The sequence below is a fragment of the Oreochromis aureus genome, linkage group 16 (assembly GCF_013358895.1).
Source record: "Oreochromis aureus strain Israel breed Guangdong linkage group 16, ZZ_aureus, whole genome shotgun sequence".
Taxonomy (NCBI): domain Eukaryota; kingdom Metazoa; phylum Chordata; class Actinopteri; order Cichliformes; family Cichlidae; genus Oreochromis; species Oreochromis aureus.
Window position 1 is genome coordinate 34281817 of NC_052957.1, and position 72089 is coordinate 34353905.

The 72089-nt window shown below is 41.5% G+C and overlaps 2 protein-coding genes across 8 annotated transcripts in view; one reads left to right on the forward strand and one right to left on the reverse strand.

Annotated features, from left to right (window-relative positions):
• Positions 1-5064: 5064 nt before the first annotated feature.
• On the reverse strand, positions 5065-58041 carry ttll4 (tubulin tyrosine ligase-like family, member 4). 7 transcript variants are annotated; one of them, XM_031754874.2, is made up of 22 exons: positions 57695-57876; positions 55615-56659; positions 37833-38022; positions 37560-37751; positions 35338-35485; positions 35189-35259; positions 34990-35044; positions 23470-23588; positions 18143-18253; positions 17574-17650; positions 17293-17487; positions 16381-16463; positions 16156-16284; positions 15944-16066; positions 15427-15525; positions 8371-8505; positions 8149-8286; positions 7963-8059; positions 7475-7685; positions 6309-6376; positions 6155-6219; positions 5065-6034 (listed from the first exon to the last, which is right to left on the reverse strand). In XM_031754874.2, exons 2-22 carry the CDS (start codon positions 56128-56130, stop codon positions 5881-5883), a joined length of 2976 nt encoding a protein of 991 aa, XP_031610734.2. In that variant the 5' UTR covers positions 56131-56659; positions 57695-57876; the 3' UTR covers positions 5065-5880. The 7 variants fall into 7 exon arrangements, with proteins under 7 accessions (XP_031610734.2, XP_039455800.1, XP_039455798.1 ...); XM_039599866.1 differs by lacking the exon at positions 57695-57876 and adding an exon at positions 57910-58041 and having other exon boundaries at positions 37560-38022; XM_039599864.1 differs by having other exon boundaries at positions 37560-38022.
• A 3170-nt stretch (positions 58042-61211) lies between these two features.
• The window catches only part of si:ch211-67e16.11, a 25667-nt gene continuing 14789 nt past the window's right edge, over positions 61212-72089 (forward strand). Inside the window, exons 1-3 of the mRNA XM_039599817.1 lie at positions 61212-61455; positions 61766-62038; positions 64732-64980. Coding sequence (XP_039455751.1) covers positions 61212-61455; positions 61766-62038; positions 64732-64980 — 766 coding nt within the window. The remainder of the gene's footprint in view (positions 61456-61765; positions 62039-64731; positions 64981-72089) is intronic.

A 72089-nucleotide genomic window follows, 5' to 3' on the forward strand; every position in this document is an offset into this window, starting at 1 on the left:
TTTTGACACAGTTTAAAGAACATCGTCTTCGGCTCGAACCCAGGTGCTTCCCTCAGCTCGCCTTCGCTGTCGCTATCTCTGGGACATCTGGTGTACTTCCTGGAACAAACTAACACGTACGCACCCAAACTTTGCAATTACAGCAAAACACATCTCAACTTCTAACCTACTAAAATGATTCTACTACTGTGTGTGTGTGTGTGTGTGTGTGCTGTGTTGCCCTCGCTCTGCACCTTATTTGACCTCTCTAACTATATGTGTCTGTATGTGTGTGTATGTCTGTGCATGTGTGATCCTCACGCTGCACTTTAATTGACCTCAGCTTAGGCACCCAGGCTAAGGCCATCCTGTGTGTACTGATCTTGACTTATATGTAAAATATATAAAACAAATGTTTCAATCTAATACAACTACTTAAAGCTTAATCAAAGATATAAATGCATAATAAAATAACCTGCTCTTAGCTTGCACTTAGACTCTGCTTTCGGTTTCACTTGCTGCCCTGCACACTCTGCAAACCTGCAGTTTCTCGTGAAGCCTTTTAGGCCCAGATTATATTCAGAGGTGAGCCTTTCAAATAATGCAATGTAATCTGCCTATAAACATTTTAAGGTTATAGATTCAACTCAACAGTTTAAAGTGGTTCTTCTTGGACCTGTAATAAAAGCTTAATTGGGTGCCAATATGTTCAAACATCTAAATGCAATATCAATATTAATAATTAATGGAATAGTAATAATGATCATAAAAAATAGCAGCAAATAATAGCAGCATAATATCTTACTACTCCTGACAGTACTCATGGCCATTGATCAGTGTTCTTTGATCAGTGGGTTTTGGTCAGTGATTGTTGATCAATGGTCATGGGAATTTGCATAATTATGATTAAGGAACTGACCTCACAGCCCATTGTTCCTTCAGTGGGCTGGTTTCAGTCATTATGCAAATGTACTGTTTATAAGGTTTGGGGAAACCTGCAGTCAGCTGACACTGAAGAAGTCACTTGGATGAGTGACGAAACGTTTCTCCCACAAAACGCTACGTCCAGATGAACAGATTCAACTTTTGGAGATTTACTTTCCTGGATGATTGAGAATGCATCAAGACATATTGTGGAAGTGCTAACATGTAAATTAGCAATGTATGCAATGTTGCCATTTGTTACAGTATAGTAAGACAACAAAATATCTTTTTCTACACGATATATATGAATGCTGTTGTGATCAAGTCCTGATGGGTATAACAACAAAAATGTACTGCAAGAGCAGCACTATTGTATCCAGCAGTGCAACATGTGTGAACACTTATGAAGAGCGTTGTCGTTGCAAATCCTTGGTCGGACCTGTGAGACAGTCTGTGGTCTGTGATCTGACCGACCATGTCAGGACAGATTAGCTCCACCAGCGTCTTCTGTTACGCCCCAGTCTAGGGGTACAGGAACGTAACATAAGAGTTAAAAAAGGAGCTTGTGGGATGGTTGCAGCAGCTTCTGCTCCCACATCCACCACCAAACCTCCAGTCGCATCAACCAGCCGAGGTTTCGACTTTGCAATTACCCCTTTATCCAACAGCTATGCTGTCAGACACTGCTTAATTTCTGCCTTTTTAGCATTCAAAGGTATACTAACATTAAACAAATTTGTCACCAACAACAAATCTGACTTTGTGCATCGATCCAACTTATCCATGGTGGGTCGTTGCACAAAATCATCCACGTCAAAAGTCATTGTGGCTAGTTTACCCCCAACACTACAAGAAAACTGCCAACCAAAAACTGTAGACAACCTACAAAACACAATGAGCAAAAAGAACGGCAAAAGAAAAGAGCGGACGAGCCCCCACTTTATGTTACGCCCCAGTCTAGGGGTACAGGAATGTAACATAAGAGTTAAAAAAGGAAGTGACCCCGCCCTGGGTCCCAAAACCATACACAGAAAAACCAATTTCTTAGTGAACGGTGGTTTATTTTTCTACACTGAAAATGAAGCTCCGGGGTGAACAAAGGCCAAAATAACAACAAAACAGACTAAGTCAAGAGAGGAGGTGTTGTCTAAAACCCTATGTGAAACAAAAACCAAACGAAAGACAAACGCTACACCTAACTCCCTAACTGAGATAAACAGGAGAAAACAGTACAAGGAAAAATAATAAGGAAGCTCACCCGTTCTGTTTCAGTGCTATTTACAATGTGCTATTTACAAGTGAAAACTGATGTACACACTACATACAAAGCTCGGTAAGTCACGAGAATCTCAAACACAAATGTCACAGGTTTTGGAAGCCAGGGTCAGGTCTGCTGCTGCTGTCAGTGGCTACCCCGGGACAACTGCTGGTGAGGGATTTTGAAAAGAGCCACATGATCAGGGACCAATCAGCCGCCGTCAGCTTCTCCAATCAGGGACCTGCAGAGACTTAAAGACAGAGCACAACAAAAGTACACAGCCGGCCAAGGGCCGTAACACCCCCCTTCCCAAGACCAAACATCTCCTCTATAGATGTTTGGCACTTAGGACTGGAGAAAACCACGCGACAGTGCATCCATTATCCTCCATAAACCAGCCGGGATTACCTGGTGGGAAAGGTCACCGTGAGGTCAGGGAAATTCCCCTCTGTGCTAATGATGGAAAATGTTCACATAACCAGGGTTCAAAGGTCACTGCTGTCAACATGATGAACATCGCACTTACTTTTTGGTCTTATGTGCTGTGAAGAAACATGATTTGGGGTATGTTAATCATTAACTAAAATATTATAGATCAGTTATCCATATCAACATGTTGGTTACCAGAGCTTGGAAAATCTGTCCTCATAATTCTCCATTAAACTGTTCTGGTGCTACAGGAACAAGTTCCATGAAGCTGAAATTTTGTTACTTTGTGTTAAAATAATGATAAACCACAAACGTCAGGTGTCCTTATTAACCTTTACAGATGTGAAATCCTAAGATATTAATTTAGGTTACGGTTCAGGTTTATTTGGCAGTAACACAAATTTTCTTACAATTTTTTAACTCTACAGTGGATTGGAGATTTTAAAGTGGTTTTAGGCTGTTCGCTCAGTTCTGAGCTGCAAAATCTGAAATCTGAACCATGCATTTTCACTCTTTGCTTGCCCCTTCGGCCCTGCTTGCCCGATTTTCACTCAAAGTGAATTGAATACAAACGTACGGGGTTTTGTGCAAACCACGTCTCATGAGCAAAGCTGCTGACACTTATGGTGAAGCGGTACAATATTTGACTTTGTCTTCAGTTCAGACACATTTTTGGTCTCAGGCTATATTCTCCCAGTATTTCACAGGCGTCCCTTTTCATTTAGCAAACTTTTAACGTTCAACATACTTTTTCTTCAGGAATGGAGTCTTGCATGGTGAGCGTGCATACAGGCCATGGTGTGCATTACTTATTGTTTTTTTTTCTTTGAAACTATTGCACCTGATGATTCCAGGTCCTTTTGTAGTTTTGGTCCTCGGCACTTGGACAACTCTTCTGACAATTTTCACTCCTGTCTGAAATCTTGTGGGGAGCATCTGGTCATGGCCGGTTTATGGTGAAATTATGTTCTTTCTTCTTCCAGATTATGGCTCCCATAGTACTCACAGGAACCTTCTTTGAGCCACTGTATAGTGACTGGACCAAGGTACAGTAAATCTGCTAAATTCATATCTAAAACTACGTTTTTTTTTCACCCCCACTAATGGAGGTGCCCAATCTAGAATTGGTCTCACTCATTTCCACCAATGAAAGACTAGCACCACAAAACTGCTAGTTCCAAACTACCAAAATTATGTCCACCTTAATTTCCATCTCGTGGAACTTTTTTTGTTAAACTAACACCAGAAAATATTTGTTTGTTAGATCTGCTGAGTGAAAAGTGAAAAAAAAGTGAAAAAGGAGATACCATTTAAAAGCAGCCCAACTCTCTTTAATTTAATATTCATCAAATCAGAGTAAGTGACAAAAAAAAAGAAGAAGGGAAAAACCAAAATGCACACCTCGTACCTGTAATGACCTATTTTACACAATGCCTGGTTGGGGCAAAGAAATATCCCAAACGTTTTGACTTTTCTTTCAGATTTGTTGTTATTGTCATGTGGAGTCGCCGTGCTCAGGATTTAGAGCACGTCGTGTACTAATCTGGAAGGTTGATGGTTCGATCCTTCCAGTCTGCACACCAAAGTATCCTTGGACAACATACCGAACCACAAGTTGCTCCTGATGTGTCCAGAGTGTCAGTCTTGTCAGAAAGCCCTTAGGAATAGAAACAAGTATTTGCATGAATGTAGGTGTAAAAGTGCTTTGAGTGCTCAAGCAGAGTAGAAAAGCACTATATAAGAACCAGTCAGTTCATTCTGTGTCTGTCAGACATTCATATTGTGGTTTCAAATAATGCTGTATAGTGCTCCCTGTGAGCCAAAACTCCAGGCTTTAAACTGCTTTAAATGCTACGTTTAGTTGGGATTCATTTTATCTGTATGTATCCATTTGTCATAATTAGCATCACATATTTGTGTTTTGTTTTTACTGCACACAGTGTACTGTGGAGAAGGACTGGAACTGTTACTGTGATACTAACAGACGCAGGAACGGGGCCTCTGTCACAAACCTGTCCTTAAATGCACCCCAGCTCTGCCTTTATGCAGGTCTGAGGAGGATAAGAAGTGGTTGCCATGGTGATGGGTGAGGTGGCGTCTACACACAAGAAGTGGCCAAGAAGAAACCTGAGCCGACATTAGACCCAAGGCCACCCTAAACTCTGTTGACCGTCTTAGTGTCCGGTTTATCACATAGTAAAAAGCATTAACCGTCTGGCTGTGGGGCTCTTTGTTCGTTTGGATCTCCCGAGGCAGCAAAGAGACACGGCAGCGTCTATTTGGTCATCTGCCAAAGAGCAGAGGATGTCTCCCAAGTACAGTTCAAGAATCAAACACGTCTCCTTTAAGGTTCCTGCTATGACTAAGAGAACTGAAAAGAATTATGCAGTAGTAACAAACACATCTGGCAGCTACAACACTGTTACAATAGCATTGCTTGTGATATTTTTCAGTTTTAACAGAAGATGTACCAAAACATTTTTAGTAGTTTATTCTTGAATCAAAATCACCTTAAAACAACATCAGCAGCTTTTTTTCCTGAAAGTGAGGAACTGGCCTACCAACAACAACTCAGCTCTATCCAGTTTACTCCATTTATGTGTTTATTGTGGCTCTATGGCTCAGTCTAACATTGCACTCGCCGTGTTTGGGGGAACAAAGAGTCTAACAGAGAGCAATGCAAGTGTAACTCATAGAAACACAAAGTATATGGAGATGCACTGTGTTCAAAGAAGCTATTACCTATTACCTAGATTCTGGTGCTTTACTTGCACTTGGCAGCCTGCATGAAATACTATGTGTAAAGGACAGTCTGTTTTAAACTGCTCAAATTTTAATACCACCAATTTGCACATCATAGGCCATTTAGTAAATATTTGATCATCAAGCAAGACCCTGTAAGTCACTATCATGAGAACAAGATTCTGTCAAACACCCAGTAACACCTTCACCCAGAGAAACCCCAAAAGTTAGCAGTGACACACAAACAGCTCCCAGTCCCACATACATGTTCAAGGCTCAAAATGTCTTTTTAAAAACCAACAGTCAGATTTAAAGACACAAGAATCACAGTGCTGTGCCATTACTCATCACCTCACCTTTGGGACGCTTAACAAATGATGTATTACTAATTTTTAGTTTAAAACAAGACAAAATAGGGGGTTAAACTCTAAAAATCCACTCCCTCCTACAGAGTTTGTTTGCTGTTTCTGGTGATTGGTGAGGGCTAAATGACAGCACTGGTTAGGGGATGGGACTAAACAGACCCTGAGCTTTCTGTGTGTTCTGGGTTAGGAAATCAGATCCTCAGAGTTAGGCCAACTGCTGGGGCAGCAGGCTGTGGGTGAGGCCGGGCTGAGGCACTGCTGGTGATCCAGGCACTGCTGGTGATCCTCGTCGGTACTGCCGTTATGTTGTGACCAGAGCTGATGGCTGACCACCACCCTGAAGGACAACACAGGAGAGGGCAGCAGAGTTCACTTAGAGATCAGTGTGCAATAAATCCACATCCTTTATTACTCTAACTTCCATGTGATAGGTGTGTTACTGGAATAAACCCTATACCTGGCTCTGGAAGGGCTAACCACGTCCTGTCTGTTGTGTTCAAACCTGGAGCTGTACTTACACCACTACAAAGACAGACTAATTTCAGCATTTTAAAGGAGCCAGTTTCGCTTCTAGTTTTATTTTTTCCTTTAAATGTTCTGCAGTTTCTCACCATGTGAGCAGGGTCACTGGTTCCCAGATGGACTCCTTGCTGGCAGAGTGGTCTCAGTAGGCTGATACCTGCACATAAGACAAAGCAAACCTGAGCTGCAGTTTCACTGTTTTCCCTTCCCTCTGTCTCTGTGGCCACACGCCAAAGTCACAGCAACCCAGCTGAATACATGTAACAGTGAAGTTGCACATGGACCAGCAGAAGATGAACAACGTTAGTGCCCCCTAGCTCACTGGAGTAACCACAGCTTAAAATAAATAAATCAGAAATAACAGATAACAATCATGAGTCGCATGAGCTGCAATACTTTTTCTATATGTTTATTTGATGTTATTATTAGTTTATTTTGCCAGAATGGTTTTTACCACCATACACACTAGGGTTGGGTGATATGTAAAAATTTTCCAACCGACAATCATCAGTCCAATAACCAACGATAGGCGATATATTCACGCATGTGCAGACTATTTGATGGGCGGAGCAATGCAATCATGCACGGACTGATTTGCGTGTTTAAGTCTAGCAGGACAAGCACAGAGATGAGTCCACTGTCAGGAGATCATTTGTAACCTTCACTAAAGCTCTTTCTGCTCTATGTTGGTACAGGGCATTGAAGATGACAACAGTGGGTGAATTATATCCTTAAACTTAGTTACAGCACTTTCAGAAAGACATCTACTGTGGGATATAGATTCATTTAAACCAACATAATCATCCTGCTATTACCAGGTTTCTGTAAGGTTCATCAATTATTAACTCATGACCTGATGTTTAATAGTCCACATTTCACTGATTTACTCTTTGATGCAGATGTGGATAGCGGATTGTTCTATCTTTGGGATGTTTTATGCTGAAATAGTTTACTGATTTATGGTTGTTTCTTTAATGGTCTGGGAGTAGACACAGTCTCTAGAGGGGTGGGGTTTTCTCCCAAATATCTATAATACCTGCATCATTTTTGGACACCACTCAGACAGCCAGCATGTTCTCTTAGGGAGAACATGCAGCTAAACATATCAATCCTGTTGCAAATGGGGGATCAGAGAAAACTACAGAATCTGACAGTGTTTTGACAAAGCTACAGTTATCCTGAACTGCAAAACCTAAACAAATAATATCAGTCAGGTGACCTTTATGTTCTGATTTCAAAACAGCTGTGCACATACATTTCGCCCTGTTGTTCCAGTACTTCTGCTCCCACTGATCCAGTAGGATGTTGAGGTATCTTGGACACTCAAAGAAGTGAAGGTAGCGAGATGATGATGGTGATGGGAAAACACGCTCAAACTCTCCTCGACGGTTCAGCTCATCTTCACTCTCTGCCAGAACCCGGATTTCCTCTGGAGTCAAAACATCCAACACTGTTGGCATTAAGTCCTGATAGAGAGAATGAAATTCACAAGGTCATAACTGCTTCTTTGTTTTATTGCTAATAATGAAACCAGTGCTTGACTCTGTTTCCACCACAAACAACCAAGTAATGAATAATAACCAAAAAACCTTAACATGTAGCTGTATGCACTTATGTTTACTGTTAAACTTCAGTCTAATAAAGTCAGTGTGTAAAACTGTTTAATCATCTCAGTCAGCAAACACTATATATCATTAGTGTTTTACTTCCCTTCTGTGTGTGCGTGTGTGTGTGTGTGTTTACCCGGTTAGCGTCACCCTGTGTCAGATAAAAGGCTCTTTTGACCTTCTCATCAGCAGACAGATCCACTTTGGTCCTCTCTCCACTCCCTGCACACAAACTACAAACAAACAAGTGCACACACGTTCATGACGAGGTCATTTCTGAGGCTGCAGCTAAAAACCCAGACGGGTAGTGTCTTATTTTTACCTGCTGGTGGAGCTGGATGCACTGCTGCAGGGGGTAACCACATCTTCTCTTGAAGGAATACGAAAGCCAGCCAAGTTCAGGAGATCTTTGATCATCTGACCCTTTATGGAAACATCCAGCCCCGTGTTGGAGTGAAGGCTGGATCAGAGTTACAGATGGAGTTAAAGGTAACGTTTTTTAAAAGAAATGTGTTAATTTAATGTGTGCGCAGGGGTTAGTTACCTAGGCGATATGTTCACTTCCAGAATCCAGGGTTTGAGATTCTCGTCCAGCATGATGTCGAAGCCAAACAGCTCGTGGCAGCTGTAAGGTGTCCGAACATGCAACTTCATCAGGCTGTTAACATACGGCTCGGACCTGGCCACGACACAGCAGGGAGGAAGCTGATTTCAGCATCTTAATCATTATCCTAATGCACAGTTTTATCTTCAGAAAATACATACAGGGGTCTTTTCTTATAACAACCTTTTTGGCTTTAAAGGTTTGTGAGGTTTTAGAGCATTTTTTATTATTACTATTATTATAATTAGTCCTTTATTTATCCAGGTAAAAAATCTCACCGAGATTAAAAATCTAATTTCCAAGAGAGACCTGGGATCATGGCAACAAAAGTCAAAATACATGTATCACATAAGTATATAACATTTAAAACAAATACAATACAATATCCTGTACGAACATGTGAAAAATATACAACAACAGATCAAACTAAGAGCAACATAAAAAAAAAAAAAAAAAAATCACACTGAGTAAAAGACAACTCTTTTACTCAGTGTAAATGGACGTTCCTCAGTGGAAAGATTACAATGTCTGCATTGAAATACCCAATCTAAAGAAATATCACAGAGACACAGGCTACAAAAATAAAAACAAAGATTAAAATCAAATACCAATATTGTCTCTAGATAAATGGTACTCAGTTGTAAAGCAATTAAAACTGGGAAAAGAACTTAGACCTTTGAGCTAGAACACTTAAACGATGGGTGGGAAAAGGTATAACAGCTATGTGTACACAGTTAACTGTGTATGTTCCTCAGTGGATCCAACGGCGGCATGCGAGCGTCCATGAAGTTATAAAAAAACAAAAAAACAAAAGATGGATGAGAAACTTTGGTGTGAAAGACCTCGACTGGCTGGCACAGAGTCCTGACCTGATTAGAACACCTTTGGGATGAATTACAGCCATTAAACCCAAGAGATTAACAAAGGAATTAGGGCTGGGCCATATCATACCGTTCACGGTAATACCGGTATAATGTTGGGCAACGATAAGAAAATGAAATATCGCGATAGAATATGGGTAAAACGCGCATGCGCAGTGCCTTTGTTTTCATACGCACATGGCGGAAAAAGCATGTCGGCGACGGAGAATGAGAAGGGCGAAAGCGGATCGTTGAATGAAACGGATGAACCAGAATTGGTTTGTAAAAATTGTGCAACTTCAGTGGTGTGGAACTGGTTTGGCTTTCGTCCGTCAGATACCCAACAAACCACTATTTTTGGTAGCGCATGCAAGTGGGCTGTTGTTATTACCATGTTTTTTGGAAAATAAGGCACAGTCAATCAATCCTTTGATTTTCTGAAAAATCGACAGTGCGCCCTATATTCCGGTGCATCTTATTTATGAATTTTGGTTGTGCTTACTGACCGCAAACCGATTTTATGTGGTACACTGCGCTCAAAAATCTGTCAAAAAATATTTTAGTACGACTTTGCTAAGCTACGAAGCCGCACCGCTTGATGGATTGTCGGAGCATTATGGCTACCATAGTCAAGAGTCTGGCGGAGTAACACGTTCTGTGCTTCAACATAATATTACCGTATTGTGTGTGTAACCTCTTAAGTTTTGTGGATATTATACATGGTTATGCTGAGGATATGTCGGCCAGTTTCCACTGGAAATGCCTTTTGGTTAAACTGTCAGCAAGGAATTTGCATTTGCACATAAAAAACAGCTGTTTGTTTAAGTGAAAGCACATTGATGGGTCTTTTTTGAACTAATAAAGTTGTGGAGTTGTAAAGTATTTTGTTTTGCGTCAATTATATCGTCAGTTATATCGTTGTCGCAAATTTTCAAATATATATCGTGATAAATATTTTTGGCCATATTGCCCTGCCCTAACTGGAATGTCACTCCAGTTCATGTGTGTGAAGTTAGACAAAGACTTTTGACATTATAGTGTCTGTGAGTCTGTGTGTGAGTCTGTCTGTGAGTGTCTATGAGTCTGTCTGTGAGCCTGTCTGTGAGTGTCTGTGAGCCTGTCTGTGAGTGTCTCTGAGTCTGTCTGTGAGTGTCTGTGAGTTTGTCTATGAGTCTGTCTGTAAGTGTCTATGAGTGTCTGTGAGTCTGTCTATGACTCTGTAAGTGTCTATGAGTCTGTCTATGAGTCTGTCTGTAAGTGTCTATGAGTGTCTGTGAGTCTGTCTGTGAGTGTCTATGAGTGTCTGTGAGTCTGCCTGTGAGTGTCTATGAGTGTCTGTGAGTCTGTCTGTGAGTCTGTCTGTAAGTGTCTATGAGTGTCTATGAGTGTCTGTGAGTCTGTCTGTAAGTGTCTATGAGTGTCTGTGAGTGTCTATGAGTGTCTGTGAGTCTGTCTGTAAGTGTCTATGAGTCTGTCTATGAGTCTGTCTGTAAGTGTCTATGAGTGTCTATGAGTCTGTTTGTAAGTGTCTATGAGTGTCTGTGAGTGTCTATGAGTGTCTGTGAGTCTGTCTGTGAGTGTCTATGAGTGTCTGTGAGTGTCTGTGAGTCTGTCTGTGAGTGTCTGAGTGTCTGTGAGTCTGTCTATGAGTGTCTGTGAGTCTGTGAGTGTCTTTGTGTCTGTCTGTGAGTCAGTCTATGAGTCTGTGAGTCTGTCTGTCTTTGTGTCTGTCTATGAGTCTGTGAGTGTCTTTGAGTCTGTCTGTAAGTGTCTATGAGTGTCTGTGAGTGTCTGTGAGTGTCTGTGAGTGTCTATGAGTGTCTGTGAGTCTGTCTGTGAGTGTCTATGAGTGTCTATGAGTGTCTGTGAGTCTGTCTGTGAGTGTCTGTGAGTGTCTGTGAGTCTCTGTGAGTCTGTCTGTGAGTGTCTATGAGTGTCTATGAGTCTGTCTGTGAGCCTGTCTGTGAGTGTCTATGAGTCTGTCTGTGAGCCTGTCTGTGAGGGTCTATGAGTCTGTCTGTGAGCGTCTGTAAGTGTCTATGAGTGTCTGTGAGTCTGTCTATGAGTCTGTAAGTGTCTATGAATGTCTGTGAGTCTGTCTGTAAGTGTCTATGAGTGTCTGTGAGTGTCTGTGACTCTGTCTATGAGTCTGTCTGTAAGTGTCTATGAGTGTCTGTGAGTCTGTCTGTCTTTGTGTCCGTCTATGAGTCTGTGAGTGTCTTTGAGTCTGTCTGTGAGTGTCTGTGAGTCTGTCTATGAGTGTCTGTGAGTCTGTCTTTGAGTCTGTCTGTTAGTGTCTGTGAGTCTGAGTGTCTGTGAGTCTGTCTATGAGTGTCTGTGAGTCTGTCTATGAGTCTGTGAGTGTCTGTGAGTCTGTCTTTGAGTCTGTCTTTGAGTCTGTCTGTGAGTGTCTCTGTGTCTGTCCGTGAGTCTGTCTGTGAGTGTCTCTGAGTCTGTCTGTGAGTCTGTCTCTGAGTGTTTCTGAGTCTGTGTATGAGTGTCTGTGAGTCTGTCTATGAGTGTTTGTGAGTCTGTCTGTGAGTCTGTCTGTGAGTGTCTGTGAGTCTGTCTGTAAGTGTCTATGAGTCTGTCTATGAGTCTGTCTGTAAGTGTCTATGAGTGTCTGTGAGTGTCTACGAGTGTCTATGAGTGTCTGTGAGTCTGTCTGTGAGTCTGTCTGTAAGTGTCTATGAGTGTCTGTGAGTGTCTATGAGTGTCTGTGAGTCTGTCTGTGAGTGTCTATGACTGTCTATGAGTGTCTGTGAGTCTGTCTGTGAGTGTCTGTGAGTGTCTGTGAGTCTCTGTGAGTCTGTCTGTGAGTGTCTATGAGTGTCTGTGAGTCTGTGAGTGTTTATGAGTCTGTCTGTGAGCCTGTCTGTGAGTCTGTCTATGAGTCTGTCTGTAAGTGTCTATGAGTGTCTGTGAGTCTGTCTATGAGTCTGTAAGTGTCTATGAATGTCTGTGAGTCTGTCTGTAAGTGTCTATGAGTGTCTGTGAGTGTCTGTGACTCTGTCTATGAGTCTGTCTGTAAGTGTCTATGAGTGTCTGTGAGTCTGTCTGTCTTTGTGTCCGTCTATGAGTCTGTGAGTGTCTTTGAGTCTGTCTGTGAGTGTCTGTGAGTCTGTCTATGAGTGTCTGTGAGTCTGTCTATGAGTCTGTGAGTGTCTTTCAGTCTGTCTGTGAGTGTCTGTGAGTGTCTGTGAGTCTGTGAGTGTCTGTGAGTCTGTCTATGAGTGTCTGTGAGTCTGTCTTTGAGTCTGTCTGTTAGTGTCTGTGAGTCTGAGTGTCTGTGAGTCTGTCTATGAGTCTGTGAGTGTCTGTGAGTCTGTCTGTGAGTGTCTCTGTGTCTGTCCGTGAGTCTGTCTGTGAGTGTCTCTGAGTCTGTCTGTGAGTCTGTCTCTGAGTGTTTCTGAGTCTGTGTATGAGTGTCTGTGAGTCTGTCTATGAGTGTTTGTGAGTCTGTCTGTGAGTCTGTCTGTGAGTGTCTGTGAGTCTGTCTGTAAGTGTCTATGAGTCTGTCTATGAGTCTGTCTGTAAGTGTCTATGAGTGTCTACGAGTGTCTATGAGTGTCTGTGAGTCTGTCTGTGAGTCTGTCTGTAAGTGTCTATGAGTGTCTGTGAGTGTCTATGAGTGTCTGTGAGTGTCTTTGAGTCTGTCTGTGAGTGTCTATGACTGTCTATGAGTGTCTGTGAGTCTGTCTGTGAGTGTCTGTGAGTGTCTGTGAGTCTCTGTGAGTCTCTGTGAGTCTGTCTGTGAGTGTCTATGAGTGTCTGTGAGTCTGTGAGTGTTTATGAGTCTGTCTGTGAGCCTGTCTGTGAGTCTGTCTATGAGTCTGTCTGTAAGTGTCTATGAGTGTCTGTGAGTCTGTCTATGAGTCTGTAAGTGTCTATGAATGTCTGTGAGTCTGTCTGTAAGTGTCTATGAGTGTCTGTGAGTGTCTGTGACTCTGTCTATGAGTCTGTCTGTAAGTGTCTATGAGTGTCTGTGAGTCTGTCTGTCTTTGTGTCGGTCTATGAGTCTGTGAGTGTCTGTGAGTCTGTCTGTGAGTGTCTGTGAGTCTCTGTGAGTCTGTCTGTGAGTGTCTATGAGTGTCTGTGAGTCTGTGAGTGTTTATGAGTCTGTCTGTGAGCCTGTCTGTGAGTCTGTCTATGAGTCTGTCTGTAAGTGTCTATGAGTGTCTGTGAGTCTGTCTATGAGTCTGTAAGTGTCTATGAATGTCTGTGAGTCTGTCTGTAAGTGTCTATGAGTGTCTGTGAGTGTCTGTGACTCTGTCTATGAGTCTGTCTGTAAGTGTCTATGAGTGTCTGTGAGTCTGTCTGTCTTTGTGTCGGTCTATGAGTCTGTGAGTGTCTTTGAGTCTGTCTGTTAGTGTCTGTGAGTCTGAGTGTGAGTCTGTCTATGAGTGTCTGTGAGTCTGTCTATGAGTCTGTGAGTGTCTTTCAGTCTGTCTGTGAGTGTCTGTGAGTGTCTGTGAGTCTGTCTATGAGTGTCTGTGAGTCTGTCTGTGAGTGTCTTTGTGTCTGTCTGTGAGTCTGTCTGTGAGTGTCTGTGAGTGTCTGTGAGTGTCTGTGAGTGTCTTTGAGTCTGTCTGTAAGTGTCTGTGAGTGTCTGTGAGTCTGTCTGTCTTTGTGTCTATGAGTGTCTGTGAGTCTGTCTGTCTTTGTGTCTATGAGTGTCTGTGAGTCTGTCTGTCTTTGTGTCTGTCTATGAGTCTGTGAGTGTCTTTGAGTCTGTCTGTGAGTGTCTGTGAGTCTGAGTGTCTGTGAGTCTGTCTATGAGTGTCTGTGAGTCTGTCTTTGAGTCTGTCTGTGAGTGTCTTTGTGTCTGTCCGTGAGTCTGTCTATGAGTGTCTGTGAGTCTGTCTTTGAGTGTCTGTGAGTGTCTTTGTGTCTGTCCGTGAGTCTGTCTGTGAGTGTCTCTGAGTCTGTCTGTGAGTGTCTGTGAGTCTGTCTATGAGTGTCTGTGAGTCTGTCTTTGAGTCTGTCTGTGAGTGTCTTTGTGTCTGTCCGTGAGTCTGTCTGTGAGTGTCTCTGAGTCTGTCTGTGAGTCTGTCTGTGAGTGTCTATGAGTGTCTGTGAGTCTGTCTGTGAGTGTCTATGAGTGTCTGTGAGTCTGTCTGTGAGTGTCTATGAGTGTCTATGAGTCTGTCTGTGAGCCTGTCTGTGAGTGTCTATGAGTCTGTCTGTGTGTCTGTCTGTCTTTGTGTCTGTCTGTGAGTGTCTGTGTGTCTGTCTTTGAGTCCGTCTGTGAGCGTCTGTGTCTGTCTGTGTGTCTGTCTATGAGTCCGTCTGTGAGTGTCTGTGAGTCTGTCTGTGAGTGTCTGTGTGTCTCTCTGTGAGTCCGTCTGTGAGTGTCTGTGAGTCTGTCTGTGAGTGTCTGTGAGTCTGTCTGTGAGTCTGTCTGTGTCTGTCAGTCCGTCTGTGTGTCTGTCTATGAGTCTGTCTGTGTGTCTGTCTATGAGTGTCTGTGAGTCTGTCTGTGAGTGTCTGTGTCTGTCTGTGTCTGTCTATGAGTCCGTCTGTGAGTGTATGTGAGTCTGTCTGTAAGTGTCTGTGAGTCTGTCTATGAGTGTCTGTGAGTCTGTCTGTGAGTGTCTGTGTCTTTGAGTCTGTCTGTGAGTGTCTTTGTGTCTCTCTGTGAGTCTGTCTGTGAGTGTCTTTGAGTCTGTCTGTGAGTGTCTGTGAGTCTGTCTTTGAGTCTGTCTATGAGAGTCTGTGAGTCTGTCTTTGAGTTTGTCTATGAGAGTCTGTGAGTCTGTCTGTGAGTGTCTTTGTGTCTCTCTGTGAGTCTGTCTGTGAGTGTGTCTTTGAGTCTGTCTGTGAGTGTCTGTGTGTCTGTTTCTGTCTATGAGTCTGTCTGTGAGTGTCTGTCTGTGTGTCTGTGAGTCTGTCTTTGAGTCTGTCTGTGAGTCTGTCTGTGAGTCTTTCTGTGAGTCTGTCTGTGAGTCTGTCTGTGAGTCTATGAGTCTGTCTATGAGTGTCTGTGAGTCTGTCTATGAGTGTCTGTGAGTCTATGAGTCTGTCTATGAGTCTGTCCATTGCACGAGTAGTTTTTGGATTCAGACAGTTTTAGCTAAAAGATATAATAAAAGTATAAACTGGTCTCTGCAGCCAGTCACTGGGCGGGCAAACTCACGCTATGATAGTTTTGATCACGATGTCTTTAATCTTCTCCCATATCAGGGTGGTATTGACTCCCTTTGACCCAAGGTACTGCCACAAGGCCTTCAAAGCCCTGAAAACACAAAGTAAACACAAGCTGTGAGCAAATATCCTCTCAAGTCATACATACAGAAACAGCAAAGACATTCTACACTACACTGGACTATTGTATTTCCTTATCAGGTTATACTAAAAGCTCCTTGATAAGCTGTTCATTGGTCCAAAACGCTACAGCCAGAGAACGGACGAGGAGTAGAAACTGGCTCATTCCAACGAAAACTCTTCCAAAATAAGCTTAACAACATGGTGTATGCTATGCAGTGAGGAGAGCTCAGACCTCTACATTAAAACAAACAAACAGCCATTCCATAAAAGCATGGCACAGCATAGAAAAGCCACCACAACAGGACAAGACGTATTTGTACATGTGTCTAAAGGTCAAAAGGTCACATTCTCTACGATTCACGCTTCAGCTCAATTCTCTGTGTTACCATTTGTGCCCCTGGCAGGCCTTGTAATCGCTGTTGGTCTGGTATTCAGAGTTCTTCTTGTTGACACTGTAGTTGGTCAGGTGCATGAACTTATTACTCAGAGTCTTCATGGAAGACGAATACCTAGAGGTGTGGACAGATGATAACTGAATCTCATTCATATGCATTCCATGTGAATTTAAGTGGCATGTTCAACGTGGTGGAAAACTCACTTGCAGCTAGCAAATCGAACCAGTCCATCTGAGAACATATAGATTCTGAGTGGGTTGTAAGACGTCACATAGACGTAGAGCCGCAAGTCAAACTTGTTCCCACTGATGAGGTAGGGCTTATCTAGATACCTGCAAACATCCAATTAGAGCATGTTAGTTCGCTAACATTGTGTTATGTAGGCTGCTGAGCTCTAAACTATTAAAGGATTACTCTGGGCTACTCACTTCTGAACAAGTAGAGGTCTTTTACGAGGCATCTGACTCCATTTGTGGATAACCTGAATGCCTATTCCTCTGGCTGATGCAGGCTATTGAAAAAAAAAAAGAAAGGAAACAACTAATAACAATAAACTAAAACATAAATAAAACATGATTTATTCGATTCATTTATAAATTATGTGTCATATGTGCAGGTGGATCCAAACAGTGGTTCTACAGGCAAGCCTCTGTTTGTTAACAGTGCCAACACACAGAGCTATACAATGATACTTTACGTTTTTTCCATAGTTCAACTTGTCTCTAGTTTATAATCTATAACATAACATATTTAATCATCTTAAGAAAATAAAGCGAATGTGCCTCAGACAGATGTATTGTTTGTCTGAGGCACATGTTTGTTGCCCCGTAGGTGACTTTAATATGGATCCTTACTTACATGCACACTTACACAGGACAGACTACTCTAATGGTAAATAATGTTTTGTATTCTTCTTCACATTCTACAGATCTGCTGTTATATGCAGACTTTGGATTTATATTCTATGTATACCGGTTTGGAATTCTCTGGGCAGTCGGATTTATCGAGAGAAAAGCTGCTTCCACCTCCACAACAACAAACCATCCCAGATGTAATGGAAAGTTCATCTGAATTGTTGTTTCCACAAAGACAGTGAAAGCCTGCTGCTGTCTTATTTCTGTTATTAGATTACTCACCGCCGTCTGAGCAGCTAGTTTCCTTTAGTCGATGAAATGAACTGGTGGCTTCTGCATTCATGTGTACTGTGTATGTTTTTTATGCTAATATCCCTGCTAAGTAAATCTGGCAGAAAGTGTGCTGTCCGTCTATTACAATGGGCGCTCACAGACTTGCCTGCAGATCTTTGGTACATAATATTATACTCTATGAACTGAACATACAGGTTTGATGATCCATTTTTGTTTGGCGCCCCCTTCCTCCCAGGCTTTGCGGAGCAGCTTGATGTCTTGAGGAAGAACAAAGGTCTGGGGGAAAAAATTGAACTCTTGTTTGCCGAAGCGGACTTGCATCTTGGATAGGTTCCTCCACAGCCGGTCCTTTCTCCCAATTTGAAATGTTCCTGGAAAATGGTTCAGCTGGGACACACAAATACACAAAAGTACAGTAAAAATCTGGACTTTCTCGGCGTACTATCAAGAGTAGTCCAAGTGCAGGAGCAGACCTTCTGGTGTTCTCCAAGAGCTTTGAAGCCAGGAGACTTCATGTGGTGTCCCCAGCAGCCCAGCCAGTCATGGCTTTCTGTGTGAAAACACATGTTTATCAACCAGGGTCACGAGTTACCTTTTTATCTTAACCTTTAAATATTAGACTGAAATTATTCAACATCTAATGTTTTTGTTGCCCACAACCCTAAATATACATTTTAATAAGGCATTTAACTGGTCTGGTTTAAAGTCACATCTGAAATTGAAGCAGACACACAATCAATACAAAATATTAAATTTAATTTAATTTAAATATACAGCACCAAATCACAAGAACAGTTGCACCAACAAGCTTTATATTGTAAGGTAAAGACCCCACAATAATACAAAGAAAACCTCAACAATCATATGACCCCCTATGAGTAAGCACTTTGGCGACGGTGGGAAGGAAAAACTCATTTTTAACTGTACAGAAATCATTTTAGAAAAAAGTAATCTTCTACTAACACAGCTGATTCCAGAGATTTTCAAAGAACCAATTTCAGCAATATCTGTGTGTAACATGTAACAACATGTAACAACTTACTTTTTGTGACTCTGAAGTGTGATCTGGCGATGGTTTGCTTGACAATATTAGGAGTTACGGTGCTCATCTTCCATTTTAACAGTCGCCTTTGCTCCGCAGGCAGCAGCTCCACTGCAAAGAACATACCGATTCATTCTTTTAGCGAGTAACACATGCTATAAAATACAGTATCCAGAGTTGTACACAGTGAAGAAGTGAAAATATTAACATAATAATCAACATGTGTTGGAGTAGCGTTCAGGTAGCTGCTCTGCTCTGTGTTGGTACAGGGCATTGAAGATGATAACAGTGGGTGGATTAGATTCTTAAACTAAGTTACAGCGCTTTCAGAAAGACATCTACTGTGATGAAGTCTACTCCCCACTGCTGTGTAATCAATTATTGTAAATGTAAATGTTATCAGGAAATGATCAGACAGGAGAGGGTTTTCACTGTTAAGAGGGTACAGAGGCGCAGAGAGTGTGCTCTGTGTGTTCTGAGAGGAACAGGAAGTGATTCTCTACTGCAGAGAGCTAAAACTAAGTGAGAGAGCCACCTAAAGGATTGTTCTCTGACTGGGTTATCCTCATTGTTGAAAGATTTTATTATGTTTATGTTTAGAAGTACATTTTGTTTAAGCTTTTCTAGATGTGTTTGCTCTTTTTTTACTAGAGAAGTTACGTTGTGCAAGCTTTGTGTGCTTTCCAGAGCTCTCTGACTTTCACACCCACATCCTGGGAGCATGGGAGAGGTCACACCTTGTCTTATTGTTTATTGTCATTTATGCTTTGAAATGTTTACTCATATATGCTTAGAAGTATATAATCATTTGTAGATTGAAAGAATGTCTTATCCTAGGAGGTCTGTAACAACTCTGTGTAGCATGAAGAGGGGAGTGCGTTCACTCCTCCTCAGAGTGTTCTGGCATAGATCACACGTCTCCTAGGAGAGGCCGTATCTTCTCTTGCTGATATATGGTATAGCAAACATATGTATATCTGTTTGAGTCTAAGAGCCTTTTGTTTAGATGTACCGTTAGACTCCTGGCACCAGCTTTGGGGAGTCTTCCTGGGGTCCCAGGAAGACCCCCACACACAGATACACATATATACACACACACACACACACGCATACCAAGGTATATGTCGTATGTTAATGAAACTATGCATATTCATGTAACCACAATAAAAGAGCAGTGTTGCGGGAGGGCGGACGAGAGTAACTGAGGTCAAGCGAAGGAACGGCGCCTGTCCAGTTCTCTCCCATGCACGTTAATTTGTAAAACCTGTCTGAGTGTCACTTATTCCAATCTGAGTTGCATTACAGGAAAACTCCTCACACTCATCATCTGAGGGTGGGCTCTACAGATGTATGCTAGAGTTTTCTGGGCACATACAATGGTCAACATACTGTGATAGACCGGAAATCTACAGATCACTGAATATTACTCTAGTAACAATGCACCACGTTTGATTGATGAGTAAACCTGTTCCTCTGTCATGGGTTTTATCTTACTCCGTAGCATTAATGTAGGCTCTGAAGTAGGGCTGCAATGATTAGTTGGTCACGATCGTCTACGACTAATTTAATAGTCGACGCGTCGTTTGAAGCTTTGTAAGATCCTGAAAGATGCAGGAATAAGTAGTAGGATTTAGGATGGTAATAATGGACTGAAGATGGCAGCAATGCATGTACAAGGATGCCAGCTGCTGTTAAACGCCAAAGAAGAAGAAGCAGTCTCCGGTATTGTAGCTGTGTCCAAATTCAGGGGTCGCATCCATTAGAGGCCGCATTTGTAGGCCGATTACGCTACAGCGACGCGACAAAGGCTGTCCAAATTCGAAGACTCCTCCAAATGCGTCCTTCATTACCCCAGATTTGAAGGATGGGTCGGGTGTATCCTTCGTGGCCCAACCTATCCCAGAATTCATAGCGCGACCCAGCCAATTCCAGCTTCCAACAATGGCAGCAGCTACTTAGTTTTAATATTACTTTTATTAATCTTTCTGGGCCACAAAATAAACTTTTAACATATTTTCAGGCGAGAATGTAGCTGTGTAAACTTCAAGTATCTGCTCGGTTTAGAAAGACCTCACATATTTGCAAAAGTGCTCCGACGTTTTCAGAGACGTTACCCACCAGCTCAATAACTGACTGGGAGGTCGAGGCTCACTAGAGCCGGGGCGAGAACAGTGAACTTCCGGCACATCGTTTTCAAAGCCCCCCCAGTCTTTCGCTACTCAGGTTGAACATGATATACAAGTCAGACGGCTGAGTTTATTAAACTCCACTGAATCTGCAAATTCCATTAAAAGTTTAAACTATAATCTTGTCTTTAATTTTAGTTAGCACATACCTTAAACACTTGAAGCTGTAAGTTTTTGATAGTTATAGAACAGCAGATGCATGCTGGTGCAATAACCTGTACGTTTTACGTCCAACGGACGCATGATCTGATTAGTCGACCAAAATAATCGTTTGTGGCAGCCCTACTCTGAAGACAGTGTAGCCTGTTGTTATTATGGACTTGTCTGGAGTGCTCTTTTCCATATACACACAGTTTTTTCCAACCATAACATAAAGACTTGTGGTGTTGGGAGTCTAATCAGCAACCTACACGTATTGGAGAAACTAATGCAGTTCTTTCAAAGTTTCTTTCTTGGCAATACTGGTTGGTTTCTGGTGGTGTTTCATGGCTGTAGGTATGAATGACAGACAGCAGATTTAAAGTGGTGTGTGAATTTGCCTTGTCATTTGGGTGGCTATTCTGTATCCCTCTTACTGTAACAGGAAGTTGTAAAAAAGTTTGATGGACTGTAATGGCTCGAGCATGGTTGGTCCTCCAGCACACAGCCAGCTTTGCAGACCGATCTCTACATGTTGTAGCAGTTTACGGTCACCAGGGGACAGTGTCACTAACAACACGTCTGTGGGCTTCTCCTGCTCGTTATGACATACAAAGAGCTGAAGTGAAACGGACTGAACAGTTCAGCCACGCTTTCCTTCTCATCCTGTTTTCTAAGCTCCTTTTTGTGTTCCAGGCCGGAATTCACCCATCAGCATCTGATCTATGCACAGTGCCATCCAAAGCTATGTGCTGCTGGTTTTTATGACAACTGCATGCAAGTAGGGCAGGGTGATATGGCCAAAAATGTATATCACGATATATATTTGAAAATTTGCGATAACGATATAACTGACGATATAATTTCTCCGAGACAAAATACAACTCCACAACTTCACTAGCGCAAAAAACCCCCCATCCATTTATTTTACTTAAACAAGCAGCTGTTTTTTATGTGCATTAAAGCTATATAAAAATTTAACAGTGCAAATGCAAATTCCTTGCTGAAAGTTTAACCAAAAGGCATTTCCAGTAGAAATGGGCTGACATATCCTGAGCATAACCATGTATAATATCCACTGAAGTTAAAAAGAGGTGCTTTGCAACATGAAACTGCAGTGTGCCAAATAAAAAAGTCAAATATGTATTTTTTCTGACCATAAGGTGCAGTCAGATAAATCAAACTTTATTCAACTCATTCTTCTTGCTTCCTCCACTTCTGTACCATTGATTCATTAATGCTGTATTCTATCACAGCTGCTCTATTCCCATGTTGTTGCAGTATATTAATGACTAACCTCGTATTGTGGATGGATTATCTCAGTTGTTCTCCTGACTGAAGTTCGTTTACAGCATCCTGCCATGCGATTGCATTTGTCCCTAACCATTGGGAACCCTCACGTTAACTTTTATCGAGTGGAAAAGTGTTAGCATTCATCCTCCAGCTTCACTGTGTTTATGTTATGCTAACATAGCTGTGTAGCTAGCGATCACGTAGCACATCATTATATACCAGCTAGCCCAACTTCGGTAACCCTACAAACGTCACTGCTGTTTAGTTTTCTGTCTTCATTTATGTTGGAAGTGATAGCAGAGCTGTACGTTTGAATTTTTTCAGAAATCTCTCAGTCAGAACATGCTATATCATGTTTAGGTAACTAGCGAAACTAGCGAGCTAACTTCCGCTAAATTCCTGCTAACTTCTAACTCCGTTAAATGTAATAAATTCTGTTTTCATGGATGCCCGGATGTTAAACATCATAGTTACACCTGGTAAAGCAGCAATGCTGATCGTTTTATTAAAGATGAAAGAATTTAGACAGTTTGTAACTCTCAGTGATGCTGCAGTGTTCGTTTGACTTCGGGACCTTAAAGGACGGAGTTTAGGACCCAGGTTACTCCCAGATTTACGAGCACCTTAGTCCGACAAATACGGCAATAACGACGGCCCACTTGCATGTTCTACAAAAAAAAAGTGCTTTGTTGTGTATCTGACAGACAAACACCAAACCAGTTAAGTTGCACCATTTTTACAAACCAATTCTGGTTCATCCGTTTCACTCAACAATCTGCTTTCCCCCTTCTCATTCTCGGTTACCGCCGTGCTTTTTCGGCACTGCGCACGCGCGTTTTACCCATATTCTATCGCGATATATCATTTTCTTATCTTTGTCTAGCATTGTACCAGTATTACCGTGAACGGTATAATATGGCCCAGCCCCACATGCAAGTACGACTCCGTACGTGTCCCTCACTCTGTGCTGGAAAATAACTATGCAAATGGACACAAACGTAGTAACATAATGCATCATACAGGTGACAACTGCTCAAACCACTGGTGTTCCCTGTTTGTCAGCTGACACAGAAGGTTAGCATCTGTCGACGGTGTGTGGATGTTAACATGACAGAAAAGCAAGCTGCTTCAGCTCTCACTGCTAACATGACCCACACTTCAAAGGCTGATCTGATGTTGTGTGTATGCCATATTAAACACAGCATAAAGTGCCACAAATTTTAGCAATAATAGCAACAAACAATATAAATAAATATTCATTTGGATTAAGCTTTTTCTGACTACTTTTTGATTAGCTAACGAGTCACAAATTAGACTAACTCAAAGACAACACAGTAAACTGAGTGAATTCAGTCGTAAATTAACCAGAACTGCAAATCTTCCAGATAAGAGCAAACATTTTTTAGACAAGCAAGTATTGTAAATATCTGCAACGCAGCAACTGTGAAGTCTAAAAATACTTCTTAAACATATCTAGATGATTTAGCTATTTTCCATGCTGCTTTAGCCCCGGGCAGTGGCTGTACCTGTAGAACCAAAGGTTTGGTGACCCCAAAAGGCAAAAAGGCATAAATGAGATAATGTGAAGTGTTGTAAAGATATAAATCAAGAAGTTACAGGGCCTTATAAGTTGCAAAGATATATAAATAATTGAAGATCAATTATATACATATATAATATACATACATACATAACAGTTATAACTCTGACCTTTCTCATTGGCGGTGCTGAAATAGAGGGTCGGAGGGATACGGGGAAACAAACTGGGAACTAGTGCTGGTTGCTCTTCTTGACTGTCTCCTGGTCCCAACGACATTGGCTCCTCGATGCTGACAGAAAGACAAAGTAATGAACATCATCCACGATCTGCAGGCATCTGGAACATCATCTACGATATGCTGCTATCTGGTTCACAGCTGTAATCTGATGTTTGTGTGAATGTGATGTCAAGTGTCCTCAGCTCATACAGAGCAAGCAAATACACCATCTCATAGCACAGTATTTAAAGTGGCAAATCAAACGTGGTTCGAAATGACATGTTAAATGATATACAGTCAACCTGATCAGACAAACATGCCAAAACACACTCACATGACAGTCATAGGAAGCAGAGATCTTCTTCCACTGATGACAGGTAAGCTTGACGGGATTTGTGACATACAGGAGCTTTAGCTTTCAGGGAGGGGTGTTATTCTATTTAGAGTGTCAGGCTATTTAGATGAACACAAACCAATCAGCTGGATGGGTTAAAAGGAAAAAATGTGACAATAGCAGTCCTGATCCAGAGTGGTTTCACAGAGAATCAGTTCCTAGTCTTTGGTAGGCAGTTCTACTGTTCACGCCAACAGAGGATAACAATATGATGCACAATGCTGCAGACCTTTCCACCACTCTCCAGCTGTCTGCCCCTTTGAACAATACAGTGAGAGAAACTGAAAGAATTCACAAGCTCTGAGGGACAGACAGACAGTTGACACTATTTTAGGAGACCAATTAGAAAACACCAGGCCCTGAAAGGATGGTTCAGATCTTTAAAAGTTTGATGAAAATGGTAAAAAAGCTAGCTAAAGGTCAGAGTAAAAGTACAGGTTACTGAAGTACTGGAACTGCTGTAGTTGTGGTGGTATACAGTCTCATATGTATCCCAAATAACTGCTGTGGTGGAGCAGCATAACATGGGAAGAAGGTGCTGGATCTACAGCCACTAATGCCGCGAGTCTTAGTAAATCAGTAACAGCCAAAAGTTGAGAAATACTTCGGAACTAACAGGATTTCTGCAACAACCCGTCTGGAATCTGCTCTCATCGCTCTACTTCAGGTATTCCAGTTAGGAGAGGAGGTTGGAGTTTAGACGATTTCTTTAGACCAGGGGTTGGCAACCCTGGGCACGCGTGCCAGCTGTGGCACGCGAAGGGTTAACTGATGGCACGACCATAGCTGGACTGGCCATCGGGCATACCGGGCATTTGCCCGGTGGGCCGATGTGATTTTTTGTTTTTATGGGCCGATGGTTTTTTTTGTTTGTTGTTTTGTAACAGTATAAACAATGAAAGGTGGTGGATTGGCCAGATGCTGGCCGATGTGTAAAATATAAAAATAACTCAGTTGTTTGGTGGTGGCTATGGCGGAGCTTCCACAGAGGCCAGCAGGTGGATGAGGGAAAGGGGAGGCAGGAGGAGGAGAGACTCGAGGCGGCTGCTGGTCCGAGTGTCAGGTGAACTGAACTTCAGGTAAGAAGTTATGACCTGCAGTCTGTCTGGGTCAGATATAAACCAAGTTTAGGTGGAGTTTATTTTCGTTGTGCTGACTTTTTACAGTCAGTTACAATAACTCGTACTGCGTACTAGCTAGCATGATGGAGTTTCTATACAGCTGGGCAGGTGCTATGATGTTACTGATAGTGAACTTTATTTTATTCATAAGGTTAGTTATAGTAGAGTTGCCAACCGTCCCGTAAAAAACGGAACCGTCCCTCATTCAGAGAAAATATTACGCGTTTCGTATTGAGGTGAAAAGAAACGCAGTTTGTCCTGTACTTCAGCTACAATGGAAAAAGACACAAAGGTGGAGTGTCTTTATGCTGTCAGCTGCCTTTTTATTTTTTTTTAGTTTTGCTGATTGGCATTTCTGACACAAGTCCCGTCTCTCTTGTTTGTTTATCGCCCACTTTGCGCCAAAGAGGAAACCAGCGGATGTCGCGCTAAACAACAGCAGCACGTTTAAGCTTGATCAGCTGTTGTTAGAATTTATTTAAGATTAATTTCTAGTATCAGCTGATGTTTGCTGGAGCCACAGCTGTAAAAGCTGCTGGTCATGATATCAGTTTGGATATGTGGTGAGAGGGAAACATGAAGATGAAACCAGGAGATGTCCTTACTGAATCATCAGAGCTGAACAGGTGATGGAGAAACAGGTTTACATTTTAGGTGACATGAATGAGTTGAAGGGAAGTTATGAACTGTTTCTGAGAGACAAATAACACCAGGATCCTTTTCTAAGTAGCTGACAGCTGGTAACTGTGCAGGGGCGGATCTAGCAAAATTTTGACAGGGGGGCCAGGAAGGGCATTAACAGGGAAAGGGGGGCACAAAGAAATACTTTTCTTTCTTATTCTCATTTAAAATGTCTCGCTGTTAATAAACAATTAGGTAAGTGACGGAAGTGACGGACAAGGTAAGTGACTCATGTTGTAACTGACGTCAGACGCCGGAGATTTTGGCGGAAAATTAAAGCGAATGGTAGTTTAGATTTGAACAAATTCCTCTAAGCTTCAGTATTACCAAATACACTTATCAATTGTCTTATAACTAACAACATTTGTCTAAATCATCTCCAACACCCTGGAGAACAACGGGGAGCGTTTAGAGGCTCTCCAAGATTACATTGATCAGTGCTTCCAGGATCTCGTGATGAAGAAGGCCCAGAGTGCATCTTCCCCGGCCAAATCTGAGACGCCGTCGTCGAAAAGATGTGGCCCGGCATATTCCCCCGGCACAACATCGCCAGCCGGCAAAGATATTGTCGACATACTGGAGTCAATCGACCAACGATTGTCCAGTTTCAATGCAAGGCTGTCCTTGGTGGAGATTCTTCACCGGGAATTTAAATGCTTGGGAGAGTCCCTGGAGTTCAGCCAGCAGCAGGTGGAAACGCTCGCTGCTGAAAATGCAACGCTAAGGGAGTCGGTGAAATGTCTCACAGACAATGTTACTCAGCTAAACCGAGAAAATAAAAAAATAAAAGAAACAGTTATAGATCTACAAGCCTGTAGCACGCGTGATAATCTGATATTTTCTGGTATTCCAGAAGCCGCTGGAGAGGACGTGGAGACCACGGTAAAAAGCTTCATCAAAACCCACCTGAAGCTGCCGGAGGACACGGTGAAGAACATCGTCTTCGATAGGGTGCATCGCCTTGGCCCCATTCGGGCTGCAGCCGGGAGACCACGTCCTATTGTGGCCAAATTCGGCCTCTTCAAACAAAAGGAACATGTGAAAAGCCGTGGCAGGGAATTAAAAGGAACGGACTTCAGTGTGAACGACCAGTTCCCCAAAGAGATCCTGGAACGACACAGGGTCCTCTTCCCAATCCGACGCGGCTTCATCCAGAAGGGCTCCTGCGCTGTCATCGCTGTGGACTGGCTGTACGTGGACGGACAGCTCCACCGCGACCCCGACATCACTCCGTGGCTGTATTAACTTCACACCAGATATGAATCCGCTACACCCTTTCCCCATCCACTCACACTAACTTGCATTAACATCTGTTTAACTTACTAGTATCAAATCGCATCTTAAGTGTGATATCATAGCAGAATTAACACCGTCACTCTCCGTCAATGGTTTGATTGGAATGTTTCCGGGTTTTTTCTCTTCTCTCTTTTTCCCCCTCTTGTTTTTATGCTGCTCACCCTTGTCCTTGGTTTCTTTCTTTCTTTTTTCTTTCTTTCACTGCTTCGATCACCTGCTTCCACACTCATCCACAAACAACATCCTTTATTTCGACACATACGCACAGCACGATCACGAACAGTCATGCGCTCAATGGCAGCACATTTACATCAATCAGACAGTGCACACAGACCTACAGGATACACACACTTAAGCCAAGCGTACTCATATTAGTAAATATGCACACACAGTGTCAGACTCAGGGAGCATCTCGCCACACATTCTTTCTCTCTCTCCCTCTCTTTATTTATGGACAAGTGATGTATTCTCTCCACCTGTCTAAGCATCACACATAGCATACACCTCTAGTTATACACAGACATCTATGGGCGCACTAAGGTTTGTTACATGGAATGTAAATGGAGCTGGCTCCAGAGAAAAGAGGTTAAAAATATTTAACCAACTCAAAAACCTACAGACAGATGTTGTCCTTTTACAAGAGACCCACAGACCTCTTAGAGGTTCGAATGGACTTAAAACACCTGAGTTTCCTAATGTGTTCTCAGCTTGTTATAATTCTAGACAAAGGGGAGTAGCAATTTTAATCCATAAAAATATTAATTTCACAGTACTCGACACAGTTATAGATCCAGAGGGCAGATTCTTAATCATTAAACTATCTATACTTGATAAAAATAGAATAGAATAGAATAGAATAGAATTCAACTTTATTGTCATTGCACATGCACAGGTACAGGGCAACGAAATGCAGTTTGCATCCATCCAGAAGTGCTTTAGCATGATATAGATATATTACAATATATATTAGCAATAATATAGATATGTAAGTATATTACAGAAATGGGTCTATTTTGGTATGTTATAATGTACACGGTATGAAGTATGTTATGAATATTCTATAACTATAAGTATGTACAGGCTGTAGTGAGTACAAGCTATGTACAGGCTATGAACAGGATATAAGTATGAAATAAAAAACTATACAGAAATATGTCTGTGAAGGTTCTCAGTCATCCAGGTCATCGTAGTCAAAGGAGTTTGCAAAGAAAAGCGTCTGGACTTCTTTAAGTTGCTTGAAGACGTTTCACCTCTCATCTGAGAAGCTTCTTCAGTTCTAAGGTCAAATGGCCGAGAGTCCCAGATTTAAACCCAGTGGGAGTATCCCCAAAGAGGGACAAAGGACCCCGGTGATCCTCTAATCACATGAGCCAAGGTGTGAAAGCGGTGTGGGACCTAATCAGCCAGGGTTTCGGGTGAGCTCATTGTGAAACCCGCCCCACCTTGTCATGTGAATTCCTGAGGTCAGATGGCCCAGGATGTGAGTGGGCGAAAGGCGTCTGGGGAGGGAACTCAAAACCCTCAAAATAGATGGCAGACAGTTGGTGTCGTAAACCACCGCCTCTGTTCAAAGATGGTCGCTCACAGTGGACATAGATGGCCTCTTTCACTCCTCTTTCAAACCACCTGTCCTCTCTGTCCAAAATGTGAACATTGGCATCCTCGAAAGAGTGACCTTTATCCTTAAGATGCAGATGGACTGCTGAGTCTTGTCCTGTGGAGGTGGCTCTTCTATGTTGTGCCATGCGCTTGTGAAGTGGCTGTTTGGTCTCTCCAATGTAGAGGTCTGGGCATTCCTCGCTGCACTGTACAGCATACACCACGTTGTGAAGTCTATGTTTTGGAGTTTTGTCTTTCGGGTGAACCAGTTTCTGTCTGAGTGTGTTGCTGGGTCTGAAGTACACTGGGATGTCGTGCTTGGAGAAAACTCTCCTGAGTTTCTCTGATACACCGGCTACATAGGGGATGACAACGTTGTTGCGTCTGTCTTTCTTATCCTCCCTCGCTGGTGTCTGATCTTCTTTTCTGTGACTCTTTGCTGACTTTATGAACGCCCAGTTAGGATAACCACATGTTTTGAGTGCTTCCTTTACGTGTGTGTGTTCCTTCTTTTTTCCCTCAGGCTTAGAGGGAACATGTTGTGTAGGGACCCTACACCACCTGGTAGGGTGAACATGTTTAGAACATGTTCCCTCTAAGCCTGAGGATGCCAATGTTCACATTTTGGACAGAGAGGACAGATGGTTTGAAAGAAGAGTGAAAGAGGCCATCTATGTCCACTGTGAGCGATCATCTTTGAACAGAGGCGGTGGTTTACGACACCAACTGTCTGCCATCTATAATCCAGTTTTGAGTTCCTCCCAGACGCCTTAACGCCCACTCACATCCTGGGCCATTTGACCTCAGGAATTACATGACAAGGTGGGGCCAGGTTTCACAATGAGCTCACCCGAAACCCTGGCTGATTAGGTCCCACACCCACTTTCACACCTCGGCTCATGTGATTAGAGGATCACCAGGGTCCTTTGTCCCTCTTTGGGGGATACTCCCACTGGGTTTAAATCTGGGACTCTCGCCATTTGACCTTAGAACTGAAGAAGCTTCTCGGATGAGAGGTGAAACGTCTTCAAGCAACTTAAAGAAGTCCAGACGCTTTTCTTTGCAAACTCCTTTGACTATACAGAAATATGAGATATACAGCTATACAGAAATGTGAACTATGCAAGTTATAAACAGTTGTAGGATTAAAAATTATTGTATGTACAGAATGATTATTTACACAGAACTATACAGTAGTGCAGTTAAGATAAGTGAGATATGTGGATAATTTCTACAGAGGCTATATAAAGTGCTAGTGGTTGTGAGTAGTGGTTCAGTCCATGTTATTATTGTGTGTTTGAGGGTACGGTTGTCCATTGTGTGTGTGTAGGTGGTTGTGGGTGTGTGTATGTTCAGTCCATGAGTTTAACGTGGGTCAGATGTCAGGAGGCAGAGTTCAGGAGTCTGACAGCTGTAGGAAAGAAGCTGTTCCGTACCTGGTGGTCTTAGTCCGAGGCTCCTGTAGCGCCTCCCAGAGGGCAGGAGGGTGAAGAGTCCATGTGATGGGTGACTGGGGTCTTTGATGATTTTCCCAGCCTTTTTCAGACACCGCTTCCTGTAGATGTCCTTTATGGCAGGAAGTGGTGCTCCGCAATGCGCTGGGCAGTTTTCACGACCCTCTGCAACGCCTTCCGTCCGAGGCAGAGCAGTTCCCGCACCAGACTGTTATACAGTTGGTCAGGATGCTCTCGATGGTGCACTGGTAGAAGTTCACCAGGATGTCTGAGGACAGGTGGTTCTTCCTCAGAGTCCTCAAGAAGAAGAGGCGCTGGTGAACCTTCATGACCAGCTTGGAGCAGTTGGTCGTCCAGATGAGATCCTCGGAGATGTGGACACCCAGGAACTTGAAGCTGCTCACACGCTCCACAGCCATCCCCTTAATGTGGATGGGTGGATGTGGGTCAGCATTCTCCTGTAGTCCACGATGAGCCCTTAGTCTTCTCAGTGTTAAGCAGCAGGTTGTTTCTGTTGCACCACTCAGCCAGACGATCCACCTCCTCCCTGTAGGCGGTCTCATTGTTGTCACTGATGAGGCCAATCACCGTGGTGTCATCTGCAAACTTAATGATGGTGTTGGAACCATCAGCAGGTCTGCAGTCGTGAGTGAAGAGGGAGTAGAGGAAAGGGCTCATCACACAGCCTTGTGGTACACCGGTGTTCATTGTGATTGTTGATGAGCAGCGGTTATCCAGCCGGACATGTTGGGGTGGTTGGTCAGGAAGTCCAGTAACCATTTGCAGATGAGGGAACTGATGCCCAGGTCTGTCAGTTTCCTGATGAGTTGTGAGGGTGGATTGTATTGAATGCTGAACTGAAGTCTATAAACAGCATTCTGGCGTAGGTGTTGTTGTTGTCCAGGTGTGTGAGGACAGAGTGCAGTGCGATGGAGACTGCATCCTCTGTGCTCCTGTTCTGGCGGTATGCGAATTGGTGGGGGTCCAGGGTGGGGGGAGACAGGATTTGAGTGTGCTAGGACCAGCTGCTCTAAGCACTTAGTGATGATGGGGGTGAGTGCTACTGGGCGGTAGTCATTGAGGCTAGATGGGTTGGAGTTTTTGGGTATCGGGACGATGGAGGTGGATTTGAAGCAGGCCGGTACCACAGCGTGGGCCAAGGACAGGTTGAATATGTCTGTCAGGACTCCTGCAAGCTCCCCAGAACACGCCTGAGAACACGCCTGGGATGCCATCAGGACCTGCAGCCTTGTGGACATTGATCCTGCTCAGCACCGTCCTACATCGGTGGGGAGAGAGTCAGAGGTTGGTGGTCTGGCGTCGTGTCTGTTTTGGTTGTGGTTGTGGGGTTCCTCGCTCAAAACGAGCATAAAAGTTGTTGAGCTCGTTGAGGAAGGAGACATCAGAGGATGCGGGAGGGTTTGGTGGTCCTGTAGTCTGTAATGGTCTGGAGTCCTTGCCACATGCGTCGGGGTTTGAGTTGGAGAAGTGTTCTTCTACCTTCTTTTGTAATGGTGTTTGGCTTTTTTGATGCCCTTCTTTGGATTAGCCCTGGCTGTACTGTAGGCGTGTGCATCTCCTGACCTAAAGGCAGTGTTATGGCCTTCAGGAGGAGACGAACATCCCGGTTCATCCAAGGCTTCTGGTTGGGGTACATGGTGATCCGCTTTCTGGGTGGTGACACTGTCTGTGGTTTCGAGATGTAATCCAGTACAGATGAGGCGTACTGGTCCAGGTCTGTGTGGGTGAACATATTCCAGTCTGTGTTTTTAAATCTGTCCTGGAGCACTGTGTCTGTCCCTTCTGGCCACACTTTTTAATTGTCCTCACAGCAGGTTTCACACGTTGGATGAGTGGTGAATACCTAGGTGTGAGGAACAGGAGAGATGGTCTGATTGTCCAATGTGGGGAGGGTGTTGCTTTGTAGGCTCCAGCCAGGTTGGAATACACATGGTGTAAAGTCTTGTCTCCTCTGGTGTGGCAGGAGACATGTTGGTGGAATCTGGGAGGACTGTCTTTAAGTTGGTGTGGTTGAAGTCGCCAGCAACAATAAAAGCAGCCTCGGGTGTTTATTCTGGTGTTTGTTAATGGCTGCAGAAAGTTCTTTCATGGCCAACCTAGCATTAGCGCTCCGGGGGATATACACTGCAGTGAGTATGATCAAGTGAGTTCTCTGGGGAGATAATAAGGTCTGCATTTGACCATTAAAACTCCGCATTAGGTGAGCAGTGACTCTCAGTAGTAGTGGAGTTCATGCACCAAGCATTGTTAATATAAATGCACAAACCTCCACCTCTGGTCTTGCCGGAGTCATCTGCTAGCCTGTCGCCTCGGTGTGTGTGGCGCCCTGCTAACTCGATAGCATTGTCCGGCAGCTGTTGTTCAACCATGTTTCGGTGAAAACATGACATTTGAGTCCATAATCCGTCTGTTGTTAGTCTGAACACTTAGATGGCACACTTGTTCTTGGAGGCGACCTCAAACTTGGACTAAATGAAGAAATGGATAGGCTCAATACAGCAGGAACTCAGCGTAATTGGCCGTCCATAAATATAATCAAACAGTATATGAGCGATTTTGGTCTTTGCGATGCATGGCGCTCCCTTCACCCCACCAGTAAGGAATATACTTTTTCTCACGCTCATCGCCTCCTACTCTCGCCTGATTATTTTTTGGTCAGCAGCTCACTGCTGAGCAACATTTCAGACACTGAGATTCACCCTATAGCTGTCAGCGATCATGCTCCTGTATCTTTAACACTAATACATAAGAAGAACGTTAAGCAAAGTAAAAGGTGAATCAAATAGACCATTACGGCAAGGCTGGGATGGTCCATTTGGTAAAGTAAATCCGTTGGGCATCTTTCTTCACCTTTAGACAATAATTCTGATGGCAAAAGAGCCAAACGGGACAGGCAAAACCCCCCCCCCAAAAAAACGCTTCAATCTTTGTCTCCATTTATTTATTTATACTATTTGTATTTTAACTGTTCTACTTCTATTTGTACATATTAACTGGCATCTGTGTGTGGACAGCAGAGAAAGAATTTCATTGCACAGAAAAATGCTTTTCTTTGTACACATGACAATAAACGCTTTGAATTTGAAAAAAAAAATATCAATATATAATATTATATACAATATAATATTGATATTGTACGAACGTGATAATTATGCATATTGTAATAACGTGATAGTATATTGTACAAACATGAAAAGTATCTTGTTAGAACAATAAACTTTTCACGTTATAACGTGATATACTTCTATTTTTCTTTTGCCTGTGTGGTAGCTCTACGCTTCCGTAATTTTGTGCAACTTTTTTGTATTTACAGTTTTGAGGGATAAGCCTCTTAAATTTCTCTAACTAGAAATATATGTAAAAAACAAAACAAAAACGATTTTCAATTTTTTTGTAGTTTATTGCACTTTGTTGAAATTTATGTAGTTACTATGGACTTAATACATACATATTATTAAAATTTGGGCTATAACGGTTGTATTGATGTATAGCAACTTGAAATGCTCCCACAAATGGCACTACAGCATGTAAAATGTAAAGATAAGCTCTGGCGGACTTGGTTCTATGGTAGGTCTTAAAGGGTTAAATAGCCTGTGGCAAATTGTTGTTGTGTTGTCTTCTCACTATACATACTCTGAACTTTATGCAAGAGAAAATAAAGTATAAAAAAATGATATTTTCTGCACAGAAACTCCGTCTTGTGGTTTTGCGACATGGTGCTGCTGTACGTGCACCCGGATTTGCGACATGCTTTACGGTAACTCAAAACAAAGACTGCACCCTCTCCACTCGCTGTTTACAGACTGCATACTTTCCAGATGACCACAGGTCAGGTGGTATATCGTGATATATATCGTTATCGTGATATAAAATAATTCATATCGTGATAAATATTTTTTCCATATCGCCCAGCACTAGTACACACTTTGACTGCAAAACCATTATTGTGATTTATTTATTTTCTTCAGTGATTCAGAGAGCTGGTGTTTTGGATCATTATCCTCCTACAGAGCCTAAGTACACTGGATGCCAGTGGCTCACAAGGAGGATTACAACACCTGTTTACTCTCTAATAAATGCTGATAAACACACTACCAAAAAGTGCAGAGATCAAGCACAAAGGCTGGGTAGCAAAAGTGAGTAGACTTCATGGTTTCATCAGTTACTGCGAGACCTCCAGGTCCTGAAGCAGCAGAGCAGCCACACACCATCACATTACCACCACTATATCTGACTGTTGGTATGATGATGTTCTTATGAGATGGATGTAATGAAGAATGGAAACTTGTCAGTCCACAGAATATTTTCTGTGGACTGATGTGCTTTGGCAAACATGAGACGAGCCTTCGTGTTCTTTTTGACTGCACTGAACTGCTACGTCTACAATAGGGGGGTCGAACTCCAGGCCTCGAGGGCCGGTGTCCTGCAGGTTTTAGATCTCACCCTGGGGCAACACACCTGAGTCACATGATTAGTTCATCACCAGGCCTCTGGAGAACTTCAGGACATGTTGAGGTCATTTAGCCATTTAAATCAGCTGTGTTGGTTCAAGGACACATCTACAACCTGCAGGACACCGGCCCTCGAGGGCTGGAGATGCCCACCCCAGATCTACAGTATTGTACTACAATGCTGCCACCATGCTTGTGGCAACAGATTCCCATTTTGAATGAGCGCACACTAATAAAAAGGATCTGGCTGCTGAAGAATGTGTTTAAGCTAGGTTTTAATTTTTGCTTAAATAAATATGGCTGTGCAGCATGTTTGGGTGTTTTCTGTTGTTGTTTTACTCTTAGTTCCCTTTTAATTGATAAAGAACCATATTTGGAATTGGAAGAATATTTGTTCTATGAAAGTCACAGTAAATAAACAAATGATGGTGTGTGTATGGTTACTACATGTCTTACCTGGAGGGGAGAGTGCTGCACCCTCTGGATGAAGTGCCAGTGATGGATGAGCTGTCTGACTCAACAACAAATAACAATGTTCTCATCAGTACTATATTATTACATAACAATACAAAATGTCATATAATATCATCAACAGAAAACTGACCAGTTGATTAATTACAGCACAAGTATGATAGAGGTTATTTAAACGTCTCACCGTCATCACTGCAGGCAAGCTCATCAGCCAGCTCCTCTTCTTCTACATCCACCTGTGCAGCATGCTCTGGGCTGAGGAAAATCAAGTGTAATTACTCGAGGAAAGATGTGAAGGAGAGAAAGCTGAAATGTAATGTAGCTGATTCTCACGCAGGGGGCTGAGTCTCTTCAAGCAGGGATTCCTGTGTCGGTGAAGGAGAGGAAAGGGATGGAAAGAAATCTGATGTGGAGGCTGGCTGTCCCTCTCTTGTGAGGTAAATGGCTGAAATCTGATTGGTCATTGAGCCCACCAAGGCTCCTGCAGGACAGAAGGAAACATCTGTATGTGAACTACAGTTATGTAGGACTGTGCTACATAACTACACAGTACTGTGAACACAAAACTGGGGCTCATACCAAATCAAGAAATGTGTATACCATTAAAAATCTTTAAAATAAAAGAAAAACAAACAAATGAATAAATAAATAAAAAGGCCTCCTTTGTTGCAATAAGGATATTAAATTCTTGAGAATGAAAATATATCTAAAGAATCATAAACCTGGGTATGGTTGACCGAGTATGTGTTTTTTTTTTAAATTTGACTTTTGTTTTGCAACATTTTAAACAAAGAACAGTGGGTGGAAACATATTAACCAAAGAGTGTAAAACACGACCTATGCTGCTGTGTGGTACGTGTTGACTTGTATAAGATTCCCAGACACAGAGTTAAAAGTCCAACAATTCTGCTTGGGCTTCCCAAAAAGTTGATTCTGTTCATCTGGATGTAGCATCAGTGGGAGAAACGAGTCGTCACTCATCCAGGTGACTTCTTCAGGTTTCCAATCTTATAGCACAGCAGCAGCACATTTGCACAATGACTGAAACCAGCACCACTGATGAACAATGAGCTGTGAGGTCAGTTTCTAGGCTTGTCTGTGGTGAGCAGAAGATCAAACCAGTTCAGAATTATAAATGCTTATTTAGACACTAAGCCATGGCTCTGTGCTATATGCACACACTTCTGCATCTCTGCCATTCAAAGACACTTTGTTTATAACATCTGCCCTCAGAAATTTAAAATGAGAAGAAACTCGACGCCTCTTAACCACATGACACACTTTACATTCCAAGCGGCCAGTGTGAGACCAAAAGTCACTTTTGGGACAAAGGCTCTGGTAGCCGGTTTTGTTTTGCAGCTTTGTTTGTTAGTGTAACTTTTCTGTCTTCCGTTTCTGGAGAAAAGAAGTTCCTACAGCCCATTGCATGGCTGGCTCAGACTCCTTCCATCTTTTTTGCCAGGCCTCCAGACCTTTAGTTTATTTTACTTGCTTTCTGTCAAAATAAAACCATTTTAACAAACAAACTCAGGTGGCTACCTTGGATGCAAAACTGTCCTTTCCAAGAAAACTTCAGAATCAGTTTCTCGACAAACGTAGCTGGCTGATTTACCTCTTGATATGATGATATGATAAGATAATACTGATAAGATAATAAGATAATATGACCGCCAATGAGAAAGATAATATGATAATACTGATATGGTGACAACTGGCCTTCAGGGCCCCCGCAATGACTGCACTTCACCGCCAGGCCCATCTGCACTGCTGTGCTGCAATATGTGCACTGAAATCCTAACATACGGAGAAATGTTATGTTCAGTGATGAGTCCAGATTGGGTCTAGTGCAGTTTGATCATAGAGTTCAAGTGCAGAGAAGTGTGGAGAAGGCTATGCTGATTGCTGCATCAACAGGGTAACAACAGTAGTAGTGTGACGGTGTGGGGTGACATCTACCTCACTGGAAAAAACAAGGCTTGTCATCACTGGGGAAAAATCTCAATGCAGAGAGATTTTGCAACCAATGCCAACTCCATACATCTCCACATTATTTCCTTCCTTCATGTTTTCACTTCATGGGGAAAGAGAATCCCTTCTCAGATGACATATTTTGTCATATCTTGAGTCTAAACGTGCAAACATAACATTTGCCTCAATAGCACACAAACACCCACAAATCTTCTTCTTTCCCAATGTGTCCAGTCTCATTCATAAAACACAATTAGGCCAAACGGCGATATCCACCTCGTCCGACGTGGTCAAGATGGTAAGACGGTGGCTCCCACAAACCGGTGTCTGCTCGTATGAATGTTCATTGGATTAATTTTAACTTTATGAAAATCAGTCAATTAGCTGGAAGATGCAGCTAATTGATCATCAATCCATTTATGGGTACAATACTCTTTGCTGTTCGATTAATAAAACTCAAAAAACAACTGTACCTTTTAAATTAGCTTGTTATCTCATATTCATATCTATACTCAGACAATCTCCACTTCCTGGGTTCCTTTAGTATGGGTGTAGCACATATTAAGCAAACAAAAAGCTCTGATTACCTGCAGCAGCGTCTGGTGGAGGTGGCTTTTCTGACTGACTGGCACATTTCAAAGGTGGTGTTGGACTGTTTGGAAAGGAACTGATACTTTTGCATGTGGGCCGGGTTCTTCCCAGCAGACTACATGGGATCTGCTTGCTTAGATCTAGTGATGCTCTTTTTTGGGACTTGGCGATTGTAGTTGCCCCCAAAACTGTGAGAGGAACACCTTTCACAAGGAGCTGACAGTCAAAAGAAACGTCAAAAGAAGTTGTGCTGCTGTTGTGTGTCTGACCGTATTTTGCTGCTGGTGGAATTGAATAACTCCTCTGTGTAGGTTTTGCTTCTCCTCTTGTGCTTCTTCTCTCTGCTTTTGTGCTGTCAAGGCTGGAAGCATCCTTCTCCACAGCTGGCCCCTGATGTTTACAAAGACTAAGGCACATATCAGGCACTGGTGGCAAAGAGAAACAGTCTGCAGCCTCGTACTACGGAGAAAAACAAAACAAAACAAGAGAACATCAGACAGACTTGCATAAAGCTTACCTATAATTATAGGTATATTTCTGAAGATGACTAAATTATGGTTTTGCCTACAATAAACTATTTGCTTTCACTGATCCCTAATACACCCCCTAGACTGATTGGTTTAAATCACTAGACTTAAACATGTCAACATTTTTATGGAAAAACAAACCATGAAAATTGTTTTCAAACTCTTTAAAAGATAAACCATGATGGTTGTTGTGGCTGCACCGACAACAAGCACTGTGTGAAAAAGTAGAAATAAAAGTTGGCTTGCGTGAGTTCTAGCATTAAGCATCATAACTGCTTTAAAAGTCTAAAATCTGGAACACATTATTCACGATAGAAATTTTGTTTTATTCCAAGAACATATCAAATAATGGAATTATTGATTTCTTGAATTTCATTAGTTGAAGTGTGTCATATATTAAATCCCAGTCAAGTGAGCTTAGAAGTGGCTAAAATGATTTTTAAATCTTTGTAATTTTTATTATTACATCTGCATTTAATAAAGTGTACGAGTTATTGCTCACTACTGATGACTCAACTTCACTTCCAGCTGCAAAATGGGAGCGAGTTCTCTCCATCAACCCACATCAAAATTTTTGTATACACAATATATTTAACCTCCTAGGACCTGGCGTCCACGTATGTGGACATCACATTTTGGGTTGTCTAGACCAAAATACTAAATTTTGCTCTACAAGGGCCTGATATCCACTTACGAGGACGTTATTACTGCCTCTGTTTTATCAAAATTTAAAACAAATGTCTTCATATATGGCTCTCATTTTTCTTAGAAACAAAAATTGGGTAAAAAAAAAAAAAAAAATCTGGTGATTCTTCGTTTTTACATTCATCGGGTCCCAATGTGCCCAATTATCAAAGAGAAATTAAAAATGCATGCTGTGGAAGAGTTCGGGTCTTAGGAGGTTAAACACCTTCCAAATCACTAAAAGACCCGACATACAACTTGTACAACACACAACTCTCCACAGAATACAATGTACAGGACAAAGGATGTTCCACATGGGCTTTACCCACAAACATGCAGCCACTGCACAGGAAACTCTGCTGATAACCATATGCATGTTTTACGGTCATATACAGCTGTTCAGAGGTTCTGTGTGAACACCTGCCAAATGGTTTAGTTGCTGTATCCCATCCAAAAAGCAAACTGTGCATTTTAGGTGGCATAAGCGAATACCTATGGAAGAAAACGCATCACAAAATTCTTACTGCCTTATGCATCACTAAGAAAACTATCCTCACGAATTGAAAATCAGAAAATGACTTGTGTATTACTGTAGACCAGCAGTCCCAACCTTTTGCGCCACAGACCGGTTTATATCCGACAATATTTTCACGGACCGGCCTTTAAGGTGTCGCAGATATATAAAACAAAGTGAAACCAGAACTGGTACAAAAAAAAAAAGAAGATTTATTCATAACACACGGGAAAGACCCAGGGAAACAGAGTTATCGATAAAAACGATTAAAAAATAACACTAAAAACTGATAAAAACCCTGAAAACCATAAATTGCACACCCGAGGCTCAACTCTTGTGGCCTGGTACCAAACGACTCATGGACCGGTACTGGTCTGTGGCCCGGGGTTTGGGGACCGCTGCTCTAGACGACAATAAGCCTGGAGAATGTCTGCCTCCTTTGAAAACTAATCGGTTGGTGCTGGCCTTGGGCACTGGGGTGCTATGGGGCATTGTCATTGCGGGCCTGGGATCAACTTTGTGGATCAGGTTCTGAGGAATAGGGGTGCTGAGGCCCTGGGGCTCTGTTCTTAGGCTCATGCTGGGATGTCCAGCCTATGGTAGGGCAGGCTGCCTGTTACCTCTGGTGCTTTAAGGGTCTTGCCCTTTTGCCGCAGGAGCTTCATCTGGGCCATGCTTTTATTTCTGTTGCATGGGCATGCAGTTGTCACTGAGATGTGTGGCCTTGGGTCTTCAGTACTCTTTGGGGCTTTGGATGCCCTGGGTCTCCTGGGTCGTTCTCTGTCTGCTCTGGCTCCTGGGGGGCACTATTGTGGCTTATCAACCTTATTGCCAAGTACACTTCATGACAAAGGCTCACTCCCTCACTCACCAACAGGTACAGCAGTTGGCAACTCATTGTGCTTTTCTACTTGAACTCTATTCCTTTATTATATTTTCTCTCTTTTTTCTGTTTTCCTGCCTGTCACCTTTGACATTGTTATATCACAAATCTACCGTTAGTATAATAATACTAATGGAAATGAGTGAGGGGAGCACAGTGAAGCAGTGGTTAACACAACTGCCTATTAGCAAGAAGGTTCTGAGTTCAACTCCACCATCTGCCCAAAGCCTTTCTGTGTGAACAGCAATGAAAACATATGTTTCTGCAAGTTTTCATGTGTTCTGACTTTAGTTCTGGAAATTAGGTTTGACATGAGGAATAATAATAACGTTTTATGGAGATTCTGTTGTCTCTAACGTGTTTTTGCTTCTTTGGTGAAGCAAAGCCCTTCTCAGATGTTAAAACATTGGTATACTCCTTCATATCTTCAGTCTGAAGATGTAGGCACAAATTAAAATTTGCCCCATGGCACACAAATACCTCAAAGTTCTCTTCTCCTACATCTTTGGCATAGTTTGTACACTATATTGTGTATATATACACACACATATGAACTTGAGTGAAATCCCATTCTTATGGAGCCATTATGCTCAACGTGTCACAAAATGATTTTGACTTCAAATCATGTGGTGCAAGGCGCAATCATTGTCAGAAAGTCATGCACGTCTTGATTTTTGTAACCTGGTGCACTGCACCGCGGCCGCTGCAACTGGGTTTAAGACAAGCGTACGATCGTCAGCTTTTACAGACATTTTAATGATATTCCAGCACAAAGCTCAGCGACACACAGATATACAGAGGGAGATGTTGGAACAGTTTAAAAGCTTGAGAATTTGGGGAAAAAACACTTTACAACAAAACTCTGACAAAGTTCAACTTCTGTTTATAAGTGTTTATCTAATAATAATGTCTGAGTGGCCACACCCATCACTCAGGAGAATACTGCAGCGGCTTCCTGCAGCTTAATGGCGAGTATAAATACAAGTGTTGATGGGACGAGGCTGCGGCGGTGAGTGAAGTGACCATTCCGGCGGTTTATTGGTGCCGTTAATCTACAGGGTTCAATATGATGTCGGCCCACTCTTTGCAGCTATAACACCGTCGACTCTTCTGGGAAGGCTGGGAAGGTTTACGAGTTTATAGGAAATTTGGACCATTCTAGCAGTGCAGTATTTGTTAGGTCAGACACAGATGCTGGCTATATTAGAGCTATTTCTTATATTTTGTAACTTTGTAATATATTGTATTATTTAATTAGTTCAGTTTGTTACTTCTCTAAATGCCTTTGTCTTATTTTTAGAGAAACTGTAACCAAATCATTTCCTTAGAGATTAATAAAGTATTCTGATTCCTATTTGATGAGGAGGCCTGGCTCGCAGTATCCGCTCCAATTAGGATGTCTGTAGCAATTGAATCTAGGGCCCGGCGATATGAGGAAACTCTAATATTGAGATATGTTTAAATAACCTCCAAAAACAAATGTTACATTTAACCATATAGTGCCTAAAATTGCACTGGTATACTGATTTAAATCGACCATTTCATATTCATTACAAAAATCAGAATGAACTGAAACGCTTTATTTTAACCATGAGTTGCACACAGAGGTTTTTTTTTCACAAACAACAATACTGTCACAGCATCTCTGTGGTCAGAGACCTTTACCAAACAAACAATCAAAGCAAAAAAAAGTACATCAAGCAGTAATTCATAAGACAAAATAACTAAAAAAAAAAAAGGTGCTCTTTTGTGCTTATAACATATAAAAACTGTAAAAAAATAAAATAATGTGATGACCTCAAATTACAGAAACAAAAGTCTCGACTGACCTAGAACAGTCACAGGAATCATGTTTATCACTGCTGGTTTATTTCACGTTTTCTTTGGTGTGTGTGGAAACGCTGACATGCAAAGTTAAAACAGTCTTGATTTTGCAGTGGATGCCTTTACAGCTGGTGGAATAATTTCATTGTACTGCTACCTTTAACAGCAATAGTTTTATGGTATGTTTTGCAAATTATCGCATTTTGTTCAACATCCTTATTGTGAAATCCAAACGACAGCAAGTCTCATTCCCTCGAGTTTCCATCTGAAACTCCAGTTGTTGTCACAATTTTTTCCTATCTGGTAGTTTATAAACACGTATGTGTGACAGGTGTGTGTGTGTGTGTGGGGGGGGGGTTAATGACGCATTCGCAGCGTGTGAGAGAAAAATAACTCACAGTGAACCCAGTCTTCAAGTCTTACATCATCAGCTGTTTCCTGGTCCAAACTCCGCTGTAGGTCCCAAATTCAAATAAACACTGCAGCATCACTGAGAGTTACAAACTGTCTAAATTCTTTCATCTTTTATAAAATGATCAGCATTGCTGATTTACCAGGTGTAACAATTAAGTTTAACATCCAGGCATCCACAGAATGCCACACAATTTATGGAGTTTAACAGAGTTAGAAGTTAGCAGGAAGTTAGCTCGCTAGCTTCCACCTAAACATGATATAGTATGTTCTGACTGAGAGATTTCTGAAAGATTAAAATGTACCTATCACTTTCAACAGAAAACTAAACAGCAGTGACGTTTGTAGAGTTACTGAAGTTGGGCTAGCTGGTATATAATGATGTGCTGCGTGGTGGCTAGTGTAGAATTAAAGAAATTATTTTACTGCTACTGTTCATAACCATCATCTTTATCGTTGCATTAATTATCATTCATCAAAGCATTTATTGAAGCTGTTGGCATTATGTTATAATTTGTATTATAGGTGTTATCATAATCACATATTAACATGTTTATTACAGGTGCAGTTATAACCACTTTAAATCGTTGAGTTAAATCTATAATCTTAAAAGTTTATATGCTGAGTATATTGTTACAGTAAAATATGAGCTGAGCAAAGGCCTGAGTGTTTTCAGCAACATGTTGCACTAGAGTTTACTTGACAACAGGTGACAGAAGGAGGACGAGTCCATGGGGACCTCAAAGGCCTGAGATCATCACCATATTTGGAAGAGGGTGCTAGAAAGGGGAACTTCTGTGTCTGCATTTATCTCTTAAAATTGATCATTGTCTGTAAAAGAGGCAAATAATGTTCTTAAGATGCAAACTATGTGCTTGTAAACGCAAGAGGGGGCGTTATAATACCCTGATGTTATAAAAGCAATCTCAAGTGTATTTTTGGGCGGAGATTTATAACTGATGTTCTGCAGTTTACATCTCCCCACGCTGCGTGTATTCATTAAAATCAATTGTTTGACCAAGCTCTTCTGGACCATCGTTGTTTTACTCTCGTCCTCAATTTCGGACCTTTAACATTTGGTGCATTGGCCGGTGGTTGAGGGGGGAGAGAGTTGGAGGTTAAGACCGAGAGGGTCCGAGGCGCTCGAACGGGCAGACACGAGTCAGTGGTCGAAGTGAGTTGACATAAGCCGGCTTATTCAAAGGTAAGGCACTACCTGTTGAATTAAAGTGTGCCAAATTGGGCATTGAAAATTTAAGTCTACTCACTGAAATTACTGGTAAATGTCTGGTTTGATTTTGGTGAAGGTCTCATGAGAATTGAAAGTGGAAGTAAGAATAAGGAAACTTTGAAAGTGACAGTACTGAGTTCAAGAAATAAGACATGACAAGAGAAAATACAGAAATGTTTAAGAGAATATAGGATAATAGGTAATTGGTGAATAGTTTGTGACAGTAAAGTCTCAATTGAATATAAAGCCGGGCTTGGACATCAATAAGATTGCTTGTGTAGATTTATGGGGTGTCTTCAAAGTAATTAAATTTTTGTAGAACGGGACTCTGGGAGTTCTGAGAAGTGCATTGTTCGGAGGTGACGCTCCAAATTTCCTGGGGACGCTCAGGATTTTCCTTTGGAAGGGATAGTCTGATTTGGCAATCGTGGACAACTGAGGACGGTCCAAAATAAGCTACTGACTGGGTCAGTTTACCGTCCGGGACGGTGGTTTGCACTTTTTTGGTCAGCAAAGTTCGGAACTCGAGACTGGTTAATTGATGACAAAAAACTCAGGGAGTTTATCGGTTGGACCGTTAATTTAAATTTGTCGAAATTGTGTAGGTGTTAATAGGCCTGATAATCTCTGCAGTTGTAATTATAGGACGTCTTTGTAATATAAAGTAAGAGGTTTGGTGTGAAAGGAGTCTGACCCAGCACTGAGCTGAAGTGCTGATGCCATTTTTAGACGGAGTGTGTGTGAAAATGCAAATTAGGAAGCTGTGAACTGCTTAAACCACAGTTGGTTTCACAAGTACTGCTGCAAACATTGTTGAATGCGTGTGTTTAAGATGCCATTTGTGTTTATTAGAGGGCATAAATAAATAAATAAAGTTTGAGTTGTTACAGGATGTATAGCAATTGACTGAGTTTTGATATAAAAAAAAAAAAAAAAAAACAACAAAAAAAAACAAACACCCAGCACGCCCCTGCGGGCGGTTTATCCTTCAAGCTCGGGTCCTCTACCAGAGGCCTGGGAGCTTGAGGGTCCTGCGCAGTATCTTAGCTGTTCCCAGGACTGCGCTCTTCTGGACAGAGATCTCCGCTGTTGTTCCCGGGATCTGCTGGAGCCACTCACTTAGCTTGGGAGTCACTGCACCTAGTGCTCCGATTACCACGGGGACCACCGTTACCTTCACCCTCCACATCCTCTCGAGCTCTTCTCTGAGCCCTTGGTATTTCTCCAGCTTCTCGTGTTCCTTCTTCCTGATATTGCTGTCATTTGGAACCGCTACATTGATCACTACAGCCGTCTTCTTCTGTTTGTCTACCACCACTATGTCCGGTTGGTTAGCCACCACCATTTTGTCCGTCTGCATCTAGAAGTCCCACAGGATCTTAGCTCGGTCATTCTCCATCACCCTTGGGGGCATCTCCCATTTTGACCTTGGGACTTCCAGGTTATACTCGGCACAGATGTTCCTGTACACTATGCCGGCCACTTGGTTATGGCGTTCCATGTATGCCTTGCCTGCTAGCATCTTGCACCCTGCTGTTATGTGCTGGATTGTCTCTGGGGCATCTTTACACAGCCTGCACCTGGGGTCTTGCCTGGTGTGATAGACCCCAGCCTCTATGGATCTTGTGCTCAGAGCTTGTTCTTTTGCTGCCATGATTAGTGCCTCTGTGCTGTCTTTCAGTCCAGCTTTGTCCAGCCACTGGTAGGATTTCTGGATATCAGCCACCACCTCTATCTGCCGGTGGTACATACCGTGCAGGGGCCTGTCCTTCCATGATGGTTCCTCGCCTTCCTCCTCTTTCTTGGGTTTCTGCTGCCTGAGGTATTCACTGAGCACGCTGTCAGTTGGGGCCATCTTCGTGATGTATTCGTGGATGTTTCTTGTCTCATCCTGGACTGTGGTGCTGACACTCACCAGTCCCCGCCCCCTTCCTTCCGCTTAGCGTACAGCCTCAGGGTGCTGGACTTGGGGTGAAACCCTCCATGCATGGTAAGGAGCTTTCTTGTCTTTATGTCAGTGGCTTCCATCTCCTCCTTTGGCCAGCCTATTACCCCAGCAGGGTACCTGATCACGGGCAGGCGTGGGGTGTTGTTGGCCTGGATCTTGTTCTTACCGCTCAGCTGACTCCTCAGGACTTGCCTGACCCTCTGCAGGTACTTGGTGGTTGCAGCTTTCCTAGCTGCCTCTTCATGGTTCCCATTCGCCTGCGGGATCCCCAGGTACTTGTAACTGTCCTCTATATCTGCAATGTTGCCTTCTGGTAGTTCAATCCCCTCAGCTCTGACTACCTTCCCTCTCTTTGTTACCATCCGACTACACTTCTCCAGTCCGAATGACATTCCAATGTCATTGCTGTATATCCTGGTAGTGTGTATCAGTGAATCGATGTCTTGTTCACTCTTGGCATACAGCTTGATGTCATCCATGTACAGGAGGTGGCTGACAACTGCTCCATTCCGTAGTCGGTATCCGTAGCCAGTCTTGTCAATGATCTCACTGAGGGGTTCAGGCCTATGCAGAACAGCAGTGGGGACAGAGCATCTCCTTGGTAGATCCCGCACTTGATGGTGACTTGTGCTATGGGCTTGAGTTGGCCTCTGTGTGTTGTCGCCACATCCCCATTGAGTTCCTGATGAAGGCTCTTAGGGTCCTGTTGATCTTGTACAATTCTAGGCATTCCAGTATCCAGCTGTGGGGCATTGAGTCATAGGCCTTCTTGTAATCAATCCAGGCTGTGCACAGGTTGGTCAGTCTGGTCTTGCAGTCTCGGCTGACTGTTCTGTCTACCAGTAGCTGGTGTTTTGCGCCTCTGGTATTCTTGCCAATCCCTTTCTGTGCCCGCTCATGTATTGACCCATGTGCCTGTTCATCTTAGCTGATATGATGCCTGACAGGAGCTTCCATGTAGTACTGAGGCAGGTTATTGGTCGGTAGTTGGATGGGACCGGTCCCTTCTTGGGGTCCTTGGGGATCAGGACCGTCCGACCTTTGGTTAGCCACTCTCTCTCGTTAACTAGCAGCTGGTTCATTTGTGCTGCCAGACGCTCGTGGAGTGCAGTCAGCTTCTTCAGCCAGTAGGCGTGAACCATGTCGGGCCCTGGTGCTGTCCAACTCTTCATACTGGAGACCCTTTCTTGGATGTCTGCCACTGTGATGGTTACCGGACCCTGTTCAGGGAAGTCGCTATGGTCTGCCCTCAGATCCACTAGCCACTGAGCATTGCCGTTATGGGTTGCGTCCTTCTCCCATATGCTCTTCCAGTATTGCTCCGTCTCCAGCCTTGGTGGTGCTGTTCTGCTATTGTTCCTCTGCCACTGAGAGTACACCTTTGCTGGTTCTGTGGAGAACAGCTGGTTTATTCTCCCGCCTTCGATCTCTCTGGTGTACCTCCTCAAGCGGCTGGCCAAGGCTGTGAGTCTTTGCTTGGCAGTTTCAAGGCCTCAGGTATGGACAGCTTGCTGTATTTCTTATGCACCTTCTTTGTCGCGCTTTTCTGCAACTCCGTTAGTTGGCTAACCTCCTCCGTGCTACTTTGATCTTGCCCTCTAGCCTCCTTCTCCATGGAGGGTACTGCCCTTGTGGCTGTTCAACTTGTAGCCAAGCATCTCACTGATCACTGCTGCCGTAGTGTAGATCAGCTTGTTAGTGTCGGTAATCGTGGTTGTAGGTATCATCTGTAGTGCTGCATTAACATCATCTAGCAGACCTTCTGAGGGTACTTCACGTAATCTTGGTAACCGGCTACGGGGGGTCCAGGTTTCAAGCTTGTATATACCACTGTATATACCGAAGACTAAAATATTACTTTCAATAGCAACTTCTTTTCAGCAATAAATGCTGGGGTGTTTTATTTTTTCCAGTTATGTGTATGCTGTGAGAATGATTAGAGGTTTCAATTGTTTTTCTTGGACTTGCTCTTTCTGATTATGAAAAGCATGTCTAAAATACTCTTAGGAAAGCGTATTTTGAGTTATATTCCTGAACTCTTGTCGCAGTTCAAGTGTGTGAATGCTGTGAGTAGAAATGCAAAGAATTTAGTATATTTAAAAGGTATTGTGTGTGAGACGATTATGAAATTATTGTGCGAATGACGCTACATTTTAGATCAAGAGTTAGTAGAATTACAGAGGGTTTGTAGAATGTAAGTACAAAACTAAAAGAGTTTGATTAGCCTGTAGAAACAGGAAAGAGAGAAACAGAAAATACTGTGCTGCTGTCTGTGTGACAGGAAGTGTGTGTGTGACTGACTGTGTCAGGGGAGCACCCAGAGAAATAGACAGACGAGTTAAATTCTAAGAAGATGAAGCGAATGCATGTTTTAAGAAAAAGTAATAAAATTATATTAATTACATGTTTTAGAAAAGAGAAAGACCGAGAGAAATAATACATGAACTAACAATTACATTAATGAATTGAAAACGCACGTACACAAATTGTTACATGTGAAATTATTGTTGGAAAGTTTAATACACACATGCAATAAAGAAAGCAGTTTACACTCCTTTAATTTCCATAACCAGTGTGTCCCCTAGACCTGATAACACCCTTGCCCAGTTGGCCCCTGTATCATGCGAGTATGGAAGGCTGGATAGCCCATGACGGGTAAGATTCCATCTCAAAACCCTGGGACAACCTAAGGCAGGCACAGTCACGATTACTTGGCCTAAGTCCCTGTGAGCTCAGACTCACTGGTGGAGACGGGACTTGAAGGGTAAAGCTGCTGGGCAGAGGCAGAGGGGAAATGTCATTAACAATGACCAGTGATGAGCCAAAGAGAGAAAACACTCCCTGTCTAAATCAGCTTGAGAATTGTAAAGGAGTCTGAAACACTGGAAAAGAAACATTTACAAGATCACAAAGATCACAAAGAAACATTTATAAAAATCACACCTAAAAACAGAAAATGCACTAACCTTACAGAGACAACCTCTTGAAGATTAATGCATAGACACTGATTAATCTTGGCTAAGAACGCAAACATATGCAATGAAGATCAGCTTGCTACTTGTATGAGTGTTAAAATGGTGTGAATGTTGAATAAAATACACTTGAGTTTGAAGTTGAGGAATAACTCAAAAGAAGCTGTATGACAAGGGAGTGAGTTATGGAAAAGAAAAGTGATTAAAGTAGTTTTAAAAGAGTGACTTAGGAGTGCTCTCGTACTGAGTGATCAAACCAGTGATTATTATAGAAAGAAAATGAAAATAATTCGATAATGTGTTAAGGTTTAAACAGGCATTTCTCTTGTCACGGCAACTTGTTGAGATAGGACTCAGTATGCAAATTAGCTGAAAGGAGTGGAGAGAAAGAAGCTTCCTGTGTGTCTGTGTGGTTGAGGCCTTGACGAAAGGAAGCAATGTAGACTGTTTAGAGGTGCAGATTTGGATAAGAAATTTATAATTTAGTGATGACACATTGTTATAACGTGTTTATGTTATGCTAAATCTAAGTATGGTAAAGTGCTTAAAGGGGGGACATTGTTGTGTGCAAAACGGTGCAGCTTTTGATGAGGTTTTCAGTGCATTGAACGGGTGAAATTTAAGATTGTTTAAGATATTTGAGGTTGTTGTTTTTTATTTAATAGAGGGAGTTTTATTAAACATGGACATGTCTAAGGGGGCCCATTATTTTGTAACAGTGCACTTAGAAAAAACCTGTCAGGTGATTTTGTTTTGTGCTTTGATGAGCTAATAATCAGCTCTCTTTTTCTCATTTTTGTTCTGAAGCAGGCCTGAAAGAGAGTGAACTAACAGCACTGACAAAGTTTTTGGGAGAACAATCATAAGGTGGGCTTTCCAGATTATAATTGGCTGAGGAGGAGTCTGCCGGTGGGGACCTGATTGGTTGTGAGTCTCTGTTTAAAAGGATTGTAGCAAGCCAATCCAGTCCAAAAGTATAAAGAACTATTTTCCTAAAAAGGTAAAACAAATGAATGAGCTCATTTTGCTGAGAGGGGAGTATCTGTTTATTCGCGCGGGAGTCTCCACTATTGGCAATACCTGGTGTGAATGCATGTGAGTGAATGTGTGTGACTGGACCAAGGTGGGGATGAATAAATGTGGACAAACAATTTACCATGCCAGCAAGAGAAAGGAGATGCTTTGTTTTGCTTTTGTCATAAGCAGGAGGAGTGGAAGACTTAATTCTGGGGATGCTGATGTTTGCTTTGAGGGAATTTCTGTTTTATTTACTGGGGTTAGATTATGTTATTACATTATAAAATGCTAAATGCTAAAGGGGAAACATTTTTTGATATAACTTATGTTACCATTAACTGAAGAAACACATGATTGATAACTGTTCTAAGTTTTATTTGTTATAACACAGATTGAATCATAAAGGGGGAGAGTTGGTTATGAAATGTAGAGTACAGGTTTTGTTTCCAGGAAATTCCAAGGATCCAGACTTTGAATGGAGCAAGGAGTTCGAGGAGATGTGGAATGATGATTAAATTGATTTTATTCCTTAAACACAGGCTTTCAGGGCCGGAGCAAATATACTTGAGAGGAGGATTGCTGAGGTGTTTGGAGAGATGATATGACTAACCTTATTGCTTTAATTTACTAAGCCCGGGTGACGTATTTTGAGTTTTTATTTATTTGGACACATGTGATGTGTCCAAATATAAAGGGGGAATTTAAGGGGTAATTTGAAATGGGTTCTAGGATCATGTTATGACTTTTGGATGATTTAGATATGGTAAACCTGGGGCAGAAATTGTTATTTTCATGTTTAAGTTAAAGGATTAAAATGAACTGAATCCTGTTTAGAAGATAAAAGGCCGGTGTCCATGAGAAGTTGTACACCAAAGTTAAAGGGAAATTGTGGGACATTTTTGAATAAAAAAGATATGCTTTGGGGAAAACTAGCGAAGATTTTAGGAGTAGAAAAGGTTTTATTTCTTTTTGATTTCTAGAATAAGTGGTTATAATGCAGGCTTACACATACAGATATTACATAGATTTATTTCTAGGGTAGAGGAGAGAGCTTCTTAAGAGAGTGTTAAAAGTGTCGCTGACTCAAATGAATAATATTGGAGATTATATATGCAGAAATGATTTTTTCTTACACATTGCGATCGTGCTCATTAACAGAGTTGATGTTCGGTCCATTTAAGGTCATAAGCTTCGATGAGCGCGATGTCTCAGTCGATATATTGCGGGGGACTTGGAGCAATAGAAGGATAAACAGCATTCACGCTTACAAACACACATGATTTAAACATAGGCGAGGCCAAAGGCCTGGAATTCATTTAGCTTTTAACTGTATAGCTCCTAACTTGCAGGGATGGTGTGGAGTGTAGTGAATGAATGCATAACATGCTTACAGACACAAACATGACAGAGATTTATTTTATAGGGTAAAGGTGGAACACATGTTGCTTTGTTTCTGCTTAGCAACTACTGAGGTAGAAGGTGTTAAAGATAAGTATGCAATAAGTGAACAGGAAACGTGTGAGGGTGAGACGGGTGAAACAAAATGTTGTAGATAATGGAAACTTGTCTAACTGGCATTAACAGTAACTTTTGCATGTTATGTATATGCTTGAATCAAAAAGAGGCGTAAATCCTGATAGAAAATGTTGAAGTGTGCTTTCTAGCGGAGATTTGGGCTGACATGGGGATGGTGTATATTTTACCCTGGGTGTGTTTAATAGAACTAAAAGCGTTGCTCACACACATGAAGAGCATTGAGATTAAGTAAAGTTAATATAAAGGATAGAGCCCAGAACATGATATTGTGAACCAACTTTGAATAATTAAGGGAACAATAGATGAACACAGTAGATTAGTGAGGTGTAGCAGAGAGAGGCGGTTTGTTTTCTATCCCTTACAGGAGAAGATTTCCACTAGAGAGGGACCCAGAAAAGGAGCAGAGACCACTTAAGCATGAAGTGTTTTCAAGTGGGAGCTGGCGTTTTATTACGGGACCACCTAGATGACCTGAGGTTGTTGTCTGATTGGCTGAGTCAGAGGACGGCTAGAGAGGGTCAGAGAGAAGGCAGTGGACCTGGGAATGGTGGTTTCGGCGCCCATGATGCCATTAACGGATCTAGAGGTGACAGAGTGGAGTGACACAAGAAAACGGTGTGGAGACGTCAAGAGAGGGAATTGTAGAATTAAAGAAATTATTTTACTGCTACTGTTCATAACCATCATCTTTATCGTTGCATTAATTATCATTCATCAAAGCATTTATTGAAGCTGTTGGCATTATGTTATAATTTGTATTATAGGTGTTATCATAATCACATATTAACATGTTTATTACAGGTGCAGTTATAACCACTTTAAATCGTTGAGTTAAATCTATAATCTTAAAAGCTTATATGCTGAGTATATTGTTACAGTAAAATATGAGCTGAGCAAAGGCCTGAGTGTTTTCAGCAACATGTTGCACTAGAGTTTACTTGACAACAGGTGACAGAAGGAGGACGAGTCCATGGGGACCTCAAAGGCCTGAGATCATCACCATATTTGGAAGAGGGTGCTAGAAAGGGGAACTTCTGTGTCTGCATTTATCGCTTAAAATTGATCATTGTCTGTAAAAGAGGCAAATAATGTTCTTAAGATGCAAACTATGTGCTTGTAAACGCAAGAGGGGCGTTATAATACCCTGATGTTATAAAAGCAATCTCAAGTGTATTTTTAGTGAGATTTATAACTGATGTTCTGCAGTTTACATCTCCCCACGCTGCGTATTCATTAAAATCAATTGTTTGACCAAGCTCTTCTGGAACATCGTTGTTTTACTCTCGTCCTCAATATCGGACCCTTAACACTAGCGACACAGCTATGTTAGTATAACATAAACACAGTGAAGCTGGAGGATGAATCCTAACTTTTTTCCACTCGATAAAAGTTAACGTGAGGGTTCCCGATGGTTAGGGATAGAGCTGGGCGATAAAACGATAACGATATGTATTCGCGAAATAACTTTTTCTCGATAGAAAAATTAAACTATTGCGATAGGCCTCATCTCTCTTGTCCTCTTAAAAAAAAAAAAAAAAAAAAACAGCCAATCCAAATTAAGTAGCGCAGAGCCGAACCAATCACAGCCGCGGCGTCACGTCACATGACTTGTTACGTGCAGCACAAGCACCAAAGCGCACATGTGTATTTGTTTTTGCAGCCGGGCCGCCCAGGTAATGAAGGAAATGAGTTTGCTAGAGAAAATCAACCGAGGCGTGAGCGAAGGTTACGAAGAAAAAACAGATGATGGTTCCAATGCCGGAGATTGTCAAACGGAAGGCCACAGAAGTTCCGTAGTGTGAAGGTATTTCGCTATTTCAAGTCTGACAAAAACAGAGTAGCGGCGCACTGTAAATTGTGCCGAAAGCAAGTCTGGATATACAATAAAGCGGTGCATGCTCAATCTCTGACTGAAAGCGCTAATTCGTCATTCGGCTTTTGTCAGACTAAAGTAACTGTTAAAACTGTTTGAAAAGCTAAGCTATACAACAAGGAGAGATTGATGCTACGTCCACACGTGCCGGGTATTTTTGAAAACGCAGATTTTTCTATGCGTTTGCACCTTTCGTCCACACGTGGCACGGCGTTTTCAGTCACTGAAAACGGAGATTTCTAAAAACGCCTGCCAGGGTGGATATTTTCAAAACTCCGTTTTGCATTTACGTGTGGACAAGAAAAACGGAGAAAACGCAGGCGTCAAAGATGTGCGCCTTTTGACGTCACACTGTGCGCCACGTTATTGTTTCGGTGAAATGAATTTCTACAATACTGTTACTGTTAATTGTATTCTCTGCAGTGTTTAAATGCTTACATATACACACATAGTTACTGTCCCTCCACACATACGACTCGGTTCTGTTTCTATGCCCCATCTTTGTTTACTATTTCCCACCGAGGCTTCTAGACTTCTGATTGGCCAACATTTCTACACGGTTAGGAATATATGGCCACCTGTTGCTTTGGCATGTTCCTAGCAGCGTTTTCCTTCATTTATGCGTTTACGTGTGGACGGGATTATTTTTTAAAACGAAAAAGGAAAATCTCCGTGTACGTGTGGACGTTAGTTCTCAGTTTATTTGATATTGACAAAAGTTAGTCAATTTTGTCTGTTCTTCTGTAAAACGACCTAAGATTTATTTTTAGAATTAATATTTTGTTTCTAAGTGAAATTGACAATTTAGTGGTCTGTTTTGTTTGTTCTATTTTGAAACTTAAACGCTTTAGCGGCTGCCTTTTGTGTAGTTTACAATATTTGCCTTTATCTGAAACTGAAGTCTCATGTTCCTTAAGTACATCTACCCTGTTGAACTTATTATGGGAAATAAATATTTTAATTAAAACAAGCTGCTAATTATTTCACATTTTACTTGTGAGCAAGGGCACATTTAAATCTTACAAATATAGTTATTTGGCTTATATCGTGATATATATCGTTATCGCCTGAAATGAAAAAACATATCGTGATATGAAAAAATCTTATATCGCCCAGCTCTAGTTAGGGACAAATGCAATCGCATGGCAGGATGCTGTAAACGGACCAAACTTCAGTCAGGAGAACAACTGAGATAATCCATCCACAATACCAGGTTAGTCATTAATATACTGCTGCATGGGCTGGGCTGTAGTTACATCGGAAGGTTTTAAAAACTGAGCTTTAAAATGAACAGTGTAATAAAAACCAAGAGAGGCCGACAGTGATCACTGACTGTTTTTAGGGGCTTGTTCAGATTAAATAGAACAAGATACTCATATATCCTTAATAAATGCAGAGTAGTTCGGACCTAGAAGCAGGGTTCATTACGTCATAATTTAAAGACCAGATTAGGTGCAGACAGCTTAAATATTTCCATGGCAACTTACACACGATGGTTACAATAAAGCCATTTTAACCATTGCAACGTGGAAAAACTCGCAGTATACCAAGTATATTCCACCCCTAATTGACTCTGCAGAAAGTTGGTGACTCCTGCACACTATGCGCCTCAGCACCCGCTGACCCTGCTCTGTGATTTTACGTGGCTTACCACTTTATGGCTGAGTTGCTGTCATTCGTTTGCACTTTGCTATAATACCACTAAGAATTGACTGTGGAATATTTAGTAGCAAGGAAATTTCATGACTGGACACAGGTGGCAACCTATCACGGTACCACGCTGGAATTCACTGAGAGCAAGCCATTCTTTGACAAGAAGCAATCTGCATGCCCAGGCTCTCAATTTTATACACCTGTGGCAATGGCAGTGATCGAAACACCTGAATTCAATGATTTGGATGGATGAGTGATTACTTTTAGCAATATATTGTCTGTGACTCGTCTCCGGGGCAGCTTGGCAGCTTCATCAAACCAGCACCCACTCACATGTATTTTTTACTGGATTTAGTGGAGGAGAATACATCCCATTGAAAACAAATCTCCCTTGTTCTTAAAACCCCCAAAATTGTGTTTATCACACCAGAACAAGTTACAAAAACAATATACTCCCCACTCCAACCTAGCCATTTAGCTGCAACCATCTTTTCCCACTGTATGAGTCAATGTTTTTCACTACAGACAAAGATTATTTGGTGGCCCAGGTGCACATGTCCAGACTGCAAGGACTAAAGAAATTAAGCTTAAATCCAGCCATTAAACATTTTTATTCTTATTCCCAGTACTTCTACCAACTGCATGGAAAATATACTGGAATGAATCAACATGTGGGCCAAGTATTGGCTCATATTGGCCCTGCCGAGTAAGAACACATATGTGTAAATAACACAATTAGTAATGCCATATCATGTTTTCACTGGTAAAGAGCTAAAGACTTTTAAAAACAGGTTTGTTATTTATATATAATAAAGATATCTTACACAGGAAGGAAATTAAAGCAAAAAACACAAAAAGGACCAGGAAAAAATATAAACGTAGCTGTAGACTAAACAGTCGTTTAAACAATGGCATGAGCAATGGGGTGCAACCCAAACAATTCCTAGAAATGATCATCAGTGTTGGAAAAGCACTCACCGTCAGCTTCTTGGTGTGCTGGGAAGCCTGCTTCCCTATGATCAACAGATCTTGATGAGACACTGTCCCCAGTCCCATAAGTGCATCACCTGTGGCAGCCTGATAACTCTCCACTGCTGAAATGTTTGCAGACTGGGAGCTCTCAAACAATGTAGATTTTGGCATGGTATCTGGCAGCTGGACATTAAGGCCAACCTGGTTTTCCATCTTGGGCACAGAGGACGAGTTACTGGTCTCTGTAAGGCCAGTCTGCTTCAGCCCTGGTTTGTTTGGGGTTAGAATTCCATCTGATGCAGCAGTGAAGGTGTCATCGCCTTTTTCACAAACAGCAACCACCGGTGACTTGGCTTGGTCATTTTTCCTGGATAGCTCAAAGGAAACATAACTATAAGGCACTTTTGTGGCTCTAACTGTCTTGGCTTGTGCACTGACAGAGGTTGTGGTGTTGGGATGATCTGTCAGTGCACAAGCCACAAGCTTCCCTCCACCCCAGGGGGAGGACTGGTTGGTTGGCATGGTAAAATCCAGCGATGTCGTCCTTATTTCTAAAGGCTGGTTTTGGGTGATCACAGTAAACAATTTAACAGTTGAGAAAACCTAATAAATGAATGGCTGAAAGCTCCTCCTCCTCCTCTTGCTGACACAAAGTTGATGATTTTCAAGGTCAACTCCAACTAAACAGATAACCAGTTCTTGCTAAAGCCAGACCAACAGTAACCACTACTGCCATGGCAAATGTCTGGGCCTCTCATCTGGGCTGGAGGTAAGCAGGAAAACATTGACTTGTGGTTGTGCTGCAGGTTTAGATATTTTCAGGTGTGAAGTATACGTGGCTAATTCAAGCTGAATCTTAAGTCTCTGGTTTATTAGGAGGAAGGTGTTTTTCCGTCATTTCCTCATATACTGCTGGGGGAAGAAATGTGGCTGCACCAGATTGTTCACACTAAGGTATCAGGACTTGACAGGAGAATGGGATACCCTGCAGCCATCATATCATCCTCAGTCACTTTACAGGAAATGAAACTGTCCACTCTCAGCACCAATACTGTAAGCACAAGAAAGAAAAAGCACAGTCAATTATTGATAATTATTGATTATTATGAAAATCCTTTCATATTATCATCACTTAGTATTTGAGCCATTTTACTGCAGTAGGGACATATGATGTCACAGGTAATCCCGAGTTTTGATCTTTTCTGTATACACAATGGAGAAAATCCAAACTTTTGCGTCACTGGAAAACTGGGTTGTCAAAATTTTAAGTTGCTTAAATTACAGAACAACTTTCAGATTCAGATTAAACTACTTAGAAATATTGTATCTTTATGACTTAATCTTTGGAGAATAGCATTGGGTGACTGGAAGAATAGATCTGTGTCGGTGGTTCACTCACTTAATTGCAGTTGTTTTTGTTTTGGGTTGTTTTTCCAGATTTTCTGTCAGATTGTGGTCCAATTATATGTTATATTTGAGATGACGGGGGTTGAACACATGGCCCAGCCATAATGGGGGCAGATTTTTACATTCGGTATGTATTTTTAATTTTGGATGCCTTTATGTAACGTATACTACGGCTAACATGCTTCAGGTAATGTTAAAGGCATATACTGTGGCTATGTCCTATAGATCAGCGAGTGGCCGAACGAGGGGAGTTGGCTAGCTTGAAGTAAACTATAACGTCCCATATTCACGGCTGTCGCTGCTGACTTTTGTCATAGTGACGACTGTCATTGAAAGCGTGGAGAATTCACGTGCGAGCTGACATGCCGCTTCAGTTTAGCTTCACATTAGCCTACTTATAAGTCTAGTTTGATTGCGTTAAGTGATAAAATGGTGTTAGCTGACGCGAAACTGAGTTTCCATAGAAACAATGCACCCACCCTGTGTGGTAGCGATACATAAAGCCAGTTTAACTAACCTACCTTCAGTTTACCGCTACAATGTTCACTTCGCGTTAGCTTAGCAACCCAGACCGATTCAATTAAACTGCTAAACTGTCGTCATATGCTAAAGAACTGCCCGGAGGATAAAATACTTTTATGAACTCATAGGAATCTTGTTTTTCTATGTTCGTACCTACTTTGTCTCATGTAATGACTCAAGTTGATGTTGCTAGTCGAACGACTTGGCTGCTTGTTTTCGAGTTTCTAATGTTGCACCGCTGAGCTTAAAAATCCAAAAGATACATCAGCATGACCCAAGATCGTCTATTGAACCAATACGCGAGCAGGACTTCTTCTTCTTCTTTTTATTATTATTTATTGGCGGTTGGCAAAAAGCAAAATGGTGCCTTACCGCCACCAACTGGTGTGGAGTGTGGACCGTACAAACGAACCCTAGAGCAGGACTTTTTCTTCGTAGAGGTATTTGGCGGAGCGTTACTGCCACCACCTGGTAAAGATACGTCATTTCATAGTGCGGATCCGATTCCGTGCTAAAGTCCCCAGTAACTGTTGCTAAGGGAATCTGGTACAGATCTTAGTGGGCACATGGGAATAAAAGAAACGTTTATTTGCTTCGAAGCCAAACAGATTAGATGAATCTACTGAAATCCTTTGCGTAACAATTCCTAAATTAAACTTTATTTTAATCTCTCCCAGTTTCCTTTTTAGGTGTTTTCTTTCAAAATAGCATATTCACCATATATTGTGTTCTAACATGACACGAACACAGCAAAGTAACGAGAGGTAGGGTGTCAAACGAAGGTACTATCCCCCCCTCTCTCCAAACTAATCTCACTTTATTCTTTTAAAAAATATTTTGAATGCATTTCTAAAGCACGCATCTCCCCGTTATAAGGTTTCAGTGTCTGCTGCAGTCCGAATGAACATACGCCGCTAAAATAATTTTAACAAACACGTCAGATCTCAGTGTGAAAACAAATCCTCTGGCCTGGGTGTGTATTAGGACCGGGGGTGTCTGAATTCAAAGATAAAATGGTACTCAGTAATTTGTATGCATGTCCAAAATGAATGGAGTATTTCTCTGCGATTGCAAACTCTGTGTAAACAATCTTGGCATCAAAATAAAGCTAACACTTGTGAGATTTCATCAGAGATGTAGATATTGCAGCAAATGTTAAAGTTACTGAGGCTGGAACAGAAAAATTAAAAAGATTTTTCCTCGCCTAATTTATTTATTTATTTATTTTAGCATATAACCCCTTTAAAATATGTGTTGGTTCACATTTAAATCCAGAAAATCAGTAATCAGCATATAAACATCGTCTGTGCAAAGATTTATGCTTCTAAATCAGTAAAAAAAAAAAAAAAAAACTGCACTTTTAATAAATCAATATTGAGTCGATGTGCAGTTTGTCCAATTTTGGCACACCTTGTAGCTGAACTTTTAAAAGTACTGAACAGCAGACATGATTTAATTTCATTAACTTGCCTAAAAATGCTTGTTTTTGGAATATTTCTGAAGAATTAACCACACATGGTGAGTTTAAATGGACCCAGCGCTTCAAACTCTGAGGGCCTGTGACTTCTCCTAGTTAAAAAAAAACCTTCTAGTTAAAAAAAAGCAAACTGGTTGCCTTAGTAACAAAAGTACAATTTTCTTAAGATAGCTAAGTTAAGGGAACTTGTTCATTGTGAGTGCACAGTATCTTTGTCAGCAATACTATATATTTATGAATTACTGTAACTGACACAAAACTATTGACAAAACAGTCAGAAAAGATGGGGGAAATGTCAGTGGCCACCACCTATAAAGCCATTCTTATTATGGGGATTGTCTCATTGTGTTGTTAAACAACGCCCTCTTCAACTCCACCGACCTGATCAATGTCCCAGAAGGTGACTTGATGCTATAAAAACTGTTCCTGTAATTTTTTTAACACTTTATTTTGGCAGATGTGTGCTGTCCAAGAACCACCAGGTGGTGACTGCCACAGTGCTGTCTTGCTTGCTTGCAGTTCAGGACTATAATCAACATAAATCAGGTTTTGGTTGAAAAGTTAACAGATAAGGAAAGAAAACATCATGAAGCCTTGGGTCTTTATACCTTTCACCAGCAGAGGGATGACTAGAGTCTCTGTAGATTTCCTGTCCTGCCTCTTCCAGTTCTTACTCCTCTCACTTCTTTAACTCCCTCAAGTACAAATTTCCCCATTTTTCCTACTCTTTTGCTTCTTCTCAGTCTTTTCCTCCTTTTCCCCTTCTTTATTCCTTCCTCTGTCCCTTCTCTTTTCCTTCTCTCTCTTTTTTTTTTTTAACCTGTCCCGTTTGGTTCTTTTGCCATCAGAATTATTGTCTAAAGGCGAAGAAAGATGCCTCTTTTCCTTCTCTCATTACCTCCTTGTCCCTTCTTCTATTTCATCTTCTTTTGCAGTTTCTCTCCTTCTTCTCCCACTGATCCGTTATTCCTTTCTTTTTGAGATGTATTCTCCTTCTTGACTGTCCATCACATTCCCTCTCACTCTCTCTCATTTCCTCTCTTGCCTTCCTCTACTCCTTCTCTCCTTATATCTTCTTTTGAACCTTTCGTATTTACCTTTGTTTTTTCACTTCTTTGAAGTTTTCACTCTCTGTTTCATTTTCCCTTGTCTTCTTTTTCTTCCCTGCCCCATTCTTTTCCTTTTCACCTCCCTCCTTTTCCTGGACTGTCCCTTTCCTGGTTCTCCATGTTCTTTTCATGTCCTCCCACTTTTCCTTTTCCTTCCTCTCCCCAGACTCCCTTCATCATCCATTCTGTTTCCTCTGTTTTCTCACTTTCCTCCTTTATTTTCCTTTTTTAACATCGATCCTTTCACCTTTGTCTTGCATGTCACAGCTTGGAGACTGAGTGTGTGTGTGTGTGTGTGTGTGTGTGTGTGTGTGTGTGTGTGTGTGAGAGAGAGAGAGCGAGAGATAAAAGGAGCAGGAGACCACAAGCCGACTGAAGCCGAAGAGCCAAGCAGTGAGTTTAGCAGCAGCAGGAATGCTTCTGTGAACAATCTGCAGGGCAGACGGGCCAAGAAGGAGAAATGAGAACTAAGAACTGATGATCATCTCTCACCTACTAAACTATTTCTGAACTTGAGACTAATCTAGCTCCAGAGATGAATAAAGAAGAAAAAGACCCAAGGAAGAACAAGACTTTGGAGACTTTTGGATATTTTAGGATTTTTTCCTGCTGATATCAAGAAGAAAATAGGATTAAAGAAAAAAGTGAAGAAGGTGTTTGATTGGAAGATCAGTCAGAAGATGTTGATGTCCGCTTTATCCACACAGATGCAAAGAAAAGCAGAATGAAAGGAAAAAATATGAAAACCACAATTAAGTAAAAAAACAAAATAGAAGAGAACAGACTTTTAGTCCACCTGTTAATGGATAATATGCTGTAGAGCAATATTTGTGTCTTAGTTTAAATAAAGTAAGAAGAAAAAGGCACAACTGAAGATATACAGAATACAGATTTTAATAAATCAAACTGAGTAGCAGGTTCTGATTTTGCATAAAGGAACAGAGAAGTTCAATAACATAAAGTGGTCAGAGGAAAGATGTGTGGATAGAAGAGAAGAAAGACTAACAGGTTTGGAAAACCAAGAAAAAGAGATTTACACACAAAAAACAGTAGAAAGGTAAACACTTGAAAAAACTGCAGGTGTGACAATGGTTTCTCTCAGAGCTTTCCTCCTCGTCCTCATTTTCCACACTACAGTTGTGGTCCCAGCAGCCAGTGTAACCCTGAGCAGGCTGGAGCGCTGGGTCCGGTCAGCCCTCCAGTCACTGCAGTGGAACCAGCTGGAGCGCTGCCGTCGCCTGTCCTCCCTCTCTGAGGCTGAATGCAGGCAGCACGCCCACCTGCCGCTGTCCTCGGTGGCTGTGTACGTGTCGGAGCCTTACAGTGTTGCAGGTAGCAGTACTCTCTTACTCTGTTATTCACTGTGTTCAGTGTACTTTCTCTGAGAACACAGGTCTGGTGGATGTACACATATTTATTCCAAAGATGTCTTTAAATATCCATGACCATCAGGAGAATGCGCTTTTAAACGATTTTTCAGAACATACCTAATTTTACTCACAAGTTAACAAAGATTTGACCAGATGTTTACAGAGGTAACTACGGTTACTAAGTTATTACATATTATTAGTATCATCATAAGTATGCATGAAATGCATTGTACCAGCTATAAAATACATTTTACTGTTTCACATCCCGGTAGGTCACTCTGACAAAGTTTTGGCCATCCTACCAGACTCCTCCGTCGGGATGTTGAGCTCCAAGCTACGGAGACGCTTCAGCGGCAGCCAGGTGCTGAATGGGATGCAGGGTCCCCACAGACACCAGCAGTCTCTCCCTCGCTCCATGGCCCATGATGCTGTGTTACTGCTAGATCCAAGCCCTGGGGAGAACTTTGGACACCCAGTAGTCCTCTTCTATGTGGATGTGAATGTGACAAAGAAAAGATGCTCCCACTTAGATGGCATTTACCTGGGTGAGTCTCAAGACACTGACAGTTATCCAGTCCATGAACTTTAAGAGTTTACAAAGTGCCAGTTTAAAAAAAATTTCACTGCTAGTTGATTTGATGACAATACTCATGTTATGGATAAATCATACAGTTTATAGAAAACATAGCCTAACCTCAGAAGTCAAGATTACCTGGATCTGTTTGCCAGCAGGAGGTAACTCCTCTGGATGCAAAAAGAAATCAAACTTTATAGAAGTTTTAGTTTTCAGGATTAATTTTGACTTTGGTACAGGTCAGCTGGGAGAAGTGATGGATGTAGGAAGTGTTGCTGCAGTCACAGAACAGGGAGGAGTAAAGGAGTTTCCCTGGATCACAAGAGTAAAATATAAGAAAATAAGATGTATGGGACAGATTTACTGGGTGAGACGAGTTACTGTAATGCTGCAGTTGTCAGATGATCTACTAACAATGTGCTCTAATTTATATACAAAGATGCAGCCAGTTCACTTCAGTAAAAACCAACACTCTGCCTAAATAATGTGAATTAGTGGCTCAAAAATCCTGAGGAGGGAGTATGAGGGACAAAGCTGCAGGCCTACTAAGCAAAATAATGCATGGATATATCAGTCAGGTTTCAAACATGTGTTTTCTTTTGGAAAAAGTTCATCAATTTAGATGAAAGAGAAGGGGCTGAGGGAGGAATAATATGCTTTTGATTTAAGGGAAAACTCTTCTGATAGAAATCGCTGTGCACTGTGCAAAGGGTTGTGAGGATTAGGACTCAGGTACAGCGAAAGATTTATCCAGTGGAGCACCTCATTATTAAAAACTCTCCCACCCCACAAACCAGAAATCTGTGTGCAGCTACTGACCTGTACGATGTGTGGACCACGAGCTGTCCCAGTTACTATGTTACTGTGCCACATGCATGTATGCATGCACTGCTTTTTAGTGTTGACTCATGGAAGTCCAATCTACCACACAAATCTATATGTATGGTACTGGTACCAGTCTATGTCTATGGTTTCTTGGTTCCAGATGTTGATTGTTTTACTATCTGGTGTTCTTGGTTCCCATTAGGTTTTGAATCTTGATTACAGTTTGTTTTCTCTGAGCTCTTGTTCCTCCTCTTACACTACATTGCCAAAAGTATTTGCTTGTTCACATGTAGATGAACTTGAGTAATATCACATTTGTAATCCACAGGATTTAATATGTTGTCAGCACACCTTCAACTCCTCTGGGAAAGCTTTACACAAGGCTTAGAAGTATTTTTGTTTTTGTGAGACACTGATGGTGGATAAGAGGACCAGGCTCACAGTTTTCTGGCAACCACCAAACCAATGCAATGGCAGTGATTGAAACACCTGAATTCAGTGATGGGGGGGTGAATACTGTTAGCAATATAGTGTATGTCAAGTCAATAATCAGTAAATTCAGTTTCATAGTTTGATGTGGTTTGACCCTTGTACCTTGTATTTAGTTTTACTTCCTTGTCTTGTTGCTTTGATTTGTTTCAGCTGTGTTTCCTCACGCCTCAGTTTTCCTCAGGTCTTTCTTGAGTCATGCCATGCTATCCATTTCCCCCCACCAAGGATTTTACAGTGTCTTTTAGTGAAACGAAACTAATGCTGATGTAATGCAAAAAAATCTACAAATCTCACATTTTTCACAGGCCTTAAAAGAACAAATCAATCAATGATTGAGAAACTCCAGCAAAAAAGGCTTCTTTGATCATATGGTTCACCTGTACCATGCAGCCTAGCATGCAGGCTGCAACTAAGAAAAAGCTGGGAAAAAGCTCCATCACTTGGCTGTCCATCTTGAGAAGTGTGTGAAATTCTTTTTTTTTTATGCCACTTCTGCAGGTACAGGTTGCAGGTAAGTTTAATACGTGGCCTTGTCATTCACAAGGAGACAGACCAATGTGAGTATTCTGGTGAAGTTAAGAATTAATTTCCATCCATCTAAAAAGCTCCACTTTCAGTGGCAAACAACAGCTTTATGGAACAGAAGGTCAAAAGGCAGAGTAGGAGAGTTTTTTTTAAAGTGCGTTATTCCTGCACTGCTGCTCCAAAGGGACAGCAAATAAAAGCTTTCTGTGATGTATGTGTTCCTGCATCTCTGATGAAAGCAGAGTATGATAAAGTGCAGGTTTATGACCTCCCACTGTGAGAGGGGTTAAGGCCAAATGTTGAGCTATTCATGCATGCACACACAGCACTATGCCCCCTGCTGGGTCCCATAGGTAGATTTAGATGAGCATTTTCTTTAGAGAGAAACTTTCTTTTGACCTAATTTAACCAAATCAGGGCAGAAAGAAGGAGAAAAGAGAGAAATAACAAAAAGAAAAGAAAATGGTAAAAGTAGGAGACAAAAAAACCTCAAGAAGTAGAGAGGATAAACAGATGTGGAAGAAAAGCCATATACAATTCACTTTTCACTAGTTCCATAAAGATCTCTAAACCAATAGGGTCCAAGGTAGTTCATTTATCTCCCAGTTAGTGGTTTGTGGTGCATTAAAGATTAAGGGCTGTATTAAACATTCGTAGAACCCTACTCTACTTATAAAGCTGAGAAAAGGAGGCCAGGCTAACAAACTTTATAATTTATTTTTACTTTCACAGTGCTCACAATTTCCATTTCATTCATCTCCCACTACAGGAAACTGACCCTAAACCTCTTTCTCCTGCTGTCTTCTGCCTTTGTGTCTTCAGGTGATGAATGTTTGACGCTAGCTTTAAAGGGTCGCTGTGAGAACCAGCTGAAGCATCGTCACACCGGGGCGGAAAGGGTGATTGGTAATGGTCACATGACAGTTGGGATGCTACACAGTGGCACCATTACCACCAGCGGTGGTAACCGTTTTTTAGAGCGTGCCATTGGAGGGCTCTGTGAGGTCCACTTCCTCCCACTGGTGGTTGGAGTCAGAGACAGTAACCGAACACAAAGACTCAGATGTGTTGGTAGGTACAGCAGGTCCGAAAACCACCCTACACTAACCAGTTAGAGGGCATACTGTTCCCTTTTGTTTTACAAACAACTAATTAACAGCACTGTATTTTTAGTATTTGGAGTATTCAGAGTATATGTAATGACTCTGTGCTAAACTGAAATACATAATAACCACAGAAAGCCCAACAACTGACATAAATACACAAGCGTCTTAAATGGGAGTCTATTGTGCTTTGCACACTTCTGCAGCCAATTAGATGACCGCCTTCATTTAAACAAAACATTGAAAAAAAATATGGTTAAACGACTACAGCTACTTCTTCTTCTGGCTGTCCTCTTTATGAGTTACCACACAGAGGATCATCTGCTTCCATCCCACCCTATCCTTAGCATCCTCCAGCTCTCTGCATATTCTCCTTCGCCATATCATTGAACCTCGTGAGGTGGTTAGGCAGGAGCACATAGTGGGTATCCTAAAAATGGTGGTTTTACTTACCCCAGAAAAATAGACAAAATGAATCAACAATATACATACTAAACAAGGCCAAAGGAACAGAACTAAACTCAAGCCAAAATAGCAATTTAACATAACTCCAGACTAATTGCTCAACAAAATAAAACTGACCTAACACACAAGAAACACAAAGGACTTAAATACTGGCTGATCAGACCAGGTTGATACACAAATACCAACAAATTTAACATCAACAAAAGCCCCCAAAAGCAGCATTTAGTTTAATACTTATTTCAAATTAATAATACTCAGCAGAAGGCTAAGCAAATAAGCAACTTATAAGTAAAAGCAATTATGCAACATTTAAGATAATTATTCTTCCTCGTGATAGAACTTGTTAGGGTTCAATGTTGAGAGAAGAATCCATAAAAACCACAGATCCAGGCGTGTGCAATTTAGACGGCATTTTAATGAACACATGTGTGAGTTCAACAACCCAATCAGTGTTGAACTGTCTTTCTCATATTCAGACAACTGTTTTATGGGGTTAAGAATTGTACAGCCCCCTTTTCTGTTACTAGGCAGATTTACGTCACACCAAAACCACAATGACTTTTAACATAGAACATCATCTTCGTGTCGACGGCTGATGCTTCCTGTTAGCCCGCCTTCGCTGTCGCTTATCTCCTGGAACATCAAGTGCACTTCCTGTAGAAAATGTCACTCATACAGGCACAACTTCTTAAATCAAAGATAAATGCATACTAACTCTTTATTATGGCTTGCACTCGCTCTGCTTTCGGTTTTCGCTTCTGCAAAAGCACACCGTTTCCTGTCAGCCTGCAATCAGCTTCTCCCCACTGAAGACTATGTGTAAGAATATAAAACATTCAAAAACCTTTAAATTATAGATTCAACTGATTATAACTGAACCTGTAATAAAGACTAATATAATACCAATATATTTTGAACATCTGAGTGCATCTGAATGCAACATCACATGAAATGGTAATGATGATTATAAAATAACAGCAAATAATAGCAGTAAATATTTCTATTCCTGACACTTCCCTTTTGACCTCTGGATGACATCCAGAGGTCACCAAAACAACGAAAAAGCATAACCTTGAACTAATAATTCACGGAGTAGATCCTAGTCTAAGACTAGATCCACCTTAACTGTAATGGATAAAAACCTTCTCCCTACTATGCTCTAACTTACTCTGTTTCCTCAATTGTTCTCTTCATTCAAAAGCATAAACCTAATTATGTTTTGACTTTCTGACTTTGTTCCTATATAATCTTAAACATCACTCATCTCAATCTACAGCCTTTTAACAGTCTTACAGCACTGCTGTCATATGTTTCCTGTTGTTCACTCTATTCAACATCCTGTACTGTCACAGCTCTGGCCTAAAATTACCTTTCACAAGAAAAATCCTAAACACTTATTCTACTCAAGGATCAAAGAAAAACAACCATTTTAATCACTAAGTGTAAGCACCTAGTTAATTGCGCCTAGATAAACTTCATCATAGCTAAAAACTGAACTCTCACTGTATTTTGAACTCCCATTTCCTGGGTGATAACCTGTTTGAATATATCATTTTATTTCATTTTGCTGCTTTTAATGTAATGACTCCTTCTAACTTAAACTTTATCAGACTTAACCAACATATATAAGCTTTCTCCCTTTGCTTCTGTTTTCTGTATTTCTGTATTCTGTAACTGCTTTTTATATAAGAGGACTAAGTTAGAACTGCATGTGTTATCTCCATATTTTACATGTCACACAGTTTAGTTACAAAACGAAACTCCTATTCAGTTAAATGCTAAATGGTTTCAGGCCTTTTGCCTGGAATCAATACTGTCAGGTCTTAATGAACTCTATATGTCTGTAGCGTGTGCAATCCTTCAATAACTCAGGTCATTCTCACAGTAGATTGGCTAATCATAACGTTAACCAAAAGTTTATGACCCTCAAGAGGCGACTCTCTGAGCCACAACTCCGTCAAAGGCACAAAAAATGCAATGTGTATGAAAAATCATTTCTACATATATAATCTCCAATATTATTCATTCGAGTCCATACCACTCTTAACATCCTCATAAAAGCTCTCCTCTACCCTAAAATAAATCTATTTACTATCTGTTTCTAAAGCCCACATTATAACAACATTCTAGCATTATGTCACTGTTACAACTTATCCTAAAAATCAAAAAGAAATCCCACATTTTCTACTCATCAAATCTTCACTATTTTCCCCAAAGCCTATCCTTTATTCCCACAGTTTCCCCTTTAAGTTTGGTGTACAACTTCTTATTCACACCAGCAATTTATCTTCTAAACAGAATTCGGTTCATTTTACTCCTTTCTTTAGAATTAACAATCTCTGCCTCAGTTTTACCATATCTAAATTATCAAACAACCCCAATCATTATAAAATCCTAGTAAAACCCCTTTCAAATTAAACAAATTAAATCTTAAATCTTAAATCCTCTCTTTTTGACACATCTCATGTGGCAAAAACTCAAAATCTCCACCCAAGCTTAGGAAATTACAAGGAAAAAGGTTAGTCATTTCATTTCTCAGAACAGCTCAGCAATTCTCCTCTCCGGTGTTTTGCTTCAGCCCTGAAAACCTGTGTTTAAGGAACAAAATCAATTTTATCATCATGTCAAATCTTCTCTAAATCGTTGCTCCATGCAAAGTCTGGATCCTTGGGACTTCCTGGAAACAAAACCTGTACTTTACATTTCATACTCTCCCTCTATGATCCAGTCTGTGTCATGACAAAAACAAACTTAAACAAAACTGTTATTAATCATGTGTTACCTCCGTTAATGGTAACTTAAGTTACACCAAACAATGTTTCCCTTTTAGCATTTAGCATTCTATAATGTAATAACATGGTCTAACCCAAATCAACAAAGCAGAAATTCACCCAAAGGAACATCAGCATCCCCAGATTTAAGTCTTCCACTTCTCCTGTTTGTCAACCTTTTATTTATTTCCCCCCTTGGTCCAACCACTCACATTCACTCCCATGCATTCACACATGATATTTTTGCTGCTCTGCAGCCTTCCGCGCACGTCATCAGATGCTCCACATCAGCAAAATGAGCTCAATCATTTGTTGTTTTATTTCCTTTTCCTTTTCAGGAAAATAGTTCTCTATACTTTTGACTGGAATGAATCGATACAATCCTTCTTTAGACAGAGACTGGCGCCAATTGTGATCTGAAAAGCCCACCTGATCTTCGTACTTAGTAATTTTGTCAGCGCCCGTCAGTTCACTCTCCTCCAGGCCTGCTTAGAACAAAAATGAAAAAGAGAGCTGATTATTAGCTCATCAAAGTACCAAACAAAATCACCTGACAGGTTTTTCCTGAGTGCACTACTACAAAAATTTTTTTTTTTTTTTTTTTTTTTTTTTTTTTTGGGGCCCCTCTCAGACATATCCATGTCTTAATTAAACACCCTCTCTGGAAATAGAAACAACAGCCTCAAAAATCTAAAACAATCTTAAACTTCACCCATTCAACACACTAAAAACCTCGCCAAAAGCTACACCGTTTCGTACACAACAATAACCCCGGTTAAGCACATTACCATACTCAGATTCAGCCTAACACCTTACAACAATGTGTCAACACTAATTTATAGACCTCCTAATCAAATTTACACCTCTGGACAATCTACCCCTCCTTTAAGGCCTCAATCACACACACACAGCAAGCTCCTCTGTCCACATTCACACGAGCTCTCAAACTTTTGCATACTCAGCCATATCTCAACAATTTAACTTGGCAAAAGAGATACATGTTTAAACTTTATCACATTATTGAATTATTTTCATTTTCTTTCTATACTAATCACTTACTTTGATAAATCAGTGCAAGAGCACTCCTAAGTAATTACTCCTCTTTTGTTTTGTTTTTCCATAACTCACTCCTTGTCATACAGCTTCGTTTGAGTTATTCCACAACTCTATTTTATCCAAGTGTGTTTTAAGTGTATTTTCTTCAACATTCACACCATTTTAACCCTCATGAAATTACCACCAGGCTGATTTAATTACGTATGTTTGTGTTCTTAGCCAGGTTTTAAATCATTATCTGTTCATTAATCTTCATGAGCTTATCTCTGTAAGGTTAGTGCATTTTCTGTTTGTATGTGTGATTCTTATAAATGTTTCTTTATGATCTTTGTGATCTTGTAAATGTTTCTTTTGCAGTGTTTCAAACTCCTTTAGACAGGGTGTGTTTTCTCTCTCTGGCTCATCACTGGTCATTATTAATGACATTTCCCCTGTCTGTGCCCAGTGGCCTTACCTGTTAAATCCGTCTCCTCCAGTGACTCCAAGGTCACTCCGGGACTTAGGTTCGAGCAATCGTGACTGCGCCTTGCCTTAGGTTGTCCCAGGGTTTCGGGTGGGATCTTACCCGTCATGGGCTGTCCAGCCTTCCATGCCCGCCTACTACAGGAGCCAACTGGGCAAGGGTGTTATCAGACCTAGGGGACACACTGGTTCTGGAAATTAAAGGAGTGTAAACTGCTTTCTTTATTAAACTTTCAACAATAATTTCACATGTAACAGTTTGTGTATGTGCATTTTCAATTCATTAATGTAATTGTTAGTTCATGTATTTATTTCTCTCAGTCTGTCTCTTTTCTAAAACCTGTAATTAATATAATTTTATTACTTTATTACTTTTTCTTAAAACATGCATCCGCTTCATCCTCTTAGAATTTAACTCTGTCTATTTCTCTGGGTGCTCCCCTGACATCATCAGTCACACACACCTTCCTCTCACACACACTTTTAAATAGAGCTCTTCCAAACATCAGGACAACTAACACTTCTCCACGGACAGGACCATTCTTTAGGTCAGTTTTATAGCATCAGTCACCCAATAATCTCTTAACTGGGCTTCCCAAGTACATATACTTATGTATTTTCAATCGGAAAAAATACACTCAACCTGTCATAACATCTCTCATGGATTTCTTGAATTAAAAGCACTTTCAAACTTTAAAACATCCTACTTTTCCTCACACAAGAAATATATTTCACACTCCTTTATTCCATACACACCTTTAAAAGTTCTAACCTCTTTAGTCATTCAGTAATCGTCTCACACACTGCCTTTTCTCTCTCAAACTGCCATTTTCCACTCACTCAGACAAATCATGCAGTCACTCAAATCAAATACTGACAGCATTCACACAGTTAAAATCACACAAAATACGCTTTCATACGAGTATCTTGGACATGCCTTCCATGATCAGAAAGAGCAAGTCAAAAGAAAAGAAAAAGAAAACTGAAACCTCTCATCGTCTCACACCCGCTTCTCCCCACACACACATAACTGAAAAATAAAACACACCAACATTTATGGCTCACGAAATATACATCTATCAAAATTCAGTCATTTACTATACATCCACACTAATATATTCAAACTGTATTCATACTCTCATAATAAGCAAAACCAACCTCTTATATACAGGCATTTAGCAAAGCGCTCAGTCCTCTCGAAAACTGAAACCACCCTCTCTGCGGCGTCTCCGCTGCTCATTTGCATTTACACACACCATCAGTGCACATCCGGCTGTGCATTACTGACACAGAGATTGATCCTACTCATAGATCTCATATTTTATATTACAGGCGTCTTATTAATTACAACTGCACAGATTTTTTTTTAGGCCTTGTCGCTCCTACAAATTTCGAAAATTTTCCATAACCGACTCGAACGGGCAAACCTTCAGGTTTTTACGACCAATTTAACAGACCAGACTCGAACTGCTCTGTCCAGATTTCTAGCCCTAACTTACTTTACCGGTAGCCAAAAGCGCAAGAATAGGGGACTTGAACCCCTAGCTTATCTCAGGATGCCCTGTACCCCACGGTCAAGCCAAACCGAGCTAACCCTACTCGCCGGTGGGTCAACAATGCGGCGTCCGCATCGAGGAGGGATCGCATAACGTCCGGGCTATGCGCTTCTTAACAGACGCCGCTGTCGTCCTAGACAAATTTAGAATAATTTGAAACAACAATCTACACCCAACACAGGATTAAGATTGAGGACCACCCTCAACAGTTTTAGAGATTCCCCAGTCCTCTTCGGATGTTGCCCGAAACTATCCCTAGTCATCGCTAGGTGAAGGATAGATTTCTCTATCCAGCAGGGAGCGTCACCTCCGAGAAAGTTCTTAAGGGTTGCATAACCAATGGGACTTGAACCCACACAATGACCAAATTCCCTATCATTCTAAAGTTCACCCAGTCCAACTGCTTTAATTCTCTTTTCATTCCTTTATTCTCATTACTCAGTACTGTCACTTATACTTCCTTATCATTATCATTACTTCAACCTTCAACTTTTCACCAAAATCAAAGCAGACATCTACCAGTAGTTTCAGTGAGTAGACTTTCAATTTACACAGCCCAATTTGACACACTTTGGTTCATAAGATCAACAGGTGGTGCCTACCTTTTTGTTATATGCCGGCTTGTCACTCACTTTGACCACTGACCAATGCCTGGCGCCTGGCGCCTCGGACCTTTCTCCGTCCTGTCTCACTTCCCCCTCGGACGAAGCCCCCAAATGTTAAGGTTCAAAATATAGGGAAGGAAACACAGGAGGAATGCAAGTAAT

Coding starts and splice junctions, on each gene's coding strand:
- ttll4 (XM_039599866.1), bottom strand. CDS start 56,130: ATGCCAACCAACCAGTCCTCCCCCTGGGGTGGAGGGAAGCTTGTGGCT. Junction 16,464..17,292: donor AAAAATGGATCATCAAACCT/GTATGTTCAGTT, acceptor TTTTTTCAATAG/CCTGCATCAGCCAGAGGAAT. Junction 6,035..6,154: donor GTTAGCCCTTCCAGAGCCAG/GTATAGGGTTTA, acceptor GTTGTCCTTCAG/GGTGGTGGTCAGCCATCAGC.